This window comes from Dysidea avara, chromosome 3, assembly GCF_963678975.1.
Source record: "Dysidea avara chromosome 3, odDysAvar1.4, whole genome shotgun sequence".
In the NCBI taxonomy this organism is placed as follows: domain Eukaryota; kingdom Metazoa; phylum Porifera; class Demospongiae; order Dictyoceratida; family Dysideidae; genus Dysidea; species Dysidea avara.
The window spans coordinates 17,117,647-17,174,233 of NC_089274.1; the positions used below are offsets into that span (position 1 = coordinate 17,117,647).

General features: G+C 37.8%; 4 protein-coding genes and 1 long non-coding RNA gene across 5 annotated transcripts; 3 read left to right on the top strand and 2 right to left on the bottom strand.

The window, feature by feature from the left end:
- Positions 1-2,839: 2,839 nt before the first annotated feature.
- On the bottom strand, positions 2,840-12,895 carry LOC136249801 (ras-related protein Rab-32-like). Its single transcript, XM_066041928.1, has 6 exons — positions 12,510-12,895; positions 11,198-11,273; positions 11,094-11,131; positions 10,445-10,603; positions 10,264-10,392; positions 2,840-3,046 (listed from the first exon to the last, which is right to left on the bottom strand). Exons 1-6 carry the CDS (start codon positions 12,855-12,857, stop codon positions 2,978-2,980), a joined length of 819 nt encoding a protein of 272 aa, XP_065898000.1. The 5' UTR covers positions 12,858-12,895; the 3' UTR covers positions 2,840-2,977.
- A 5,035-nt stretch (positions 12,896-17,930) lies between these two features.
- On the bottom strand, positions 17,931-21,462 carry LOC136249799 (ras-related protein Rab-32-like). Its single transcript, XM_066041925.1, has 8 exons — positions 21,282-21,462; positions 20,856-21,232; positions 19,624-19,755; positions 19,471-19,546; positions 19,385-19,413; positions 19,169-19,324; positions 18,360-18,488; positions 17,931-18,305 (listed from the first exon to the last, which is right to left on the bottom strand). The coding sequence occupies exons 1-8, from the start codon at positions 21,295-21,297 to the stop codon at positions 18,240-18,242; spliced, it is 981 nt and encodes a 326-aa protein (XP_065897997.1). The 5' UTR covers positions 21,298-21,462; the 3' UTR covers positions 17,931-18,239.
- A 164-nt stretch (positions 21,463-21,626) lies between these two features.
- Positions 21,627-29,732, top strand: LOC136249798 (uncharacterized). The gene is made up of 8 exons (XM_066041924.1): positions 21,627-21,931; positions 21,987-22,127; positions 22,232-22,801; positions 22,847-22,928; positions 22,975-23,003; positions 24,149-24,301; positions 29,428-29,562; positions 29,613-29,732. The coding sequence occupies exons 1-8, from the start codon at positions 21,686-21,688 to the stop codon at positions 29,712-29,714; spliced, it is 1,458 nt and encodes a 485-aa protein (XP_065897996.1). The 5' UTR covers positions 21,627-21,685; the 3' UTR covers positions 29,715-29,732.
- On the top strand, positions 29,724-51,184 carry LOC136249797 (DNA polymerase zeta catalytic subunit-like). Its single transcript, XM_066041923.1, has 32 exons — positions 29,724-30,176; positions 30,232-30,306; positions 31,267-31,348; positions 31,411-31,631; positions 31,955-32,055; positions 33,320-33,421; positions 33,489-33,582; positions 33,963-34,159; positions 34,666-35,335; positions 37,254-37,360; positions 39,981-41,316; positions 41,375-41,414; positions 41,583-41,969; positions 42,030-42,143; positions 43,078-43,406; positions 43,454-43,569; positions 43,777-44,038; positions 44,230-44,371; positions 44,421-44,503; positions 44,722-44,883; positions 44,937-44,994; positions 46,608-46,757; positions 48,916-49,023; positions 49,068-49,177; positions 49,317-49,431; positions 49,488-49,625; positions 49,686-49,876; positions 50,117-50,224; positions 50,287-50,406; positions 50,455-50,512; positions 50,567-50,728; positions 50,789-51,184. Exons 1-32 carry the CDS (start codon positions 29,824-29,826, stop codon positions 50,945-50,947), a joined length of 6,450 nt encoding a protein of 2,149 aa, XP_065897995.1. The 5' UTR covers positions 29,724-29,823; the 3' UTR covers positions 50,948-51,184.
- Positions 51,185-52,089: 905 nt separating this feature from the next.
- Positions 52,090-54,536, top strand: LOC136249351 (uncharacterized). The gene is made up of 3 exons (XR_010698171.1): positions 52,090-52,161; positions 54,315-54,383; positions 54,430-54,536. It is a non-coding gene; the product is annotated as an uncharacterized lncRNA (long non-coding RNA).
- The last annotated feature ends 2,051 nt before the right edge of the window (positions 54,537-56,587 follow it).

Genomic DNA, 56,587 nt, shown 5'->3' on the forward strand with positions numbered 1-56,587 from the left:
GCGATATAGCTACAACAACAAAACAACAGAAGTACCAACAACAAAAAGCAAACAAGAAGTACAAGCAGGGCCGCCCACAGAAATTAAGGGGCCCAGGGCAAAGAGTTAAAGTGGGGGCCCTTGACCCAAGTTGTAAGGTGAAGACCAAAAAAAAAAAAGAAAAAAAGGTCACAACCTGCTGGCAATGACAATAACTACCCATCACCAACTATATCTCCTTATCTATAAGCTTGCTACACTGCTCCTCTGAAGAATACTGTGACTGCTCTATTAGAGTATTTAGATCTGACTGCTCTATTAGAGTATATCGATCTTTTAAACAGGTATTCGGGGGCCCTTCATGGGGCCTCCTGGGCCCCTTTCAGGCTGGGGCCCAGGGCAAAATGCCCCAGTTGCCCCCTCTGTGGGCGGCCCTGAGTACAAGGACAAAAAAAAATTAACAATACAACTGCTGAAAAGCAGATTTAAAAAGTGATAAAAGATCATGTTAAACATTTGAAGCCTATTACAGTAAGGTATTTTGCAGTACTAATGAGTAAAAACTTTTCATAGTATGCATTTAAGTGAATAGAGACTGAGTACAAACATATTGGAGAGAGAACACTTAGCTACATTTTTGATGACTGCGTTATTATATGCTGTAAGACCATAAATTTAGCAGATTATGATTATTTTGTGCATAATCATAGGCATAGCAACAGGGGGTGGGGGGAGGGGAGGGCTATGAGGTTCAGAAGGGGCTTGGTCCCTTCACTTTTAAAGACCAATATACTCTAATAGAGCAGTCAAATACTCAAATAGCATTAATAGAGCAGTCGTGTACTCAAAACAATCAGATGGTAAAGTTTAATCAAAATTTAATCTTAGAAGGCTGGTTTTTTGTGGAGAGACATGCCCCTTCCCTATAGAAAGTGCATGTCCCACATGCTTTATAAATTGTATCAACCATTCATCACCCTTCGTAGCCCCTCACTTTACTTTTAATTATGTTGCTATGATCTTGTGTGTGTTCAATGGTTTCACACACACCATGGCACTGTATGCAGTGTACTCAATGTGAGTAAGGCTTAAAGTATAAAGCAATGCATATAGAACTGTTTTAAAGGATGCAGTGTATGTTCTGTTAATAAAAATGGACAACCAAGTAACTGCAGAAGCATACTTGCTTTGTAAATTAAGTTGCTTTCAATATCACTGGTCCATCCTCTTGCCCCTGCTTGTATTTTTTAATCTGATAAGTGGGGACATTCTAATGTGAAGTTCAGGGGCACATTGGGGGAGGGGCTTCAGAACCTTTCATATAGTGTTGCTCATTGAACATATAGCTAACTAGCTGTCTCTAGCAAATTTGCCATGCACCCATATAGCTAGGCAAAGCATAAGGAGAACACAGGAAATTAGGTATAGGTTAGAGCCCTCTACATTTAGAGATTGAGATACTCTAATAGAACAGTCATATACTCTTAGACCTTATAATAATTCTGTTTTCTAGTTCAATATAGTATTTGAACTTACAATTACAATTGATTTTTAGCTTATAGACTTATACTATTTGTTTCAGCTCAGTAGCATACCATTGAATTTCATAAAACTTTTAGTCAAGTTCAATCTCAGAATGTTAAATTTTAGAAGAAAGCTCATGCTTTTGCATTTTGCAGAGTGTGCGAAGCACATGCACTGTGCAGTCACTTCTACCAGTGTGTCCCTCTTACTATAATCCTAGATCTTCCCCTGAAATTAGATACCATGAACTATAGCCATACTGCAGTATGTTATAGTATCTAATGATAAGTGACTATATCACCCTGGTGAATTCACTACATGTAATTGTGCATGTGCTTTTGGTGACTTACATTTCAATAACTTACAAGTTTGTCAAAATTATGTCACCATGCATTTCTTAATTGATATAGTCACTATGAAGTTAGTAGCTGTTTGCATGCTTTATTAAAAATTGACGCTTCAACTTTAATTGCCCCTATGTATTTATTTTTCATATAGCTGTATTCCTGACTGCTTTTATTATTTGAGTGGCTTAAAATTCTATTAGAATTGTTCACTCATGATGGGACCATGAAAAGATATAATTAACCTAGCTACTTGTAGCATGGAAGACCCTCCTTATAACTCCAGGAGGCCCCAAGCAAGCAAATATGGCAGTCAATGTCTATCTTTCTTTAATGATAAAAGAGAGCAAAATCACTACAACCACAACTGTGACATAACAGAGACTCAATCAAACATTAGAATACACAATTCTTATATTCTAGTTACAACATTGACCTAATTTCACATTGTGTAACGTTTATTGTTTGTCACATTAATCAAATCTCTTGTTACAAGCTACTGACATCATCACAGTAGAAGAAAACTGTTGCCAGTGGCATATAACTATGCCAATGTGGCAGCCAAGGCAGCTTCTCCGTAACTTGACATAATAAGAGGTTGTAGTGCAAATGATTGAGATACTCTAATAGAGAGCAGTCAGAGATTCCAAAGTCACACTACCCTTAAATCATAAAGCAGCAGGGGCTAAAAAAGGGGGCTAGTTGTATATGACTTTTGGCTAGTTGTAAAAGTCAGACTGCTAAATAGTAAGCTGCACCACAGAAAAGAATAAAGTCAAAAATTACATACATGTGCTGTGCATGTTTACAGGGATTTGACTGAAATTACCTCAAGATCCAGTCTTTAGATTGCCATTTTCGACCCCACTTGTGGTCCATTAAAATTGCAACTTATACAACTGTATGTGTTTATTTCATCCTGGCGGCATGCATGTTCCACCATTTTCACAAGGCATTGATGCAACCAATCTGCTTACTTCAACTGTTGGAGGTGTGATACCCAAAGTACACTGAAATGTTGTTCTTTAACACATAAATACATCAACGCACTAATACTGGTACAGCGACAACAATAACTACAATTGCAAAATGAATTAAAAGTGTTAGTATTTAGAATACTAAATTGAAAATCATGAATTGAAGATGTGGTCCTGGGGTGTTCTGCATACTTCGGGGAGTCTTGGATAGTCCTTTAACACCTATACAAGACATATACAAAATATAAACAAGGAGAAATTTTGATTTTCTACATTACTACATGCTATAAAGCCACCATTATTATATTGCTTGTTTCCCATCACCCAATGGAACAAAAACTGATGCAGGCGGGAGGTGATTATTAATTATACACTTGACTCTTGTTATTTCAGTTGCTGACTGCTCTATTAGAGTATCTTGATCTTGAAGGCTGTACACCTATCCACCCAAGATTGGAGGCACTTCCACCCTTCTGCTATGTTCTATGCACAGCTAATTCATTTACCTTAAAACTTGGTCACTCTGTGCCTCCTTCTATCATGAAATAGTGCATACATGTGGTCTATAATCAAATAATTAAAATTTGGTGCGGCTACCTAAAAATTGATGCGGGCGGTGACGGGAAACAAGGAATTTAATAATGATGGCCTAACTAATGCTGAGATGGTGTAGCTACAACTCAGATCAGTAAACAAATATAAGTGCAAAAACTAATGTTTGTTTGTATGAGTTGGAGCAAGAGTTCATAATAATATACTGAGGAGAGTATCCTACTCTCATATACCCCTGTAGAAGGGCATATCATGAAGTTCTGATGTAGATGTTGTGGTTTGTGACGTAGAAGCACCCATAAAAGTACAAGAATCTTTAATGCTATGTTACACTTGCAGTGCTCAGAAATGCTGTATTTGCGAATGGCCTGGCAAGAAATGTCTACACAGTTGTCTAAACCCATGAATACACGCTTGTAGTTCGGTGAGAAATGCTGAGAACTTGAGTTAGTCCGGTTGCTAGCAACATTGTTAGGCACGCATTCGATTGATATTATGTTCAATTAATGACATCATTAATCATACAAAGAGAAATGGGAGAACTTGGAAGCATCACGTCATAATTTCACGATACGCCCTTCTACAGTATATATATTATGAACTCTTGGTTGGAGATTATTGGAATATCAACAGGGGTTCCTTATTTTCACCATGCTGTCATTATAAATACAGCTAGACCAATCAAGGAGTGTGGTCATCATGTTTGAGTAAATAGATTGTTAAGAGGTGTGGTAATATGTATGTGCTTCAAAAAGCACCTGGTAAATCAGGCCCGTACCCAGGGCGGGTTTGGTTGAACCCCCTATTATAAGCTGGAAATTTTATTTTTACTGTAAAACGATCTTTTCAACTGTAATCTGTGTTCTAGCGTTCATTACATGCCTTCTACCAGCTGAACTGCATGTGGCTTCCAGGTATTAACCAGTGTATATCTGTGTATTTAAAATGAAACCACTTTAATGATGCATGAATACAGACAGTTGTTTCTCTCTTTTGTTAAGGCTTCTATTATGGTTATCATCCATGTTTAGACAATTTTGAAATGTAAGGTTTAGCTTATAGCTCAAATAGATGACCCTGAGCAGTCATAGAAATGATGGATACTATCTCTTCTGGTAAATGCTATCTGCAGTAAACAGCACACACAGTGGTCCCTACTATACAGTACTATCATACTGTATGATACAGTACTATGATAAGGTAGAAATTAAGTGAGGTGAACAACTGACAGCAGTGGCAGAGTGATAAAGGGCTTGGATATATAGGTGTGGAGGTCCCTAGTTCGAAACCTGGAGAAATTTCTCTAGCATTTTTTGTACACGTTTTTTACTTATCAGTGACTGTTCTATTAGAGTATCTTGATCACACTTTTTTCACATGTTTGATTTTGCTTTAGATCTCCTTAGCTAATACTCTTGGTACTCTCAAACCACAAAAAGTTTGCACTACAATAGTAACTTCATGTACAGACTGATTTTCAAGTTATTCCGTCAAGCAGATTACCCTGTAGGTGTGACAACAAATCTCTTTTGTAATTTTCAAAATTGCACATAATTCCATTGTTCTTGGTTCGATCTGTACGAAAATTAGGCTGTAGATGTGCTGCATTATGCTCTTACTGCCCTCCAATTTTGAAGTCAATCAACTAAAGCACACATGAGTTATTGCAATTTTTCTAAAGTGTGTGAAAAGAAAATTTATATAAGTAGATTAAGAAGAAAAACACAAAGAAAATAAGACGAATTTTGAAGGCGCATATCTCAGTGATGGCTGGGTGGATTCAGCTCAAATTTGGAATAGGAGGTGCCCCCCATGAGGGAGTTCCCGCAGCAAAACTAGTTAATTTTCATTCAGGCACTATTAAGATACGAATGCATGAAAACAGTGTTTTCTTGGTTCCTGTAAAATACACACTTGTCTGCAGTGCATCCGTACTAGCTGTACTTGGCCACACAACACACTATCAAGTGTCCTGATATCCTTTACTAGATAAGATTATTCAACATGAATTAAATTAACATTGCATAAAGCTAACTGCATATAGCTAACTAATATGAACTCTTGCTAATACACAATTATGCAAGCCTTTAGGTGATTGTTTTTGTAAAAAAGTGTGTGTCTGTGTGTGTGTGTGTATGTGTGTGTGTGTGTGCGTGTGTGTGTGTGTGTGTACCTATCTATCTACAGTGGTTCTAATAGACCTTGAGTGACAACAGAACAAGTAAAATCATGTGCACAAGATTTCAATCAATCAAATAAATTCATTTTTAAACTTTAAATTATAATTACCGCACGTCACATCTTGTTATGCAAGATCTAATGTATCTACCTTTGTCTGTACATACCCATGTGAGCAAATCCTTTTAGTGGTGAAAGAAATCAGCCTATGAGAACTAAACACTATTAATGAAGCGTGTATTAAACTACAGCATAGGAAAACTTTGCATAATATGGTTTTTTTTTTGCTGGTTTAAAATAAGGGTGTAATGACTCCCCAAACTTCATTAACTACCCTCCCATTGGGCTATTCAGGTATTTAACTACTGAAAAACACCATAGCAGGCCTCTTTGGCTACTAGGAAGATCTTATCTCTTCGACTTGAAAGAGCAATTAAGGACAGCCTTGAGAGAATTTGTGGAAAAAACACAATAGACAAACTATAAAACAGTTGAGGAGATACTTCTGTGCAAAATAATAATATTATGGCAGTTTATTAGAATCAGCACTTCCTTAGCTATGCATAGCAAAGTAATTAAATAATGACAAACCAATTACAAAATACGAAATAACAATAACTATTAATTTGACAATTCTGTAATTAATATTTTTTATTATTATTAATGCTTTACAGTGACCGGCACTGAAGGTCTGACAGCAACTTGTGCTATAGCCTTAATATTACCTAACCTAGTTACAAGGACTCAGACTTAAACAATGACTAATAGCAAATAAGGTGTAACAGAAAGGGGCCAAAGTAAGGAAAAATATTCCTCCAACCCCAGGATTCAAACTGTATGCATAATAGCATTATTACAAAACAGAAACTATTAGTTATTAATTCCAGCTATATAAAACTAGCTGCATGGCACCTGGTTTTTAGAAATAGCACATCAACTTGATTTAACCATTGTAAAGTCTGCCATGTTTTCTTATGAAAATTCTCTAGACAAAGCCTGAAGTACACATATAGCAGGGACACGTATAGCAGGACACACCCCTTTTAACTCAATGGGATTTGGTGAGATTTAAAAGTTAAAGCACTACTTTGATTTGAGGTTTGCTATGTAGTTCAGTTATCTAGCTCCTCTAGCTGGAGCCAATTGGGAAAGCCGTCATCAGTGTATTCAGAAACCATATTTTAAACTGGCATAAAGAATCACCTTACCATTGCAGACTGAGGCTGTGCAATGCAGGCTACTACACAGCTTTTAGTTCTCACAAACTGGCTTGCTATTTAGCACAAAATGTTTTGTTCACATTGGCAGAGAAAGATAGAAAGTTAGGAACACACACAAAAATAGTTTTGCAAACAATTTCCTGAAATTAGGCAGGCAGGTGAACTAAAATATGGTACTTAATCAATAGTAATATTAGTGCTCTTGTGAAGGTTATATGTATTAAAACTCCAGTGTTTGATATACTAAATGTGATCAGATCTGCGAGATCACTGCAAGAATCCCATGTTAGTGCAAGCCTAATTTTTACAGAAGAATGTATAAAGCACAATGTATGAAATAACATTAATTACAAAATCCTTTAAAATATTTGAGCACTTGTTTCAAAACAAAGGAAGGTGCTAATTGCATAAACTTTGGTAGCATCGGGTTCCCCAAGGTCCGAAAATTTTGTTTTGTCTCAGTGCTCCCAAGGAGATTGAAAATACATATGAGCATTAGTCTGCCTCATGCTGGACAATTGATTTACTCTTGTTTTTCTCTCTCAACTTTCTACCTTTTCCCAGGTCATAGGAAGGACCTGGAAGAAATAACCTGCCCAGCAATGGATTTACCTGTTCATAGAGAACGTGATGGTACATGTTGCATCTTTGTAAAGGACTGCATTTGTAAGTTATGATCATTTATTATGTGTCTGTAGTTTATTTTCTGTATTGTCGCTGAACACATTGATCTTTCTGTTGTTAGCACTGTAGCTTCAAAAGTCCTCAGCTTCTAGGGCTGAAACTTCAGTTAACCGCTATCTAGATGAAGAAAATGTAGTAAAATGGAATTTTAAAAATGTGGGATCTGGTTATTAAAACATGAAAATTCGCTACACTAAGATTAAATCACAATTTTACTGAAGTACCACATGCAGTGTCATAGCCATGCACGTACCACATAGCACATAATTTTTGTCTGATATTTTGAAGATATCCCTTCAATACCCTACGCCTGTTACTAGTGCATCTAATAACAACCCACCTGGGTATGATATCTGAACACATAAACACAAGTTAATGTTTAGCATTATATAAATTACGTGTTGTCTACTTGTCCGGTAGTGACTGCGTTCACCACGAAGCACAAGGCAAGTCACTCATGCCTGCATCACCATACAACTCACCTGGATATGAAACCTGTAACCAAGCCTAAAAGTTTCTTCAGTATGACCTGAAACACTTCCAATAGGTTGCTACAGTTTTAATTATTCACTACTGACTGACTCCATGACTGATGTCGTAATTACAACTAAGCCTACAATAGACTCGATTTTTTCACTGTTCGATGTTCTTTCAGCCCAACAGCATACCGCAGTACATACAATCAAGAGTCTATGATAAAGAAGAGTGTAAGTAGAAATTGTTCCATGTTTTAGCCATATTCATTTCAAAGAAGCCTTGTTATGAAGGGGTATCAAAGCGTTTAAAAGGGCTTCTGTCACAAAACTCACTTAAAATGAATATAACTAAAATGTGGTCACACACTCTCTTCTTTGTCCTATTTATCTTTACATAAGATGTCAATTTGTGGTAGCGCCACGTGATGGATCCTACATTTGTAACAGGAATTGTTTAAGGTTTTCGTTGTGACTGAATTGATGGCAGAGGTTCTTCCCGAAGTATTCTTTGCTTGAAACACTGTGAAACAGGCTACATGAACATATGAATAGCTGAAAACAAAGCTTCACTATTTCAGCAATTGATAGTTGGGTGCACATTCAGCCTGGCATCATTCTTTCTTCTAATGCAGTATGCGTGGGTTCACCAGTTATAATAATATACCAAAAAGTAAACAAACAAGTACAAGCAAATGTTTGATTAGGGACCAAAGAAATAAAAAGTTGTGGAAATAAATAAATAACAAAACCAGGGAGATTGCCTACACCTGAAGATATACTAGTGGCAGTATTGGTTAGGTACGTATAATCAAGCCCAAAAGTGCCTTTAGTGTGACATGAAATGCTTTATGAGATGCTAAGAAATTTTATTTTTCTATTTGCCAGAATTTTCTACTGACTGCCTAAGTACATAACTAATGCCTTCAGATGAGTGTGGCATATTAATGGCTAAGGCTAGATGCTTTTTTTTTTTTTTTACTGTCAGATGTTGCTTCAGCCTTGACTTCATGGTGCCTTCTGGTATACAGTAGAACCTGTTAATCAGGACACTTGAAAATGAGGACACCTACATAATACAGACATTTGGAAGTGGTACTAAAATAAACTGACCTGGAAAATCAGGACACCCTCGGTCAGTCCCAAGGTGTTCCTTAACACACAGGTTTCACTGTACCGCAGTATGTATAATGCGTGCATCATGAACTCTCCTTTGTAACACAGCAAGGTGTCAATTTGTAGTAGCATATAACCATGTTACCTATCACGTAAGAATAAAATAAAACTTGTCCATATACCACACCCCCAACAGCCTTAGTAAGCCAGATTAGATGTATTCTAGTTTCACATATTGCACTCTGTGTGCTGTGTGACAGGCAAAACATAGTCAAAATGCGAAACTGTTATATTGCTTATCAAGACTCACGGTAGTGAGTCGCGCGGCCAGTAAAGCAGAAACGCGCGCCGCAGACAATATTAGTAATTACAAGTGTTTGTTGCTTCATACATCTGGTACTTGGAAGCATTGTTACTAACAATGAATTATGGTACAAAACAAATGCTGTAAAGAACAATTCTAGTAGGAATCATCGCCTAAATTTAATTAAATTTGTACCTTAGGCCACATAAACTTAAAATTAAGGCTAGTTTCCATATAGCTATAAAACGTCTGCACATTGCCTGCAGTTATTGCCGGGGTCTTCATGGGGGGTACTTAAAACAATATAGAAACATATTTTGCCCATATCGCAACAACTGTGCTGCAGATACGTAAATCCAAATTTCCCGGCTTCTATGGCATCGCAGGCAGGATGATTTTTTAATGGAAACAAACACCACAGGCAAACGCTGGCGATGTTCAACACAAAAAAGCCAAGCATGATGCCTAGGAGTATACCACAGTTGTAGAAAACACCTGTAACGTACCATGACGTAACAAATTAAGGCATACCTTTGCTTCCAGGGTTGTTTCCAAGGTTCGCTGAGCTTATAAAATGTGGAAAATACAGATGTGTAGCGCACTGTTAATCCATCTCAGCTACGGTCGAGGGCCAACAGCAGCAAGTTGCAGGCTACTGTAGACACCCTGACTCAGGCAATAACACAGGCAGTTTGCAGCTATATAGAAAATTATTAGTTCCACTCCAAATAGCAATGCAGGAGGGTGGATTATTTTCACTGTTAACTGGATAGCTGAATTGGCTATCTAATAGTGATGATCCCCTTGTTTAACCACTTTCTATTGTATATGATCCCTACTAGCTTCTAATGTCTCCTTACACCTTACACTAGTAACATATTTACTAAACATGCATGTTATAAAGTTGCTTACTGCTCTAACTAGCTTTTCGATAGCCATGTCAATTCCCACTCTCATTCTAGCAGATGTTCTGAAGTGTCCACTAAATCTATTTATTTCAACAAAGGAGGAAGCATCATGATGACATCCAGGAAGACCACACTGTTATACAATAACATGTTTCATAGCCACACAACATGTACAGTAACTGAACCTTATTTCCCAATAGAAAAATGGGAATGGGATCACCAGACTTGCTACAGACAAAACTGTTGATCCTGTCTCTCCACTTTGTCACGCTGGGCAGGGTATCATTCAGTCTTGTTAAATCATATACTATGAATGCTGCCATAGCTCCATTATAGAACTCCTCCTAAAAATATTAGTGGTAGATTCCTTTCCAACTAATACCAAAATTATAGTATGTTCACGTTGAGCTGAATCCTCAAAAACATTTAATAACTCATGGATGCAATTATACAAGATCTTGAAATTTGGCTCTTTTGTAGTACTGCTTGTCCTGCTAAAATATTTCAAAATCTTTTTGTTCAAGTGTTTGACATAATATTTATGACCAATCAAAACTTTCACGATACATTTCCTATGGGGAAGCCATATAAGCACAGTGTTCATTACAGCCCTTTCCCAAACTTGTAATGGAGCCAAACCGTGTGCATCTGTTGTTGACAACTTTGCTGTTACCAATAATCATCTGGTTGGCTGAAATGTTAACTCTGTTGAGAAAAGGTCCACTTTTAATTTTTAGCTGTTTTTCAGGATTCAGCTCAACGTGAACATACTATAGCATGTAGTCATGGGTGGATGACTACTTTCAAATATATTTACACTGAATATGGACTTACATTGTCCTTGTTTTGGTCATCTAACAAAGCCATGTCAACTGCATGGAAAAAAAACAAACAAAAAAAAACAGCATTGCAATTTTTATTATGTAACTTGCACATACCAGCTCGGTCCCAAAAGTTCAGGGCATAGTAATTGCCTTTATATCTCACCACCTTGCTATTGAACACCAGAGCATGCTTCAGATCATTAAGAAAAGTCTACATAAATATGTCCAAGTCCAATAATTGGGGGCAATTAAGCCATTTAGCTTATCTAAACCCTTATCCAAACAACTGTAGTGTTCCACCATTAGTCACCTGATCAGTGTGTCAACAAGTACACATTCTATTACAGGAAATGTATACCATATGATATTACAAATGTTCAGAGGCAGTGGAGACACCTATATTTAAGGGGGGCTGGGGGTCTAGCTTGGTGGTGCCATGGCCTAGTTGTATGATGAAGACCCAAAAAAAGGTCATTACCTGCTGGCAATAGTTGCCCTCTACCAACTAGACTATATCTCCTTATTTTTAACTACATACGTAGCTTGCTACACTGGTCCTGTGACTGTTCTATTAGAGTACCTCGAATGATGCTACTAAGCTAGCTTCTCCATCACAACTATAGATAATTTTAGGGAGGCTAAGCCCCTACAATTTTTTTTCACAGGGACTGCAGTCCCCTTTGTCCCCCCCCCCCCTTCTCCATGACCCCTGCAAATGTTTGAGAAGCTGATATCACAATTGCTTAAACATCTACAAAATTTTCATCCTACGTATTTATTCTATGCTCTATAGCACACAACCTGTATACAAAATGATTTCTTTGGTATAATCATTAAGCAACTGAATTACACCTTGTTTCTGTACAGTTATGTCTAGAGCTACATGGCCATTAGCTCAGTTAGACCAGGAGCACATCAAGTCTGGACTTGATATTGATATGCTTCTGGTTAGATTGCCACAAAAGCAAAAAAACAAAAAACATCATATGATTGAGCACATAGACCACACCTCTAAACAATCTATTTACTTGATCACAATGACCACACCCCTTATTATTATTCTAGTTGTATTTATAATGCTAGCACAGTGAAAATATGAAATAGTGACCACATCACTGAGGCTGACTCAAGATACTCTAATACAGCAGTTACCCTAACAGAACAGTCACATGCGTATAGCTGTATGCTATAACAAAAAAGCTAAACAAACTAGTATATTAAGAGGACTCATGTAAGTAGTCTCCCTTCCATCCAGACAAAAAACAAAAAACAGTGGGCTTGGCAACATTATATAACCCATGTAGCATTACAGACCAGTGACAAAAAGGAAATGGTGAATACATAGCTCACACATTCCTATTGTTTTGTGGGCAATATCTGAGATTCATTATCCACCTCATGGTATTAAATGATATTCACAGGATACAGTGTGATTATACTGGCAAGAGTATTCGGAATTGATTATCTGTCGTATTAGTGATGTTCTTCCAGTGCATTGATCACCACAGAAAAGCACTTTGATCTCCTGGTTCTGTAAGGCATCATAGCTTGGCTGGGGAACAAGTTGATCATGCTGCACACTAGGATCAGTAAGTGCCAGTAACTCAGTCTTGTGTGATGCTCCACTACCACTAGCAAACACTGACTCAGAGGTGAGATCAGTCACCTGCACTGGACCAGTCAGGCCTAGGGGCGTCTCTTCATTTGGTACTTGGCTGGGAACTTCACTAGGAACAAAAAAATGACTCCGGCCAGCCACGTATATTGGCGCCATAGGTAATTGGCCTGTAACGAAAATTTTGGTCCGGGGCAAAAATCGGTCCGGCCGGACCATTTTCAGTCGACCAAATTTAGTCCGCCCGGACCATCTTTAGCATCCGAAATTGGTCCGACCTGACCAAAATTGGTCCGGTCCAAACCTAGTTGGCCACATGCACTCCTGACCACTCGGACCAATATTGGTCGACCAAAATGGGTCCGGGTGGACCACTAACGCATGCAGCCAATGATGCATGCATAGCTATAAGTTGTTTGTGACGGAACACTGTAGCCGACTTAGCTATAGCTATTCTCATTTATCAATCTCGAATAATGAGCATTGTAGGCATTATCACTGCATGGATTTGTGCTTAAAAGGTTATCCAACAAGGGCACGGATCATTGCATGCACGGGATCAGCTAGCCGCATTGGAGGTGCTTAAGATCGAGATACTCTAATAGAGCAGTCACCTATATACCCTTGTGAACATAATAAGGCCGGACAAAGTTGATTAATTGATTCGCATCCCCGCCCACATCCCTTTTTACCCCATGCACCGCCTCTTATTTCATTATTGCTGTTATCAATCACGTGTACACGCGTATTTTGATGTTAGGAAGGCTGGTTATCATTTTACAGCACGGCAAATGTCACTTGCACCTCAGAAACGGTGGTAGCTAATAAGTAAGTAATAGTTCTTAAAAGGTTTTATAGTTAACCTTTATAACAGACTTGCCTGATTTGGAGTATTTTCTTTACTAATGAACAATGAAAAATGACCTCCCGCCTGCATGGAAATCTGAATTTTTGTGGATGAGAAACTAGTAATCAAGTTTCCTGGCCTAATGTATTTTGTAATCTCAGTATACAGGCTGATCATGAGTTAACACCAGTGGTTAAAACAAATTGTAATACACCTGCTATGTAACACCTGTGCACATACTGCACATTCCTCTCTGTCATATGTGATATGTAGGAGATGATAGTTTAGGTTTACTCCATTGAATAACTAAATGTGAACTATCATCTCCTACTAATGACATGCCCCACAGGAAGAAACATCATGCACCTTATAAAGGTTATAGCTAAAATATTCTCAGTATGTTTTTTACTACTTAGCCAACTTAAAATTTTGAGGCATGCAGTCGCATTATTCCACAGCCTTAGGGTGAGTTGTTGCAGACATAAAAGTAAAATCGACTCAATCCTAAAGCAGACCCCATATCTTCCTTCAAGAAGTTCTCTGCCTGGTAATAGTTAATATACTGCCCATGATCATAGATAAATTCATGTATACTGCTACCATCTACTGTAAGGTTATAGCCAGCTAGCATTGGAATCTGATGCAATGTAGGGATTTAGTTCATATTGATATAACAAAAGAGTGTTCATGGTCAGTAATATTCATTATTAAATAATGCATGTCTGAGTGGCTGCAAGGCCATGCATGGTGGGTGGCTAGCCACCTCATCCACCCCTCTGGATCAGTCCCTGAAATAATATGTGTATCTGTTTATGACAATGCGTGCATGCATGGATATTCCCAGATTAATAAAAAACTGACCAAGGGTCAGAATTAACAAATTAAATTCTGAGCTATATAATTATGCAGAAGTTGAAGATAAGACATGTTTTAATGGTAGATTTTATATATTGTCTACCATCCTCAAGTATAAGTGATCAAGCATAGGCTGGTGATTTCCATCATGTTGCTATAGTTGTTTGTCATAATCAACACAAACAGGCTGGATGAAAGATTCAACCAAACACTGCAGAGCTGATGATGCTTGTGAAGTTTATTGAACGTTTTTAAAAAAAAAATTTAATTGGTAATTTATATCAATAATACAAGAAAAGGTTTTCACATTCAAACATGGTTGAACATATAAAAACGTACTTGGGGAGAATATTTTGTTACCTGTGTTTTTGTATGCAACATTGACCACCATGCATGAATCCAGCATTGACCATGCATTTGAGTTGATGTATGCCGGAAGAAAACCTCTACTTCCCAGCTAGCTATTGACATGGAGAAGAATACAGGACTTTTATCATACCACACTGCTTTAAATTAAAACAGCATTAATTTTGCGACTGTGTTCATCGCTGCATATATAGATCATGGAATTTAGTTTCTAGCTACTACATGCATTTTCCGTAAATCACAGAACTCGGGAAATTAAACTACGCTACTCATTTATATAGTTTCCAGGCTAAGTCGGCTGCAGTGATCCATCACAATATACTTAGCACGGACCGACCTGTCTACACAATGCCGGGTACACCCGCGGACCAACCAAAATTGGTCCAAGTGGTCAGGGGGTGCATGTGGCCAACAAAGTTTGGGCCGGACCAATTTTAGTCAGGCCGGACCAATTTTGGATGCCAAAAATGGTCCGGCCGGACTAAACTTGGTCAACCAAATTTGGTCCGGCCGGACCAGTTTTGGTATCCAAAATCGGTCCGGCCGGACCGATTTTACCCGGACCGATATTTCCGTGACAGGCCATGTACAAAATCATCTAAGTTGTTACCTGTTTAAAAAGTTGAGTTGGGGTCAGGGTGACAATAGTCAATACCACGGTGTCAATACTTACAACTCGCCGGCCAGTAGTTCGCCATTAACATATTTGGCGCTGGCCAGTGCGCAGATTACTCGTCACTTGGATGTCTTGTCTTTTAACTTTAAACACCTCTAATTCAGCCCTAGCGCTGCATCACTGTGTAGACGTAGACTCGAAAAGTAGCTGTTATACATTCCAAGCTACGTCAGCATTAATAAAATTATGATAGTGGCGTGCACGTGTTCTCTAGTCTCGTACCGAGGTTGAGTTTGTGGTCTCGGTTCAGTGATGAGGCGTTTAGTGAAAGTATCTTCCTGGCAAGGATAGCCTGACCAACTATGGTTCTACCATAGTTCTAATGACACAGTAGGCATATTATCTATACTCATAGAGTTTATCGGTGGTCTGGTGGTGTTCATCAACTAGTCTCGCGTAGCCAGACCCTTTTCTTTCTTTTGTGTAGGGGCGGGGAAAGAAAAGGGTCTAGTATAGCAATCCCGAGATTGTAGGGATTCTACTTCGCAGCTTCCGGATTGTTGATTGGCACCATAGCTACTACACCCCCTGTGTAGTATCTATGTTGGCACGAATGACGTGATTTGCTAATAATTTATTTGGATCATTTGCATCGTGTTACCATAGCTACTGCTGAAATGTCTATGGCAACAGGACGCAAATGCAGCAGATCACGTCATTTGAACAATCCGGAAGCTGCGCAGTAGGATCCTCACAATCTCGGGATAGCACAACAACGATGCTATACTATGTTCACCTGACCCTTTTCTTTCCCGCCCCCACACAAAAGAAAGAAAAAGGTCTTGCTACAAGAGACTATTAATCAACTGTGACTCTGTGTGTGTGAATTCTGTTGCCCAGCAAATTTTGAAAGACAGGCTGGGCTCATTGCCACACATCTGGCAATGTCATCCACAAAGGAAGAAAATGGCAAGGAAAATGGTTTGGTCCACTACTACCATGTGGGGCTTAACACATCATCGGCAGTGAATGGCCCTTAACAGTCCAGCAATCCTGTCTCCCAAGATCACCCCACACTACCTATGTGATGTGTACATATAGCATGCCAACACTACATATCAATGTAGCCTGTTTATTCTATTGTACTAACAGATGGTGGTAGCTCTATACCAAGTACTGTATTGTTCGAGGTATTGTTAACATAAATTGCATGATCACATGATACCCATACATGATTATAGTCTGACATGCAGAATTGCAATTTACCTCTAGATAAAATGTTTGTTTAGGTCAGAACTGCAAATGTTTCACTGATACCAAGAGCCCATAGGTGCCACTGTCAAGATGCAAATTCATTCCTTGCAGTATTTATGGGCTACTGGTGTGGTACCAACATTAAATTTGACTCAATAAACTAATTTCCAACGATTCACCAGCCCGCATCATCAGTACAGGGAAGTTTGCTAATGTAGATAATTTTTAAGGTGCAGAACAAATTAGATAAGCAATGATTGTGATAAAGATTCACAGTTTCCTACCAAATTCAATGTGTTTTGATAAGATTTATGCCTCAAATCACTATAGCAAATTTATGTACGGTTACGTAATCCATCATGTAAGACAATAAGAGAAATGTAAGCAAATATGGTTTTTGCAATCATAATTATGTTAATAGATTTAACCATGTGAAGGCTACATTGTATTTGCAAAAAAAATATGACAATGCAACAGTTTTATTCTATAGCTAAAAGCAATTTTTGTTTAGCTACTGATAGACTACTCTGTGAACAGCAAGACAATTGTAGAACATATACACCTTTCATCTCATAGCTTTTTAAAGGTCATTGTACATCCACACATACATATGAATCATCAGTAAATTCCTTAACAGTGAGCTTAATTTGAATAACTTGCTGCATACTGCAACACACAGAAATCCTTTAATTTAAATTTCACCACATGATTGCTTATCTAACTAACTACAGATGAAATCAGGGCCGCCCAGAGAAATTAAGGGGCCCAGGGCAAAGAGTTAAAGTGGGGCCCTTGACCCAAGTTGTAAGGTGAAGACCAAAAAAAAAAAAAAAAAAAAAAAAGGTCACAACCTGCTGGCAATGACAATAACTACCCATCACCAACCATATCTCCTTATCTATAAGTTTGCTACACTGCTCCTCTGAAGAATACTGTGACTGCTCTATTAGAGTATTTAGATCTGACTGCTCTATTAGAGTATATAGATCTTTTAAACAGGTATTCAGGGGGCCCTTCATGGGGCCTCCTGGGGCCCCTTTCAGGCTGGGGCCCGGGGCAAAATGCCCCAGTTGCCCCCCCCTGTGGGCGGCCCTGGATGAAATACAGAGCTTTTCCCAGCAAAACAAAGTAGACTGTCAATTTGCTACCAACATCAAAGTCAATTGGTTAATTATATACATTCTTTTTACCACATCAAAAGAAATTTGAGCAAAGTAGAAGCACTGCTCTTTAGAAATATCTTACTGTGTACTACATCATTGATGACTAGACCATTGTCCACTTGATAGCTATATAGCTTCAGAGGTACAGTGACAATCCATACTGACAATTTCACTACATTCATTGTTACGTATGCAACACAACCCAGCTATACAACACCACAACGACATGTAAGTTTTAAAAGTTCTATAGGTCTGTGTGTACTAACTTCCATGCATGGCAGTTACTATTGAAAATCTTCAGTACAGAACACCAGACTTTGAAAGCTGATCCAAACTGCATACGAGGTAAAAGAAATGCCACTGGCTACACTGTTGGACTAGGTGCAATCAGTGACTCAGATGCATACTATAGCTCCAGTGGGATGGTACTGTATACCTCATCAAGTCCTCAGATAAGAAGGTGTTTCACATACTTGTGGAATGTTGGGGTAGCTTCCCTTAAGCACCTAAACAACAGCATGTTCACATTTCAACATTTCAGAAAATTTCCCTATACTGACCACTTCAACTGCATTTGCCATAGCCTCCTCAATGCCTTCACCAGTCTTGGCAGATGTCATGAAGTAGCCACTAAACTTGTACTGTGTAGCAGTGGTGGCTCCGTCATGATGGGTCCCCTGCATATCACACTACAGAAAGGAACAAATGTAGATCAAGAATGTAGCCTAGACAAATATTCTTAACTGCAAGTGACAGTCCCCTACCACTAACAAATATGATGCTGCAAGGTAGACAGGAATGTCTATGAAGGGGTAATAACATACATTGAACAGTCATGCTATATGTTTTGTGAGGAAAATTAGATTTATACACTAAGGTGGCCGGGATGATCAGTTGTATAAGTGGCATACAGGTGATCTAGGCAAGCAGCAGCTTTGCTTATTTTATTTTAACTATTAATGTTCCCGATAACTTTTTAAAAAATGCATCCCCTATATATAGTAACCTATTAACCTTTAACTGTGTACACAAGGCAACAAAAATACATAGCTGTCACCAATGAAAACTAATAGTATATACATGAAGTGTGCCTCCCAAAATACACCAACATATAAGGACACAAATATTTTACAGCATACCAATGTGGAAATTTATTGATATATGCCTAAAAATTTGATACTCAATTAAATACACATTTGGATTAATGCATACATGTTTAGCATGCAATTACAGAGTGATTTTATATCTGGCAATTTTATAAACACTTGCCTAAATTCCTACAATGGGACCAAGCACTTAAACACATCAGCTAAGAATTTGATGTTAGCACCAGTATTGACACAGCTATAATTACTAGGCATAAATGTACCTTGTTGCCTATCAGGAAAACAGGGATAGGATCACCATTTATCATACACACAGAGTTGTTGATCCTCTTCTTCCACTCTACAGCAGCTAACAAGCTCGACTCATCCAACAAGTCATACACCACAAATGCAGCCATCACACCATTAACGAAGATCTTCTACAACACAAAAAACAAGTTGTGGAAAATATTTCTCTATGTCATACTACAAAAACTTACAGCATCAAGTTCTTTAGTCAGAGCATTCTCTAAAGGATATAATTGATCAATGAAATATTATTGATAAACCTACTCATTTTGCTAACCTGGAATATCTAACAAATTAACTGCATACATGTGTTGCCTGTACCTTGCAACCTTGCCATGTACTTTTACAACAGACTAAGATGCAAAGTTAAGGTTCTACAAGCCTATTGCCCTTTCCCCATATTTATAATACATAGTGCAATTAAGGATACATCAGCACTATACTGGCAACTAAAGTCCTTCCTTACTATTCGCAGGATTAGTTGTGTCTTCCCAGTGAACTTGTTGCCCACAACAGCAATTTTGAAGTCCTGGCTGTCAAAAGCCTGGTAGTTATTGTCAGTCTGCACAGATATAGATACATACAGTTATTACCTATAGTATGGCGTCAATGGCAGATCTAGGATGCCCCCCTCCCCCTGTGGAGGACTTTTGATTGAAATACTAAACTTTATGCTTATTTTGTTGCTTTGTTGATCACATGTGCGAGACACATGACCTCTACAACTAGTAACTAATCCTAGTGCCTCGTGTTCTACTAGTCTCTTGAATCCACTTAAACTGTATTTCTGTACAATCTCATACACAAAGCATACTTTGAGTAATAATATACATGCAACTGGTACTGGTTAGACCACCACTTATAAAACTACTGACTAAAAGTTGGCTCCAAATAAGTACACAAGCATTTTTATGTTCCATATAAGTGGGCTTTTTCTTTATTTGGAATCCCAATAAGTAAGCAAATATTTATCACATGATCAGAATAGTACACTGGAAGATACGACCATCTAAAAATGTTGTCAATAAGACAGCCACAAGTAAGGAGAATTTTAGCCACGAGGATATCCATTGATAGTAACGAATGATTACTAGAACAGTAACTTTTGTATTATTAGGAAGGCTTTTTGTCCAACTAGTTGTAGCCCTAGATCTCTTCAATATGAAAAAGATCTGATTTGCTAACTGACTACAATTTTCTAACATCAAAGTTAACAAGAATTTAATTATGCATGCTTTATGATGACAATAACAAAGAAAATGTAAATCCCCCTCTTTCCAGGGATTATACCTTATGTGTTATTTGATAGTGCAAGAGTTGTTTTACAAGTACATAGCATAAGGTATGAAACCAATGAATGAATTGATAAGTGTCTCTTGACAATCAGAGCAATTACACCCATCACCAGTTCTCTAATCTATTTTGGATATACACAAGTGTTTCCACTTTGACAAAGAGCTAAATTACCATATTATATCAAATTGCCAGCAATGAGCTTATACTACAAATGCTTTAAAAGGAAACATCCCAAATCTAATATACCTATATTTGTCACCTTAGCTCTAAAAAAGGTAAACAATCTCTACTCCAGCATTGCTAGCAAGGTCAGCAATACCAGACACGAGACATGGAGTACAAATTACCAGATTGCTTACCACTCACCATTCTTCTTAGCAAGCTGTTCACATCTTGGCTAGTGACTGAGGTATAGCTGACCGGCCTTGTACCATGAGCAACTCGTTGACTGTCCATAAAATCATCTACACTTGCACTGCTCCTCGCGCTTGTAACTTTTACTGCATCACGGTGACGAACAGTTTCACTAGTTTCTTTAAGAGATTCTTGCACTGAGTGCTGTGGTTCGCTGACTGCTTTCTCCGTTTCAGGATTTGGAACAAAAAAGGTACTTCTCCCGCTGATATACCAGTCATTAGTCCCTTGCGTAACTCCTGTCAAAGAAGCGCGCACATTAGAAGGTAGCACCATTCCAGTTACAAGCTCGTCCGGGTGATTTTCACTATCCATCTTGCAAATAAAACCTATATTATAAAAGTGAAGCTTTTTAAATGAACAGTCGCGCTAAACCACCTGTACGAGATGCCATTCCTTTGTATGGTTATAATATACATATACCCCTCCATAGTTTCCATACTCTTGCCATAAACGCTAACCAAGAAGGGTGTTTCCGGAGGAAACTGATCACACACTAGGATTCGAGGAAACATCAAATTTATGATGGCAGTTTTAAGAGACTAGGTTAAAACATTCTTTTTTTGTAATTAGGTTTATTGATTTTGTAATTATTAAGTAGTTCATGTTCCTTTTGTATTTGTTTGTGTGTAATTGTACATGTGAATGTATGTTCTGTGTTGGGGATCACCTTGTACAGGCAGTATTGCCTTTTGTGTTACCCATCTTTGGAAAAATTGATAATAATAATAATGATTGTGGGTTTGACTTTAGGTAGGATGATAACTGTGATGACCTCATAAATGGCGTTTGGTCGTTACAGAGGAACGAGCTCATTTGACAGCAGTCCAACAGATGCTGGTAGCACGATATTAAAGCTGACCAATAAGATACTCGCTGACCTGCAAGTGGACAACAGCAGTTCGCAGCAGGCAAAAGAGGCGAGAGTGGTCAGAAATGTCCGTAGTTACAGCGACCCATCCGGAGGAGTAGATGCAAGAGAATCTCTCCCAGCATACTACGACACTAGCACGATTCTCCAGCCCGCTGTAAGACTTAACTTAGATTAATTCTGAAGCCAACTATCTGCTTTTTCTTCCACAGAGAAACCCTAACATGCCTTACTTAGCACCAGTTAACACCTCAAACGAACTCGAAGATTTTGACCCGCTGATTTCACGCTCCCAGCCTGCAGTAGTAGCACCTGAAGATTCACATTTAAATTCACAGCTGGTTGAGTCAGAGGTAAAGTATGTGTTGCTAGAGGAATTTTTTGTTTGTTGTTATTGTTATGTTATTATCTACTTTACCAGTTAGGCACTGTTAACATACATTTTGTGTGCTTTTAGCCACCAGCAACACAAGTCACTTCAGAACTGAGCAAATACATTTGCAGTGAAACTAGTAAATCTGATAATGATGATGACTTTTGGGCATTCTTTGATGGTGAACGACATTCAGAAGTCACTTCAACTGACATTGGCACTACTGACAAACAGGAGTCTCTGCCCAATGATGCTGTAACCTCACCAAATGACTCTGAAAGCTCATTAACACAATCAAATGATACAAAAGATGTCAGTACACAATCAAATGATACAAAAGATGACAGTACTCAGGTTAAATGTGTAGAAAGTAGTGAAGACACAAGTTTAAAACTCACCCTGTCCACAAACACTGAAGACTTTAGTGATGATGACGATGATGAACAAATAGTAAATACAGGTTCTCGTCTGATGGCAACACAGCCAAAGTCAAAACCGTTTGTAGCAAGATTTATTAAACTGTCACCATTTGGATCAATCAATCCCGAACTACCCAAAGTCAAGATAATTATTGTTGGGGATGCCAATACAGGCAAGAGTTGTTTTCTTCACAAATACATCCATGGCTGTTTTGATTACCAGTCACAACCAACAGTTAGTTATTATGTGGTGGTGATGTGTGGTAGAGACTTGTCATAGGTGGGGGTGGACATTTGTAGTCTTCCACTGGAGGATAAGAAGACAGGTAAACAATTTGTTGCTCAACTATGGGATACTCAAGGTAGGTAACATGGTTGAGTAGATAATATTGTTGATGTTCTGTGTAGGTCAGGAGCGATTCAACTCACTTACTACAGTAAGTATGTGCACGCGCGTGTGTGTGTGCATGGCTGCATGTATATGTTTGTTTGTAATGTGTGTGCACGTCTGTCTGTAATCTGTGTGCATGTACATGTGTATGCATATGCACACGTGTGTTGTGTAGGTGTGCGTGCGTACGTACGTACGTGCACACGTGTGTGTGTGTGTGTGTGTGTGTGTGTGTGTGTGTGTGTGAGAGAGAGAGAGGCAGCATATAGCCAAGTGGCTAGAGCATTGGTCTGGTAATTGAAAGGTTTCCGGTTCAATGCTCGGATACATCAAATTGATGTTGTTGTTTCCTTGAGCAAGAAACTTTACTCACATTGTTCCAGTCTGTTTAATGGGGACCTGGTGGCCTGGTGTCAAGTGGGGAAGCAGCCCACTTAGCTGTAACATCAATGGGTACCTGGTATTAACTGGGGAAGCAAATGCCAACTGTCCATGTCTCACACAGCAGGTGAAGGTCCAGATGGGACTTTGGGTGCCCACACCTTTACCTGTGATGCTGGTTCACTGGATAGGCGTGACCGTGTTAGCACCCAGTTGAAGGCTTTGTGCTTTGCTTCATGTGTGTGTGTGTGTGTGTTGTGTAGTGTAGTGTGTGTATAGTATGTGTGGATTTGCGGCCTACCAATTCATCTATTGCTGGTCACATCATTCCATTGGTAATATGAGACCACAAAGACTTATTGTCTACATCGCTACATTGCTACATTGTCTGTGTTTGAATGTCCATTATTTCAATAATGAATATGATGCTAAATATGGCACAGCTATTCATACATATGGTATGAAATAGTTTCCCCAAAATAGTACCCTGGTGGGTGTTGTGTGTGTTGTAGTCTATAACTAAGAGTTGTGCCATGGCTGCGTATGTATGCTACTTTATATAGTACATTTATGTAATAAAGAGACCTACTGTACACGGCTAGTTTCACTGGTGTTGTATTAGGTATTTGTTTGAAACCTTTTCAGGCATGGGTCTGTTGTTTCATATGACTCTGGTAATCTAAACTACAATTTACTGAATAGGACTGTCATGTGGCTAGACAGAACACAGTAGGTGTTACCATAATTAGCTATTTGATAGTTGGCTTTATCAATTTGTCTGAAGATAAATTTAATCACATATTTTTACAGACCTACTTTAGAGGGTCCCATGGAGCCATCATTGTGTATGACATTACCAACTACAAGTCACTTAATAATGTCTATAACTGGAAGAGTGAAGTAGAGAAGGCAACATCCATCAACCCCTTCACTCATATCCCAACCGTTCTGGTGGGAAATAAGGTACCTCAATATGTGATTGTTGGTATTGATATGGATTAATGTAGTTCAAAAGTATGTTCCCTCAGGAAGAATCAGTAAATATAGACTGTATTCCAAATGACGTCACGAAATAAAATGGCTGCAGCTATTTAATTGGGGTATTCTAACATTTTCGAGTGAGAGTTCCAATGGGGCTTAATAAGATATTCAATTCTGGAAGAAGATATTGACCTAAAACAAACAGGTACAGTTATAAGGGTATAAAATCTATTCTTTAATGCCGGGTTAGAAATTTTCAGCTGGTTTTACAAAGTTTAGAAGAAAAAGTATTGTTTCTTTGCTGTAATAACCAAACCTGGTAATTTCACCTCAATGTCTAGTTTGTTAGCCTCTATATCAATCTTTGAAATCTAGACCGCCATTGGTGATAATACTCGAAAATATAAGAATCCCCCCAAGTAGAAAATTCATGTGACGTCATTTGAAATATGGTCTATTGCCCAAAATTGGTAGCATGCTGGATATCCTAGGTGTTGTCAGTTATTTCCAATTGATTGTCAACTTAGGCAGTATATTATAGAGTAATGTGCTTTGCATTTCCCTTTGCTTTCTATTTCCTTTACACACCCTAAAAGCACAGATTATTTTGCTATCTTGCAGTTCTGGGGTAAGCTGATTGATGTAGTGGTATTGATTACAGCATGACTTTGTGTTTCCTTTTTTGGTGAAATACTGAGCAACAATTTTTAACTATTGGTAGGCCTAGTTTTGTCAACAATTGTGGAACAAATATTGACAAAATGTGTTTATTGCCAAGAATGGTAAATCTTTACCCAAGAGGCTCATCATGACAATGACCAAATATATAATAGTGGAGTTTACTTGCATCACTAACTTTCCGCTCCAACATTGAACGCCATTTCCTTTATTGGTAAATATGTAATCAACTATAGTCTTTTTCATAATCACCTGAGCAGCAGGCCACCAGTTGTTTATCAGTTTGACAGAGATAGTGACAGTCATTTCTTTGATGCTCATACATGTACATGGTAGGCTTTTATTCTTGGCTGAAATTCCAGGCACAAATCCTTTATGGTGCTTATATGGACTCCTAGAAACACATAATGATTTTTCACATACCATGGTACTACATATAAATAAATATCAGTGCACCATTTTGGTGACAATTGTAAGATGCTGGTAAGAAATATTTGGTATTTACAGTGTTGGGAGTAATGCGTTACATAAGTAACGCGTTACGTACTAATATTACTTTTGCGGTAACGAAGTAATATAACAAAATATGCTGTCAAAAACAGGTAATATAACTCAAGTTATGTACTTGCAAATGTAACATGTTACCTAAGTAATGAAGTTACTGTAACGAACCTAATATTACATAATATTATTACTTTAAGTAACGAAGTTACTAATCTCGTTAGTGATCCACTGAGTAATTCCTAGCCATTACAATAGAAGTAATGAAGCCTACTGAATGAAGCTTATTCACCAGCTTCTTGCTTATAACCAAGATTTGCACATTGTCCAACGACGCAATCATGTCACGTGATAAAGTGGTAGTTTCACACGTGACAGCTTAAGGCTGTGGACACAAAGTAATATAATATATCTACTTTATTATATGGGTAATATGTAACTGTAACTAAATAGTTCAGTTGTAAATAATATGTAACGAGTTTAAAAAGTAACTGTCCCAACACTGGGTATTTATTTGTAGCTCACTGAAACTGTTCCATATCATTTGCTGAGTAAGTGTAAGAGGAGAAGGTAGAATTAACAGAACGGAACCGGAATGAAACCAATTAGGATGCGCGCCAACTTTAAAGTTGCTTTTCAACAACTTGTACAAGATTATCAGCCAATGTACAATAGCTATTCTAATGATAATCTCCTACAGGAAAGTTGTCTACATGTAGTTTCTATTTAACACCCACTGCATGAATACTTATTACGAATCTATGCCTCAGCTTATGCTGCAAAATACTACCTTCAAGTCTCCTAATGTACAATTCTGCACAATAAACATAGCACTCTGTGCACAAACTACAGCCATTAAGCTAAAATAATGGCAAGTTCAGAAAACTGGCCTGATGCACATGCACCATACAACACAAAAATATTACAGTATTTTACCTGCTAGTACAACTGGCTAAGAAATAATTCTACCCCGTCATTGGCCTTCAACGGAAGGATTCACCATTCGGCATAAAGAGTTTCAAATGTGGCTGCAATCAAGTCCAGGGTAAGTTTTGCCTAATTTCAATGATTGGGGAAAGTGTAGAAACTTATCAAAATTGATTTTAAAGTTGGCACGCGTTCTAATTGGTTCTGTTCCAGTTCTGTTCCATTCTGGCTTTTATGACTTCCCACGTAAGAGTGGTTTATGATGCTATACACTAAAATGTGTGATATTTTTACAGGGTACAATATGTATTTCATTGCTATGGAAACATGGATGACCAATTGCATAATTATATTAGTAGAGTAGGAAGGATAATATCATAGCTGGTTTGTCAGTGTATTCGTTCTCTTTCCATATATTTTCACAGGTATATAAACAGATGGGCTAGCTGTTCTATTGTATCCGATTCGCCATATATGTGACCAGATTTTACAAAACCAATCCAAATTGCTCATCTGGCAAAATCATAGCTATACTGTTGTACTACTAGTTTTGACCCTCAGTACTATACTTAAGCTACTCGAAGCTGGTTTTGACAGATGTCTTTTCTGGATGGTGTGGAGAGCTCGAATGGTGGTTTCTGGCCTAATGTAGGGCCTCAGCTGGCTTGGCAATAATCAGTGGTTTACTGGTGGATGTCCTGACAATGTTGATCAGACGTTTTTTTTTCTGTTGATTTTGCTACTAATCAGCCACTAAGAAGCCAGCACAACCCTGTAATCTCATGTCTGGACTCCAATTGTGGTCTGCCTCTATTTTGAAGTCTCTCTCTTGCCCATCCCACCACCACCCCCCCACCCCTTTCATGATACTACTTCGCTCATCCAACTGCCAGTGTTGGGGCAATTGCTTGTTAAAAGTAACTTGTTACATATTACATATTTGCAACTAAACTATTCAGTTACAGTTACATATTACCCATAAAATAAATTAACTTTAATATTATATTACTTTGTGTCCACAATCTTAAGCTGTCACGTGTGAAACTACCACCTTTTTATGTGACATGATTGTACTGCTGTACAATGTGCAAATCTTGGTTATTAGTAAGAAGCTGGTGATAAGTCTTCATTCAGTAGGCTTCATTACTTCATTGTGGCTAGTCAGTGGATAACTAATAAGATTTATTAGTAACTTTGTTACTTAGGTTACATGCGTTACATTTGTAAGTAAAGTAACTTGAGTTATGTTACCACTTTTTATAGCATATTTCGTTATATTAGTTTGTTACCACGAAATTAATAATTATTACACAATACGTTACATAAGTAATGCGTTACCCCCAACACTGCCAACTGCTCAGATTTTCTATCTTATTCCATCTTATTTGGCGGGAACTCTACAAGTGCTGGAAGTGGTCTGATGCATCTTTTGTGTAAATTTCGTATGCGTATTTGCTATTCTTGGCAAGTTATGCTGACTTGAATTCTTTAAAATCGTTTATCTCAAAGCTTCTAATGTGCTATTTGGAATGTTTTTCCAAAATCCTGTCACATAATTATATGCTGTTGTATTTTAGTGCCTGCAACTATTGCTGTCTGCGATTCTGTTGTGGTCAAAGAACAACATTTTAGTGGTAGTGAAGCATGTAGAATTAGTCTAGGACTTCTCTCTCTTTCTGTAATCCTATAGCAAAGTATAATTAAAATTTTTGTAGTTCTGCAAATATTTCATAGCAATACTATATGGGTTATAGGGGTTTCAGCACTTTTAGCAATTCATACGAAATGTGTAGTGACGCATGCGTGTGATTTATCTGGTACAACAATGGCGGTGGATACCTACATTGTGTCTCAGGCTGCTGTACATGTTGGCAAATCTCTATAATATACTTTAAAAGGTATGGTAGGATAGGTTATTTCACTTTGAAAACAGCCAAACAAATCAAACATGCATGCACAACCACACTACGCATGTCACACGAATTTGCAAGAAGTGCTGAAACCCCTGTAGTTATTTGGGAAAATGTAAATTGCCATAAATGGCTAATATACGTCTGAAGTACTTGGAGTACGTATTAGTGCTGAGCAGTTTTGATATTTCATAGACCGTACGGCCAGTGTTGGGCAAGTTACTTTGTAAATGTAACTAGTTACATATTACATATTACTTGCAACTGAACTATTTAGTTACAGTTACATATTACCCATAAAGTAAAGTAACTGTAATAATATTATATATTATATTACTTTGTGTCCACAGCCTTAAGCTGTCACGTGTGAAACTACCACCTTATCACGTGACATGATTGCGCTGTTGGACAATATGCAAATTTTGGTTATAAGTAAGATGCTGGTGAATAAGCTTCATTCAGTAGGCCTTCGTTACTTCGCTGTGGCTAGGCATTACTCAGAGGATAACTAACGAGATTAGTAACTTCGTTACTTGTAGTAATAATATTACGTAATATTAGACTCGTTACAGTAACTATATTACTTAGGTAACGCGTTACATTTGTAAGTAAAGTAGCTTGCGTTATATTACCTGTTTTTATAGCGTATTTCGTTATATTACTTTGTTACCACAAAAGTAATAATATTACGTAACGCGTTACATAAGTAGCGCGTTACTCCCAACACTGCGTACGGCACTGTGAACTTGATATTGCGGTATGACTAAATTATTGGCATACCTTAGTTTTAGACCTGCAGTACTAGATTTAGACACAGTAAAAAATTCAGAATTGTGTCGAAAGCCAATTGTATATTTACTGCAATACATATCCCTGTAAGTAGACTTATTCACTTTAGGTACTTTACACACAAGGTATGTTATTTTAGCTACTAAAATACTTGTGTTTTTTAGAATTCACAGTATTTGCAGTAGTTAAAAACTGGACGGTATCAAAAACAGATACCGCGGTTTGACTAAAATATTGTCATATTGCTCAGCACTAGTACATATCAGTCACTTCTACATGTTTTCTTCATTTGTTTACATGCAGTTAGATTTAGCAAAAGACAGAGATACAAGCGGAGCCAAAGACGTTGCTGATAAGTTAGATATTGATCAATGTTTTGAAGCGTCCAGCAAAGATGGCAGAGGTATTGACGAAGTAGTGGACTTCTTGCTTGAACAAGTGAGCTGTTTGTAGCTAGTGTGTTTACATTATTATTGTTTTCTCATTAGATTTTAAAGAAGAATCTCTTGTCAGAACTTAAAAGTGAACAAGAAACAATATCATTAGACAAAATGTTAGACAAGAAAAAATGTTGTTTGAAGTCATCATAATTCATACCCACAATCGAATGTTAATTGTATCGCTGCTTGGTGTTGTGGTAGTGTTGAAGAATGTCTGGCTCTGTACCATGTTACTAGCGAACATAATGGACAAGGCGAAATGACGAGTCAGAGTGAATCACTTTTCAGTTGCAGGATTGTGGCGTCTGATTATTATTTAAGACCTCCGGTGAATGATTTGGACGCTTGCTTTTCAGACCTCACTTCCAGTGCTGTGGAACGCGTCCCTGTTATACGGATATTTGGTGCCACCCCAGCTGGACAGAAATGTTGTCTCCATATACACGGAGTGTTCCCGTATATCCATGTTCCCTGTCGTACGAAGAGCAGTCCTGTAGACGAGGTGTATTTGCAGCAACTAGCTCGCAGTATCGATTCAGCACTCCAGCTATCATCAGGAACCACGCGGAGAACTCTGAACTATGTCTACAAGATAATTGTAGTGAAGGGAATGTGAGTTGAGCTACAATTCCTTGAAATGTGTGATCTTTGGTACATGTACATGCAGCCCATTCTATGGCTACCACAAAAACCCTGAGTTGTTTCTCAGAATCTATCTCTATAATCCAGCCATAATACCAAGGTTAGTTGTATTACTACTTGTGTATTTCACGTAATGTTGTGCGTGCATCCCTAATAGAACAGTCACCAAACTTGGTGCTCACTTAAGTCACTTGACACACTTTTAAAAATGCAGTCCTGTTGTTTGTGTGATTTACGATAGGTCAAATTGCGCACCTATAGGCTGAGGTTTGTCACAGATCATAATGTCAATAGTGTCAAGGGAGCCTAATAGAAAAAAAAGACAAATGCCTAGAAAGGTAGGAAAAGCCAACCCCATGATCTGCAGGCCAAACCCCGTGGTCCCACCTAAGAAGGGAATATGCATAGCATTACTATGCTATTTCAATTTATTCACAACTGCAAAAATTCGATTGAACTCAACATCATGTGCATACTAGGTACTGACCCTCCACCCCACCCTACTACACAGCTGCTGGGGTCTATTAATATTCTTGCATTTTCCTGAAAGTCTATGTATTCTGTAAATTATCAGAAGCCTCAGTGGTCAGATTGATACCAAGTGTGTACAAAATTCATCTAGGAGTACTTAAAAACCTTTGTCTGCCAACCACATACGATAAGAAACAGGACTCAACAACTAAGCACCATGTTCAGTTTGCAGTGGTAGGTGAGAACTCCCTGTAGAAAAGATGGATTGAAAATACTGTAAAGCATTAATACAATACAATATTGTAATAGAAACATGGTTTAACTTTTTTTTGATGTTCTAATGACAATCATTAAAAGTTACTGGTTAGTCCTTAATGAATGCGTGAACATATCCAACATATTATGCAAAGATAGTTACATTGTATACTTCAAACAATTTGCTTATTCCAAGTATTCAACCTCTAATCTTTTAGTACTGCCTATTTGTTTGGAGTGTTGCACTATACTACGCACGCGTGCACCACATACATACATATCCACACACATTTCTATAATGGTATTAAAATAAATAGTCACTATGTTATTGCAGGTTGGCAGACCTACTGGCAGCAGGGGCAGTGATGCAGCAGCCATTCCAGCCACATGATGCTCATATACCATTCATCTTGCAGGCAAGACAATACTTAATTTTTTGTCCTGTCAAATTTATGTGGATTTAAACTTTGCCATACAGTTCTTTATTGATTTCCACTTATATGGAATGAACTTTGTTCACTTGTCAACAGTAAAGTTTAGGATTGGTAGTAACCTACCAACTGCACCCAACAAGCCCTCCACTTCTATGGCAACAGAAGCATCATGTGAACCTGATGCACATTTGATGTCATCACATGACTCATGTGATCTGTCAACCACACCCAGCCAGAAGTTATGGTCAATGGAGGATTTGGACTGGTTAGTACATTGTGTATAGTAGTATCATTGTGTTCCTCTCTATGTGTCTCAGTTGTGTAAGGGACGTAGACTGCCTGCATTGTGTTGCACCATTTTCAATTTGCTTCTTTTTTTTTTTGCACTGAAGATGTTGTACAAAGGATTCATGACATAAAGAATCAAGCCTGCTGTTATTTTGTAGGATAGAAATTTGTTGGTTCACAATAGGGTCACTTACAAATATCATGAATTTATGATTCATTATGGGGATCAGTTATGAGTGGGTCACTATATTCAGTGGTTTTTGATAGTGTATACTGACATGAGTTTTATCCACTTCATAGGAATATGATCAGTAACTTGTCGAAGGTGAGCACTTGTGAGCTGGAGTGTGATGGACTAGCTGTAAATATCACTAACAAGACAGCTACTTCACTAACATCAGGTAATTGTCTTAGTGTACAATGGACTTCTGGACACCTTTGGACCATTCCTTATTAGTGATTTAATATATTATTGTATCATACAGTACATTAGTACTGTATAGTAGGGACAATGTAATTTCCTGCAAAAAAAAAAACCTCCACAAAAAACCATCCTTACGAACTAAACAATTCACTAAAAGCAGTCTATATATGCATACACATGTACATGCTTGAAACAGCCCAAAACAATCCCAGCAAGTTGCTACACAGAGTTTTAAAAAGTCTGCAAAATTATGTTATTTTTCTTCTACTGACTCAGTCACTCGCTGCATTCAGACAGCACTACAGGATAAACATGCCCAATCCTTTCATATAGAATCATCTCTTGCATTTGAGAAGTGCATTCCGTGTCTATTATGGTGGCTTTGGAAGTATTGATTTGTGGTGCTTTATTTGTGGTCTGATTCATCTATAGCTTTGCCCTGGGCTTTACCAACAAATGTTCATGTAAACCTGTAATTTAAGGACACACCCTCTTTCACGATTAGCTTGAACGAGCATCACGCACCTGTGTCACGGACTATTTCATAAAGAATAGACTATATCAAGTCATACATTGAATCATGCATGCTTTATTAATATAACTTGTACTTACAAATAAAACCGAAGTTCCATTTTTGAAGTTTTATATACACTCTTGCAATGAAAGTAGACAAACAAGTGGAAGTAGGAATTTTACAACCTATTACAATAAAAAGTAAAGAAACTAAGGAGATCATCACCTGATGTGCAAATTTAATCCTTACTGTATCTATTTCTTCCACTTGTGTATTACAATAAAATTGCCGAGATGTCAGGGGTTTAGATGTGTGTACAGTAATACTAATGGACAAGTGTCCTGATTATTATCCACATTTCAGAATTTCCTTTTGAAGAAATAGATTATCATGCAACACGTATATATGTATTGAGTGATAGTATACAAAGAATTTAGTTGTACTTGCAGTTGACATCGTGTACCAGGCTACCAGCTGTACATGTAGTTTTCTGATGTTTTTCTTTTGTCGTAACTGTCCATTAAGTCTCCATATCATTGTCCTTTGTAGTAAGCACATCGTACAGGTACAGTTCCAATCACCATACTTACAGTGTTCATTCAAGAGTGACTGTCCACTGCTACTAAGCTTTTGTTCACATTTGTAACTTAAAACAATAGATTTCCAATTAGAAAGTATTGTAAGCCTACATACAGTTAGTGTGCTATAGTCACTTCTCATTTTCCAGAGTTCAGTGACAACCCTGGCATTGCTGCTCTGTGGCAAGACGAGAAGGTTCGTCGAGAATGGAAAGATCTTACTGATGACCTCATAGCTCCACCTTCACCAGGTATGACATATTATGGTATATGACATAATTATTGTGGTGTAATGATAATATTTTTGTGTCTAATTAGAGAGGATTTGTCCTGAGCAGTGTTTTGATGCTGAAAGACAACACAAGCAAACTCTTCATCAAATTATAAAACAGAGCTTTCCTGATACTAACAGGTTTGTTTGGTGTTTGTTATTTGTTAATTTGAACGTTTGTTGAAAGTGTTTTTTTCTCTCTCTGTAAGTAATTGTTATCCAACTGGGGACCTGTGATCTCATCATTGCTGGTAACTCCAGTGATGGAGATCATTATGATTATTATTAACACATTTGTGCTGCATAAACTAGTTACTATTGTTAGTGAAATTTATTGATATTGTAATCAATAGTGTAATAGTAATATTGATATGCACGCAGTATCATGCAACCCTAATTCTGAATGTTAATGGCTAATAGAATGGTCACAACATGATAAAGCAAGGTTTTGATGTCTCCTGTTAATTTATTTGTGTATTTAAAAGCACTTACTGAGCTATGTATTTGTAATTGGTTCACAGCAGTGAGGAGGATTCTGACCCATCCTTGGACAGCATGATGATGTCACAGTCATGTGATCTAATGACACACCTCCAAGTTGGTAGTGCCTCTCAAGAACAGCAGTCGGTAGCCATGGCAACTGTGGAGCCAGTAGTTGACATAGCAGCAGTGGAGTACACTACACAACTGAGTCAACGACTATCACAAGCCACCATGAGTGAGTGGTACTCACTATTGTGTTTGTGGTAATAGAGAATACCATATACGTACAAATTTTTGGGGAACGTAATTTTTGCAGATTGACAAATTTCAGGATTTTCGTGGTTTTACTTTTGAAGGATAACTTGTTTTTCACTGAGGGTACCTACTAGAAACATAGAGCTAACCCTAATAATCATTAATTTTTGAGGATTAAAATTTCATGGACAGCCAAGCAACTGTGAAATCTGTGAAAATTGCATCTCTCAAAAATTTGTTTCTATAGAACATTTGTTATACCACTTCTGGCCAGATAGGTACATAGTATATACATAGACTGTGTTTTCTGTCTCCTTATAGTAAGTAGCCTCTAGCTTATTTTACAAAGTGGAGAAAGCTTCATTTGTGGTTGTCAGCATCCAAAATAATGCTCTATCTGAGCAGTTTTTCTATTCTAGGCAAGGGTCCGTGGTGTACTCTCGACATTTTCTTTCCCTCATCTGTAGTACATTTCACACACTATAGCTCAGTGTTCTGATCAAGAATTACTGGACTTGTTGAGACAACTAGGACAAGATAATGATGGCTGCACACAACAGAACAATGTCGCTAGTCAGGTGATCTCCAGTAGCCAATTGTTGAGCATTTCCCCATCAGTGATGTCGAACTCCATGTCTCCTCACAATGATGACACAGCTACTCCACCCTGGGGTGTTGACGAGACACTGACCCCTAACAAAGGGGCTGGCAATGACATACTCAAGGGGGCTAATGACACACTAACTCCATCTAAAAGGGCTGATGATGACATAGTCTCTCCACCTAGGGTGGGTGGTGATGACATGACCTCCCCACATAGGGAGGGTAATAATGACATATCTATTAAATGTAGTCCTCAGGATGAATTAGCTAGTTCGTTTTCACTCCAGAGTGACTCTATATTATTTCAAGACTCACAACACAGTGGAAGCAAGGAAATGGGTAGGGCTTCTGATGGTGTGCAGCTCACTACGGACCAACGAGTTCATGTGATCAGTCTGTGTAGCCATGGAGATGACGAAGACCTACAGCTGGACAACACATACCACACCTCATTTGATGATAATGACATCATTGATGACATCATAGAGCATGAGGATACTGTAATGTCTCAACCATGGAATAGTGGGGATCATCTGGAACACCAACCACAACAGTAAGTGTATACTATACTGCTGATAACTATATTGTAGTCACATAACTACACTAAAGTGCTTACTGCTAGATTTGCCATGAATAGTATATGCTATTTAGAATAAAATCTTGTGTTTATTTATGGGGCCGGAGCAACCAGTCCGGCATTTGCCAGACCACTTTTCTGGGTCCAGTCATGGATTTTGTCTCCTATCTGCAACTTTTCAAACACACTTAATATAACACCTTTAAACAGACTGTAGGACCAAGTGTCCTACACACCTTCAGTACTTGTGCTGTAAAACCTTAATAAATAAAAGCAACTAAATAAAAAGCTACTTGAATTTTGTAAAAAAATCACCCCCAGATACTCTAATGGAGCGGTCTGTAGAATTATAGCTGCTGTTCTAATTACACTAAGCCATATTGATGTTAACAAAAATGATAAGGAGACTTTGTATGTAATCCAGATGCCACTTCAGTACATCTATTTTCCTGGAGAGCATACCGCCCAGACCTTCCTAGCTTGCATGTGATTTGCACATGTAGATGTGTATCAAATAAAAATCTGATTTAAATATCACATTAGATGAGTGTGGATGACTATGATCTCCACTGCAGTGCACAAATGGCCTGACCACTCAAAATTTCTGGCTCTGTTTATTTAAGCAATAATTTAATGGACTCTATTAACACAATTTTTCAATAGTTACAGTGAGTCTCCTGTTTATAGTCTCCAGTAGATGGATGGTTTATAATATAGAGCTGAGCGATAGTACAATATCACTATTCACACTTGATAGTAACTTTTTATATCATGATAGCGATAGTATCATGATAGTACTACTAGTTATCAAAAACACTCAACTTCACCATGAATAATCCAATCACACACCATGTATCTGGTTTTCTAACACTCCATTGGTAAAATTGTTATGTATTACAGTTGTAATCTTGTTATGCATGCTCAACTGGACTTTCATGGTTACCTTAACTTTAACAATATCATCTTTTACTTTTTAAACCAGGCGCACGCCCACAGCCGGCTGTGGGCATGCGCCTGGTTTACTGAAATTGTTTTCGTAAAAACGTGTGTGTGTATGTACCTACCTATGTTTGTTTGTCCATACGTACCCATGTGAACAAAAATGTTAAAAAATGATAAAAAGCAGCCAGCATGTAAGAATTGAAAGCTAAATTAAGTCTGTATTAAACTTCCACATACATAAACTTTGTTCTGAGGTGGTTTCTTCTCAGCGGTCTGAAATACGGGTATGGCGACTCCTCATATACTTCTTGAGAGGTCTTCCCTTTCAGTTTTATAGACTTTTAACAACTTTAAAACGACACTGAAGTCCTCTTAGGCTACCAGAGGTAGTGTTATCCTTCAGGTTGAAAGGGGGGCGTTGCCATACTTACGTGAACAAAAATGAAGGAAAGCCTTGAGGCTTTCTCTATACAATTTGCACAAGAAAATATGATAGACACACTATAAAACAGTTGAGAAGATACTTCTGTGTGTAATTTGTGGTTTAAAGTGGTTTGTTATAGTTACGCTTCCATAGCAGTGCATAACAACGTAATTAGCAAATTGCAAAATAGTTCATGAATTACGAAGTATGCTGAATTACAGAATTTACAAATTCTAATTATCTAGCTGAGTTAATAATACGTATAACATGAATATAAACTAAATTATATACATGGCTGATTAATTTAGTTAGAATGGAATTGCATGGGTGCCTGGTTTTTAGAAGTAGCACAACATCAACTTGTTTTTTGACTAAGCACAGATATGCATAATTTATCACGATAGCATGATAGCATACTATTATAATCATGATTGTTACTATCATGATAATCGATAGATCACAACTATCATTCAGCTCTATTATAATAGAGAATTATTGTACCACCATATAGTTGTGTTTCCCTTCTAGGACAGACAGGTTTGTCGGTGATGAAATGGCAGACATTGAAGACTTATGGTCGTCATCATTCATCAACCATATCCCACAACTGGATGGGACCAACGATGAAGACCCCAGTAAGATGTAATTTAGAACATAGTAACCATAGTAACCTTAACGTTCAGATAAACAAAAGTTTCTAGGTAATTTATGATAGTTAAACAGAGCCATGTTGAATATACTCTAATTGAACACTCACTTTTAGTGATGGTATCAATGACTAGTGCTACAAGGAAAATTAGAAATTTCAAGTTCCGTTAGGGATCATAGAAATAAAAAAGTAGTGAAACAAGGGAGGTTGCCTACACCTGCAGATACTAGTGGATCTAGGGATGCCACGATATCATGACATATGACGTATCGTGACATAAAATCCCATGATATAGTATGTCGTGGCCCATTTATGTCATGGCCCATTTATGTCATGACAGAGAAATAGCACACAAATTTGGCTACAGATTTGAACAAGAACTATGTGTATTATACTCTTGATGAAAATATAAAAGTTTTGTGGTAATTCACCAAAGGGAAACATGTTTTGCTAGATTTTTCTAGAACAAGTTACGTCGTGACATATGATATATTGTGACATAAATGCCTGTGACATATGACATAAACATTTCTATGTCGTGGCATCTCTAAATTAATCCCTACTTTAGTCTATACCCATGACTAAATTAGGGATTAATATCTACTAGTAGATCTTCAGGTGTAGGTGACCTCCCTTGTTTCCCTATTTTTAAATTTTTTTTCATTTCTATGATCCCTAATGGAACTTAAAATTCCCTTGTACTTGTTTGTTTACATTACTTGTAACATAATTACCATGCAAAAGCAGCCAAGGCTGTATAAAAGGGCGTGGCCTTCAAAAGCCTGGGTGAAAAAAGTTGTGAAATCAAAGGTGGCGGCACCCTCACATTATTAAATTGTATTAACATCAGTGTAGCCATTTCTTGGCCCATCACCTTTGATTCCACAACTTTTTTCACCCAGGCTTTTAAGGCCACACCCTTTTTATACAGCTTAGCTGGGTTTTTGTTTTTGTTTTTTTCTTTTTGTGTTAAATACAGTCATAAACTGGTTTTGGGGTTCCATTTCTCTTATCTACATATACATTTATTTGACTATTTGTTAAATACTCTAAAAGAGTGCACATTACCACATGGAATGATTGAGTTAATGAGGTTTACACTTGTCTGAAGGCATCAGGCAGGCAGACAGTTAGTCAGTCAGTCAGTCAATCAGAAAAAATTCCACTTAAATATTCTAAAAATAAATTCGTAGCAATCTATTGGAAGTGTTTCAGGTCATACTAAAGGCACTTTTGGTCTTGATTACACATACTGCCAAGGCACCATGAAAGTATTGTGAGGCTGGTTTCTGGTCAATATTTTTTTGTGAGAATTTGCAAGCCTCCGTGAACCCGTACTTTGGTACTCACTTCCAACAAAATAGCAGCATTTGATGGATGGCCTGTGGCCAGCATTCAAAAATGCAAGACTTTTGGTGGTATCAGATGACTTTCCAGGTGCCACATAGCCTGTCACTCTAACCTTTTTTATCCACATTCTGAAATTTTAGCCCATAAACGCTGCCGTACAATTAGCTGTAGCTATGACTACGCATACACTGTAGTAGGCTTTTCTCGCAAGCACTTTTGTGTGCAAAAGAGCAACACCTTAATCTCACAAAATTCACAACAATTAAACACATGAAATTATTATTTGTTTTAATAATAAGTGCCCATCTGCAAGATGCAAAGCTTGAAACCAAACAACAATCAAATAAGTGTAACTCAAGTGTCTGAAGTTTGTAGAACAGGGCAGCTGTTGTCTATTGTCAAACAGTATCCGAAAACACCTTGAAAAGTGTGGTGTGTTGGTGGTGTAGGTGAAAAAGTGACTGACTAAGTATTGAACAAGTTGTTGTGTACTTGATCAAGTATTTAATGAATAGTGACTATTCATTACTCTAATAGAACATACAGCAGCTGATGAAACACTCTAATAATAGAACAGTCACCTTTATCAATCTCCAGATTATTTTGTATCATTTTAAAATGCTTACAGTTGAACCTCTCTAATCCGACACCTGCGTAATCCAGAATCCTCTCTAATCTGACCAAAATGTCATTCACCAACACTTTTGTATAGAAAACCTCTGTAATCTGACACCTCTGTACTCTGTAATCCAACACAAAATGTAATCCAACACAAAATTCGATTCCCTAGACTTGGAAATACATTGTTTTCGACCTTTGTACTCCAACAGAGAATAATAGCAGCATTAAAAACATTCACAGAACATAATTTTTATGCAACCAAAGCATTTAACTGGTTAACAATAGTAGAAAAAAGCTGTAATACTTGTAAATTCTAAAATCAGTTCATGTTTAAACCTTGTGTGATCCATTTTACCTGTAATTTACTGCGTAATCTGATGATATTGTACAATGTCAGATTACAAAGGTGACTTGATAATCCAACAACCTCCTTAATCCAGCAAAATTTATGGCTCCCATTGAGGGTCGGATTGACTGTACTGCTATTTGTGAAGTGATCTAATGCTTTGCAAAGTAAGCCGTTTGTTCACCAGGCTATATTGAACACTTACTGGGCATATGCTCCAGGTGAATTAGTTAATATATTGGTTCTATAGAGAGATGGCTGGTTTTACTGCATTTTATTGTTCTTGTAGGAGAAAAATATTCTCTTAGGAAGAAACTGAGAAGATCATATCTGGATATGATCAAATATAAGAGCCACACCTCCTCTGATGTTCGGAAACCATTCAAACCTCCTCGTGTTGTTAGCCCCACCCATGTGACTGCTCACCAGACGTCACATAATCCACAGACCAGATTATGTGATGATAAAGTAGACAGTATAAAGTTTAAGGCACTGAAAAGGTCACTGTTCCCTCGTGTGAAAAGGTTGACGACAATTGAAATAGCCAGCATAAAAGACAGCATAAAACAGCAACAACAACAACTGCAAATGGAAGTGAAAGCATGCACTACTTCTGATCATTCTTCTAGCACTACAGTTTACCCTACAGTAGATAAACAATTACAGGAGGGCAAGAGGAGACCATCTCTGTCTCTGAAACGGAAACAAAAAGAAGATAGGAAAAGAAAACAGAGAAGCCCTATGAAGATGCGTAGCCGTCTTAAGAAGATAAGCTTGTCAGAAGAGCACCAACAGTCGGTGACAATATCACCTTACCAGTTTGACTGTACTAAGGAGAAGGTATCTACTGAATCGACACTAATGACTGATGAAGTGCTTACCTCACGATATCATGAGTTGCAATTTGCAACAGAAGGGGCATCACAGCAACAGCAGCAGCACACAGAACCTCAAGATAATCATCATTGTTATAATGACAGTTCTGATGCACTTGTTAACATGGGGTATTTGTCTCCCTCAGTCTCTACTCATGTTGACTCCACAGAAATTTCCATACTTCAATCCCCATTCAAATCTTCATCCCCTGTTCCACTATCACCTGTTCCGATTTGCCGATCACCTCATTTGGACACAAGTTTTTCCTTAGAACTGCGTAGTAGTAGTAGTAGCAGTAGCCCTCCACGGTCCTCCTCGCCTTGTTCTGCACGGAACCACTCCCCTTCACCAAGCCCCACCTCACATGGGGATGCACTGCAAGAGAATCTACAAATTTGTCATCAGCCACGATTGCATGTAGAATCTGCTGCTTCTTCAACTACTGTTGGATCATGTGAGCTAATTTTAGCCTCATCTAGTGGTGGATCATGTGATCAAGAGGCAGCCACACCCACAGATAATGATGCAATCAGTTGCATCTCGGAATCACCAAAATCAAAACTCCCACGTGCTGACCTTGATGCCATCATTCCCATGGATACCAGTGATCATGATGCATGCATCATAGCTCCAGCAGTAGCCCCACCCACCTCTGCTGAGCTACTGGATAGCCTGCAGCAGTATGGTCAACCAGACATTGTCTATCAGCAGCCATTTTGTAGTGTACCCACCGAGGTGCCTCCTGTGAAGTGAGTAAAGTGTTTATGCTGTGGTGTGCACTGTGATTGATGATTTGTACTTGTGTAGGCATGTGGGGTCTGTGACTGTCAGAATACCATCAAAAATGGTGTGTGTGTGCATGTGTGTGTGTGTGTGTGTGTGTGTGTGTGTGTGTGTGTGTGTGTGTGTGTGTGTGTGTGTGTGTGTGTGTGTGTGTGTGTGTGTGTGTGTGTGTGTGTGTGTGTGTTGTAGTATGAGTCTGCAGTATCCCACCATCTCTGTATATACATGGCAGGTATATGAGTTACCAGAGTTTCAGCCAACCTACACTATTGGTCATAGCTCATTTGCCTCTACTGGCATCGCTCATTGGAGGACTGTTCTGAGCATGCTCAGTGGCTCTGGAGAAGGACCCTTCATCCCCTCACCCCCCTCCCGTCTTAGTGCCAATTACAGTATAGAGCAATATCAACTTGAAGGGAAGCAGAGATCAACATTTTATTCTAACAAACACTGTGTTATTACTCCTGCTAAACTGCCACCTGATCCAAAATTACTAAATAAAATCGAGGATAGTCATCACCATTGTAGCACAAGTACACCAATGGTAAACAAGGCAGTAAGTAAGAAACAACCTGTCAGTTTGACTCCAATTAAAACACAAACCAAAACCGAAGAAAAGGTAGACAGACTTTTGCATGTAACTACCCCCTCAATGGCCCCCTTGTCTCTTCTTGTCTAGGGTAGCCAGTCACTGGACCATTCAGAATTATCTGGTCCAACTCTAGGGAACACTTATGGTTTCAAGATCAGTCCCGCCATGGGAGAGTGTACCAGTGGTAGTGACCACCATAAGGTGTGTAATGTACTAATGGTGGTATATTATGTGTGTGTGGTGTGTGTTTACAGTGAAGCTACATCAGCAAGGATACCAGAAACCTTGATAATTAAGGCCACCTCTTTTAGAACAATTTAGGACAGTTTCAAAGTGTCCAGATTTTTCACTGTAGTTTGTCACTTTGTATAGGAAGTTACTACGGGGCAACTCATCACTCAGGAGTTGAGTAGTCAGGGTTATGTGGGAAACTCAATATGAACCATGTAAACATGGTTGGCTACAGTAGGAATTAAATTACGTGTCATAATCTAGCTCTCTTGTTTCGGCATAATGATCCCTACTAGCCTGTAAATTTCCTAATTTTTCTAGTTTAGCATAAGCATCATAACATGTCCAACTGAATGCAGATCACAAATATTAGATACTCAGTACTAACAAGCAGAGGCCATTTTGCTTCATTTTGAGCTATGAGCTGGCTGTTACATGATATAGAACAGAACTGCAAGAAACATTTAGTTATTTGACTTCAATGGGGGAGGCATGTTATGAAAGTAACAGATAATTTCCTTTTACGATAACATGATAGCCAACACACAAAGTTATTGACTCATGCTACCTGCTGATGGACATCTTTGCATTAGAAGCAAAGAGGGACACAAAACACAAATGTACAGTCGCTACATTGTATCTCCTGTGGATACACCAAAAACCACATGTCAGAATCTCATAATACTGAAACAGTAGTCATTACTGAGTTATGTTCTGAAGGCATCTGTTAGTCAGTATAAAATTCCATTATAAAAACTGCAAAACTTTGTGTGTTGGGTTGCTGTGAAGACATCCTTGGGACTTGACTGTTCCTAACCAATACTGTTAAGGCATACAAACTTGTGTGATCCCTACAATTTGGTACTACCAATGACAGTGGAGTTTGCTGTTCATATATTTACAGGTACAGTATTTGACAGTGTTAAGTGTTGAGCTGCATGTAACTACAAGGGGTGGCTTAAAACCAGATCCACAGTTTGATGCAGTCATGGCAGTCTGTTACCACATTAGGAATGACTGGCCCACCAATGATCCTGTAACCATGGAGATCACACATGAGTACACAGGAGTGATTGTTGTAACCATGATAACCGCTGACGAGTCTTGTAGTGAGCCAACCAAGAGACTCAATGATAAATTTTTGTTATTTTCTGGTCTTCCAACTGAAATTGACATTTTGTATGCTGAGTCTGAGAGAGATCTATTCCACAAGTTGGTAGAGCTAGTCAGAAAGTGAGTGCATGATGTCCACATGTTTATGGTCACGATGATGCTGCTAGACATGATGTGGACATTCTGATTGGATATGAGGTTCAAATGTCATCATGGGGATACTTGGTTGAGAGAGCAGCTGCCCTTGATATCAACCTCACGGCTCAGCTCAGTAGAGTCCCAAGTAAGTGACGTACAGTGGAACCTGTGTAATGTGGACACCTTATAGAGCCAACTATAAATATCCTTCTGTCTTAATTTTCTCTGTGTATGAGGGATAGACTCTAACTGTCTGAATTATGCAGGTGTCCTAAAGTGTATAGCTATGAGAAATTATTTGCTTTTTGTAGAGGTGTTGTATTACCAGTATGTAATCTCTTATCTGTACTAGGCACTAATGATCACAAGACTTCTAAGCCGCCAGCAAGTGATGTTGAGCAGTCACCAGCTGTGGAGTTTGCTAAGAGACATACTTCAGAGTTGAGCGTGGTTGGTCGAGTTGTGCTCAATATTTGGAGGATTGTCCAACAAGAAGTTGCTCTGACTTCGTACACATTTGAGAATGTGTTCTACCACGTGCTACACCAGAGGACACCTCAGTACTCACACCGAACCCTCTCCAAGTGGTACACTAAGGGTGGACCTTTGTACTGGTGAGAATTAATAAATTAATGCAATCATGGATCATTCATATTAGAACTGTTACCTGATCTTTATAATAGAATATTTAACTTTGGTTGCTCAATTTTCTTAGCATTTATCAGTTGTTAATTGTGTGCTTGTGGTATCCAAACTATAATTGCCAATCATTGTAATGGTTACATATCAAGTGTTGTTGTAATAGTGGGCGAGTGCTGCAGTACTACCTCCTGCGGAGTGTTGCTAACTACAAAATTCTTGATAAGTTCAATCTGATTGGCCGAACTAGTGAATTTGCTCGCCTTTATGGTATATTGTTCTACTCTGTGTTGTCCAGAGGCTCTCAGGTATGACATCTTTATCTCTAGTTAGTATAGCTGTGATTGTGGCATGTAGTTTCGTGTGGAGTCTATGTTACTGAGACTGGCAAAGCCGAGAAACTACATTGCAGTGTCACCAACTGTACAGCAAAGAGCAAGGTATACAGAGTATTTTTTTCTTGTAATAATTCAATGTATAGTATTTGTTCTACTGAAACAGAAAACATTGTAGCTAGCTATGTGCTAGAATCTTCCTATGTGTTCAATAAACAACTGCCTGGGATAATATTTGGGGACGTCATGTGTACCATTCGATGCATTCTCATATGCAGTGTACTGTATGTTATGTACATATTATGTGATTGTTGCACATACAGGATGGCTGCACCAGAGAGTTTGCCACTCATCTTAGAGCCAGAGTCACGCTTCTATGCTGATCCAGTTGTAGTCTTGGACTTCCAGTCGCTCTATCCCTCCATTGTGATAGCTTATAACTACTGCTTCTCTACTTGTCTGGGGAGGGTGCACCATTTGGAACAGTAAATACATTGATGACTTTGTATATCACTGTTTAGAGTATTGTTGTGTTTAGATATGGGTATTTCCCTTTTGGAGCTGCCAACTTGTGTGTTCCTAAGAAGACACTTAAGGTATGCATCTTGCAGATTATTTACAGAAACATTGTGTGTGGTTTAGATCTTAAATGCATAATATAGTCATTGTTAGTCTGTTGAATGTTTATCGTACCGTACAGTGGTACTGTATATTAGGGATCATGGAAGTTAGCACATTCTCACAAAAATATTGAGTCTCACAATACCTTCCCACTACCTTGGCAGTGTTAGTTACAATTCCAAAAGTGCTTTCAGTCTTTCCAATGAGTTACTGCTTGTTAGGAATTTTCCTACTGCCTGACTGACTAACTAACTTACCCAATGTCTTCAGACAAGTGTGACTCGAGAATAGGTAAGTCTATGAGCTTGATTTTTTCACTACTATACATTGCTTTAACCCAACAGGTGCTTTTTGGCATTCTGCAGTACAGAGACAAATTATAACGTTTTGGTCATAATGTCCTGTCATGTGCAGGCTTGATCGGTTGTGGTAGGACAGAGTGAGACATTTCAACTAAGAGTTAGATTGTACACGGTTATTAATTCTGGTATCTACTGTCCACATCATTCATTGCTCTTGTTGTGAGCTACTGTAACATTGCTAATTGAATGGGAATAGGCCTAGTGCATTCATGTCTATACCCCTTGATTTGTAAGAATCTAGCAACCAGGTGGTAGTTATGATTAGCAGCTAGTACAAGCCATAAACCAAACAGATAAACTGTATTCCTTAGGCTCCATCCCTTTCTTTCTTTTGATGCAGTATGTGCGAGTTCCCCAGTCATAATTATGTTAGGAATTTTACGTTTGAATGTACAAATAAAAAAAGTAGTGAAGCAAGGGAGGTTGCCAAGGGAGGTTGCCTACACCTGCAGACATACTAGTGAACATATTTATGTAATGTCCACTAATATATCTAGAGTTGCACCGATAATCGGTTGAATTATCGGTAACAACCGATATTAGCTAATTTTACAAGTATCGGTATCGGCTACGAAGCGGAAATAACTTGCCGGTTAACCGAAACCCACAATCAATCGTTAAGTTGACGACAATGAACAGGTGAAAGTAAAGAAGGTGGTGAATGTAGCAGTAAGTGGTTTGTTGTAACTGTTTTGTAACTATTTGAGTTTGTTTGTTTGCACAAATGTGGTTGCAAGGCTATAGTAGGCTGTGTATATTTATCGGCCGCCCACGCAATTAGTTGATCACTCTTCACAAAGGGTCTGTAGTCCCACTAAAACACTGTTTGATTAGCTGTTTTATAACTACTTGGCTTCCTTTTCCATGAAAGGAGATACTAGCAAAACTGTGTAAAACATTGTAAAAGTCGGCCGCCCACGTAATTAATTACATTGATTACATTATCATTACAAATGCAGTTTATACGCATAAACTTTAGGTGATTTTCTGCTCCTCCTCCTCTGTTCTGAAGAAATGAAGAATATCGGTAAATATCGGCATATCGGTTACAGGAATAGGCAAATAATCGGTATCGGCAAATATGAAAAAATGCATATCGGTGCAACTCTAAATATATCTACAGGTGTAGATGACCTCCCTACACTTTATGATACGTAAAATTCCTAGTACTTGTTATATACGGTGGACCAGTGGTGTCTTTGGTTTACTTACAAACATTTCCTTAGGAACTTGAGGATCAAGTTACAATATCCCCAAATGGAGTTGTGTTTGTCAGGCGTAACATCAGACGAGGGATAATGCCCTGTATGTTGGAGGAGATATTGAACACTAGAGTGATGGTGAAGCAGAGTATGAAGCTGCATAAAGATGACAAGGTGTTGCCACTTGTCTGTAATAAGTGACTTATAAAATTGGCAATAACTAAAAAGTGGTACTAGTATTTTTTTTTTTAAATGAAGAAGGGATCTATGCAATAAAAAGTAGTGAAACAAGATATGAATGATGGTATTACAGCATAGCTGGGAAGTCCCTACTTTGGGGCATTGAACAAAATAGTTGTTATAGCTATGTGCCAATGTATGGAGTTTTCCACTGAGTTATGCTGTAATACCATCATTTTATCTTGTTTCACTACTTTTTATTGCATAGATCTCTACTTCATTTTTAAATTAACAATTTTTAAAATACTAGTTTTATTTTTGTTGTAGCACAGCTAGTTACACAGTGTAACTTGTGACTGTTCTATTAGAATATCATATATGCATGACTGTTGTATTAGAGTGACTGTTGTATTAGAGTGACTGTTGTATTAGAGTATTTTGAGTCAGACAAGCTAGCTAGACCAATAAGGGGTTAAGTCATCTTGTTTACTGTTAAGTGAATAGCTAGATTGTTAAGAGGTGTGTTATAAAAGTATCCTTCGAAGCTTTGTAATGCACTCATAGTCTACAAAAGAATTACAAATAAACGTCGTTACTTTATTGTAGCTGCTTATTCCTCTTGCGTGATCAATGTTTGTCTCTTCGCGATCGATCTTCGTATGCCACGCCCACTTTTAAACCATCGCAGTTCAGCTTGCTACCATAGTTGCAGCCTTAAAACATCTTATAAAGTGATAGATAATGCATGGAAAGCGTTTAACTGTGCATGATTGCAGTGTAGCAGACATTCCCTTTTGCAATCAATCGATTGCGTCATTCAGTACTGCTGCTATGCACATTCCAAATGCTTACAAACTTATTAAATAGGTTTAGAAAGGTAAAACCTAAGAAGGATGTGCATAAATACAAGAAAATCTGTAACTTGAAAGCTAACACCGAAGCTTCGAATGTTCAAACATTTTATTAGCATATATTTGAAGGTAAATTTCAGTATTCGTCCCAGCCCTAATGAAGAAGACAAGCTGCCTGATTGAAGATAAAAGAAAAGACAAGGCGCAGAGGGCCTACGCTCATCAGAACCCCAAAAGGCATATCCCACTAGTGAGTTTGTTGTTACGGTTTAAAATGGTGGCCATGCGCTGCTTTGTTTAGCCTCTAACCTTGCGACTGGTCAGTGAGGCAGTGAGACTAAACTTCAAGTTTTGGCAATTTTTAAAAATTCTATATATGGCCATTATAAGTGTTTTGTTATATATTATATATTTATATGGACTAGTACTATTCCATAAAGGTGATTTTCATCGCATAATATGTCTCTAGGATAATTTTCAAAGGCAGAACTTTGGGCAGCACACAAAATTTTTGGGGCAATCCCTACTCTACACCATTTGATAGTATGTAGTATGGACACCTTGGCAGCAATGTTTGTTAGGTAGTAAGAAACTAACTGTCTGGAATATGCAGTCGTTTTCATATTTGGATGTCCGTATGTGTCAGGTTTCAATGTAGATTTTAGATCGATATGAAATTTGAAAGTGCAAAGGAAGTAAATGACATTACCATATACATGGAACATTTAATGGTGACTTTAATGCGATTTGGTGCATACTGTTAAATTAATAAAATAAAATAAGTCAACGTATGTGCATACATATTGAACAGCGTCCTGAAAGAGGAAAGTAGACCACGGCTTCAAATAATTAATAGAACTATTGTTATTGCAGCAAAGCACTCTGTAGCATGGGATGTTAAACTTTTTTTGTACCAAATTTTTGACTCTGCTCTACTATCAGGGGCGTACGGAGGGGGGTTTCCTGGGGTTTCAGGAAACCCCTTTGGATTTTACACACTACTTGAAACATTAAGAAATTGAAACTTCAAGTTTCCAGAATCCGGAATCTGTCATGTAACAGGACACATTATAAACTTTTATCTTAGTTTCTCACATGATAGCAACACTTATAGCATTGTTCTGAATTATGATTTTGGTGAAAAGATCGAGATACTCTAATAGAGCAGTCGGGTAATATAAACTACTCTAATATAACAGTCACTTAGCTATAGTGGAAACCCCTTTTCAAAATTCCTGTGTACGCCCCTGGACTATAGTTCCTCTGTTAGTGTCTTGTGATTTCTGGTGATTCTATACTAGGCACTAGGATACATATTGGATGCCAGACAGTTGGGATTGAAATTGATCGCTAATGTGACATTTGGTTACACTGCAGCTAGCTACTCAGGAAGAATGCCTTGTGTGGAGGTGAGACTATACTTGTACCTTCATCTTATTCATTTGTTATATAGATCAGTGATAGTATCATCAGTAAAGCAAGAGAGACTCTCAACAGAGCAATACAACTTGTCAACAGTACCCCACGTTGGGGTGGTAGAGTTGTATATGGAGACACTGACAGGTGGGTACTAGCCTGTTTGGAGACTTACAGTCCCATTTTCTCAAGGAGAACTGTTTGGGACATATTCCTAACAAAGGGCTTATACAACACACATGTGCTTGCTAAACTGTTTGTATTGCCATCTGTGTTTTCTTTTTAGTCTCTTTGTCATGTTGAAAGGAGCTAGCAAAGAGGATGCTTTCCGTATTGGAAAAGAAATAGTTGAAGCGGTCACAGCTGACAACCCTAAACCAGTTAAACTGAAATTTGAAAAGGTCATTATTCCCTACTAAACTATCTCCGTAACACTGATATCATCCTTGTCATACAGGTCTATCTGCCATGCGTCCTGCAGACAAAGAAGCGATATGTTGGGTATGCCTATGAGACAATAGATCAGAAAGAACCAATATTTGATGCTAAAGGAATAGAAACTGTTCGTCGTGATGGCTGTCCTGCTGTTGTCAAGGTTAACTTACAATGCTACTATTGTGGCATTGATATGTAATGCTTTCATTGAATTCTCTAGGTACTAGAACGATCTATCAAGCTACTGTTTGACACAAAGGACATTTCCAGTGTGAAGAGTTACGTAACAAGACAATGTGGACGAGTGCTCAATGGCCGGGCTTCAATTGGGGAGTACACATTTGCTAGAGAATATCGTGGCAGGTCAAGTTACCGACCTGGAGCATGTGTGCCTGCTCTAGAGCTAACCAGGTACAGTAAAGCTTCATTAATATATACAGGTCCAGAGAATTGGCCTCATAATGAATTAATGAGGTCATAGAAGTGCCCACTATAATGGTGGTCTGTCCATTGTATGATGTAAGGTATAAATCTTTTGAGGTCTGTTACAATGACAAGCGCACTTTATATGAATGACCCTTGGGTATTGCTGTAGTCTGGTGCATAGAGTATCACTCTGCTATCACATGGAAATAACTTACCTTCTGTTAGGGAAGCTCTAGCTGTTGATCCTCGTTCTGAACCACGAGTGGGTGAGAGGGTACCTTATGTCATCATCCATGGACCACCAGGATTACCCCTCATCAGACTAGTGAAGAGGTGCTACATGTTCTGCTTATTGCTGTAGCAGTGGATTATACTACTGTTGTATTATCATATAGACCAATGGACGTACTACACAATCCTACTTTACGGCTTAATGGAGAATACTATGTCACTAAACAAATACTACCTCCACTAGATCGTGTGTTTTCTCTTGTGGGTATGGATGTCACCAAATGGTAAACAAAGCAGCTCAACCCACTCAAAATGATACTGCATCTGTGTAGGTATTATGAGTTACCTCGTGTGTTCCGTGTTATCCAAGCTCCATCCACTATTAGCAAGGTCAGTGAAGAATTGATTGATATGAGTTGTAATGTAACTAAATCTATTCCATAGGGAACCATTGGCCAGTATTTTGCTACAATTCACTGTTGTGTGTGTGGTAGATTATCAGTAGACAAGTTGTGTACATCATGTACTGGTAACCCTCAAAAAGTTGCTGTTGTTTTAAACAGCCAAATTTTATCATCAGAAAAATCTTACCAAGAGCTATCAATGGTTAGTAGTATAGTGTCTAAGGGACAGATACTGAGTTATATGTACCCATTATCCATACAGTTGTGTTCTCATTGTGTGGGCAGTAGAGATGAACATCATATTACAAGTTGTACTTCTATTGAGTGTCCAGTGTTGTCAAGGAGACTACATGCTCACTCTAAACTACTAACTTTACCAGAAACAAGAACTCTACTGGATAATTATGTGACAAGACAATGAAACTACTTGCAAATTAAATATCGCAATGCCAAATTTATGGATTATAATACTGCAGTGTCTATAACTGCATGCATATATGAATGCTATATCAACATTGTTTCATTGTTGTCAACTAAATTACTTTATTTGTGTGCTTAAAATAAAGAGTTTAGTTGTTAAAGTGACCTTATAAAGCAACAAACACAAATCAGAATACATAGTGAAAGTACAACACAAATAAGGTAATGTATACAAAAATAATACTTTTATAATATAGTCAATTACAAGCTGCTTTTAATTTATTCACTAACTGGTCGTAAATTCCATTGTCTGTAAGTCTCTCACTGTTTGGAGTCTCCATATTTTTATCAGCTGATGTAACAAAATACAAGAACACTTGCTGTTTGTGTTTGGCCATTGCAAACTGTATAAAGTAGTTGTGTCATGATCAGGTTGTGTAGTACCAATTTTTCAGATGCTGAAGACACGAGCTCTCAATATGGACACCCTGAGATGGACACCTCTGTCACTGCAGAACAATCCAATGTATTGTGCTGTAGTGCTTTGGAACCTGTCCATGAAAAGTTCCCTTATTGGTGAGGTATCCTAATTTCATGGGTCTAAATGGACAGGTGTATACTAACACAAATCAGATCATTGTTTCAAGTGTCCCTTGTGTTGATGGGCTTCCAGACTACTTTACATACATAAGGTTTCAGGGTTATGAAGACCCTTTATTATGATCTTAATGTGTCTGTAGTTCTATGTCTCATGTGCAAGGTTTTTTAATGTTCCAGCAAAAAAGGTTCTATTGTAAAGTGAATTACAGTGGTGAGACAAATACTTTTGATATGCACTTATTTTGTAGCCTCACCATTGAACATGGTGCATGGGATTACAAGCTACGTAGTAGGAATCATTGCTATGAAAGCGCTCGAGCTCAACAAGGGGATCATCACCTAAACTGCAAATTTAGTATCTACCTTAGTCATGCTAGTTTATTTGTTGTTATATACCATACTGAATTGTACTGTACTGTATACCTACAACTATAATTATACCATACTGTATGTACCATATTGTTTGGTCCCAAAAAAGACTTTAAAATAATATTGTTAACTTGCCAGTTGCTTCCCAAATGTTGATACATAAAGACTGCAGATGTAAGATGAGAAACCGTCTGGTGGAGTGATGATGCATGTGATACAACTGATGTGTGTACATATGCTTTTTATGTGAGTATTAATAGACTCTTATTTTTGTACCCATGCATGCACACTCTTATACTAGGCCATCTTATTTAATTAGTCCTGTCTTTTATACCAATTCCTAGGGTTATGTAGAATGTGATTATGGCATTTGGTTAGGGTTCAAAATAGGATATATGTTGTGGATACAGTAATGAAAGATTGTTTACCATTATAAGAAAGAGAGCGTGATGTAGAGCAATTGCTTCATCCCTGGCCAGCTAACTTGAACCTCCATGCATCATTACTGTAACATGAGTTTTACATGAATGTGAAGTGTATGTATCATGGAGCATGGATGTTACAGTGAGGGGGACATGCATGTACCATGGATACAGGGACCAAATTCCATTGGCATGCTGCGTGTAGAATTCCACAATGAAAACCAACAATTGCATCGTTGTTAGAACTGTGAGAAATAGTTATGCAACTCCTGTTTGTATGACAGTTCTACATACTGTGATAGTCAGTAATACTGTACATAGCAGCCAGGGTGCATGGTAAGCATTAGATATAGCAGTAATCATAGTGTTAACAAACACCATGCACGTTACGTGCATGCCAGCATTTAGTTTCAGTACATTTTATGACATATTTATAAAGTGTTAACACAAATATGCACATTAGTCTCATGTATGCAACATGTAGGGAAAGTGTCCAAAATCCATGCATCTTACATGAAACATGCATGTATATTAACACTGATAGCACGCATGTTTCTAGTACACACCATGTAGCTAGCTGCTTTTCTTACACTCCATTGTTGTTGTAATCTTTGTTGTGCATGTTCTACTGGACTTTCACAGTTTCCTCAACTTCTACACTATCAGTGTTTGCCATGTTTTTGACTAACTACAGATATACATAATTTATCATGACAGTATGATTGCATGCTATCATTGTCATCATAATGTTACTTACTATCATGATATATTAAGCAGAACTATCACTCAGCTCACCACAGCTGGCTATGTTACTGACATCAAATTGTCTGAATATTCATGTGAATTGGTGGGTGTGGGGGTGTGTACTTATGTATGTTTACCTGTCTGCAGTCAGTTGAGCAAATTGTATTATGCTAATGCATATCTAAGACACGATTGCTGTATTGAGTGTGTGTTAACTCAGCACAAGCTTATGGCTTTTTCTTACTGATAAGTGCACTAAACAAGAGTTGTGAAACCTTTACAAAAAGGTTTACCAATTGTTTGTAATGTAGATGTCTTGTAGGCTAACAGGAGTGGCATATTCAGTTAAATTTAAATCAGCGTATCCCATTCATAATATATGTGCAAAAATGGAGAGTGGCCTCAAGGCTTACCCTTAGATTTGAGAAGATATGTATTTCTGGTATTTGTGTTGAAGTGCTTTTGTGCAATTATGCAACCAATAAGTATTGATTTGTGAATTACAAAATATTGAGATTCTTTATTGCTAAACAAAATCGTAAAAATTTATTTGCCAAATTTTTATTGATGGTTGAAGCAAGGTATAATAGTATTTACTGGGCTTCTAGTTTTTAGAAGTAGCAAAGTATAACTCAGTTGTTTTGCTCCTAGGAATGGATCTGCATGGGCACTCCAAGTGCATGTGCATATAGAAACAGTGTTTTGATACAATATGCAGACATATATTATATTATGCATACTCTCAGTCTACATCTGTATGCATGTACGTAACTATGATTGTATGTATAGGTGTATGTATCATATATAAACTGGGTTTTTATTTCTTTAAAAACATTTTTGACCTGGTCTGTAACAAAATAGGGCCTTTATTTGAGACCGAGAGTTTATTTTGGTTAGGTGTGTTTGTATTTGTGTGTATGTGTGTGTGTGGATACATGTAAGTATGTTTCAGAGACAGCATATGTAGCCAGCTAAGTATAAACCTAACCAATTTGCATTGTTCTTGAACTTCATTTTATGACTTCTTTAAATTTGGTGTCTAGTGGGAAATTCAATGGGCGGTGAAAGTCTCAGCCTTGTCTAGTGAGTATACTTTTGAAGTTATAGTGAGCTGACTGGACTGTGTTTCAATTCACATAATTACTGTAGGCTCTTTGCTTTGCTCTATATGTATTGAGGAGTGTTTAGTCCATCAGTTTGTTTATGTACTGTTTTTTTGTTTTTAATTGCCAGACATTTTACACAGATCCATGTCATGTTCCTAAGCATTCTACCAAGGGTAGTATGCTTCTGCACAGTTTGGTATGCTGCTACACACAATGTATTCATGTGTTACTTCTTTACACAGAAGAGGATGGTTCATGTTAACTTCTACACAAAGAATAGTGATCCCACAAGGACATTTATAGAAATATTTACATGTATACTGTACATGCATTAATTTTTATGACATTTCATGATGCATATATTTTTTTATTGAGTTTTTCAAAGTGCACAGTAATATATAATGTATGTAGTATGTAGTTGTACTTTAAGCCACTCGATGCCCATAATCTCATGGGTCACATATGCGCATCTCAACAATAACAACTTGTGGAAATTGTTAATGCCCATTTTTAAGGGGTACATGTTTAATTTCACCGAATCTGTAACAAGGTGATTATGGTGCATCGCTACTTTTTTACAATAGCATTAGCTTACAGAATTCAATGAGCATGTAGCTAATATAGGACTCCTAGCTATTATTATTGCTGATTCATTTACATTTTATTTTGCTATATCGAGATAATCTGTTCTTAACAGAACACATTATTATTATACTGTAAAAAATAAGTGGTGAGATCCATGGTAATAAGATAGTGATCGCCACTGGATTTCTTAGTGATAGTAAGCAGTGACAATCACTATCTTGTCACAGATATCACCACTTATTATACAGCTTCTAATGTTGAAGCTTCTGGAATGGGCTTGAAGTTGTGTATATAGTTTACATCTTAGTCTGGTATGAAGTTAATAATGTGGTTATGTGCGGAAGGTCTATGTTTACAGGTCTGGTCAAAAGTTCAATTCATAACTGATTTTGTCTAATAAAACATACATGCACAAAGCTATTACATTCAATTTGTTCCCAAAGTACATTATGTCCATCATTATGACTTTATTATTCTATATCTGTGATTCTGTGGGGTCTAAATGCCATGTGAAAAATGAAAATGTACAATAACATAATTATTATAGAGACCTCTCACTTCTAGAACAACAAAAACAGTACATGTGGCCATGAGTACATTAATTTGCTGCGTAACTACTTTCAAACTTTTGTGAGCCATAACTTTTCATGTCATTACAGCCACCTAAGTTATGTATTATATATTAATTATCCCTACAATAAGTAGCTAGCAGTACATGTATGCTTTATTAGATAATATTGCATTATGTGATGGCTCCATAAAGTTTTTCCGGTTGCCTGCCACTTCTTAATTGGTGGACCTCTCTCGCTGCTGCCACACTCAGGCCTGTTACTTGTAAATAGTATAATGAATTTGTATCCTTTTAACCCAAAATAATCATGCTATTAAATTTTGTGTGTGTGAGTGACAATGTCTGTCTTTCGTGGTTGTGTTTTGTATTGTGTTTATTGGTGTGCTATGGTAGGGAAGAACAGCAATTACGTATTACTGTATGCATGAGAAAAAATCATTCAATCTCTTTAGATATTCTTCCACACACAAACTAAGCTTATAATTATTGCTCAAGCATTGATTATAATTACAAACTACCCTCTACACAGTACTGGTATTTGTTTGAAAACTAGTCATGATCAGTTATGAACTAGATGTAGAAAATTAATAGGTACATAGAAATTTCACAATAATACGGTATACAAGGACATGAACAGAAAGCCTCTATGCTAATTTGGTCAGATATATCCTCAGTCATATACATACTAGCTACTAACTGTACTAAGCAACTGTTCAAAACAAGCAGTATTACTATTCAGAGTGCTATATTGTTAACAAAATACAAGAACACTTGTTGTTTGTGTTTGGCCATTGCAAACTGTATAAAGTAGTTGTGTCATGATCAGGTTGTGTAGTGCATAATCTCATGGGTCAAATGAATATGGACATGGATATGCCATTTCAAAATAACCCCCACACATACTACATACATGCGTAACGACATTAGTATCATGCACTTAAAAAAACTCAATAAAATACATACATCGTGATGTCATAAAATTTATGTACAGTATACATGTAAAGGATTCTATAATAATGTCCTTGCAGTTATTCTTTGTAGCAGTTACTACATGAACCATCCTCTTCTGTGTAGAGAAATACATTGTATGTAGCAGCATACTAAACTTTGCAGAAGTGTACCTTGATCCTAGCTACCAGAGCCAGGAGGCGATTGTCAGAATCCTTAGTAACACAACATGGGTCTGTATAAAAACGAAAAAGGCATGTGATTTTTTATGAAACATTTTGTCACCGCAATCATAA

Coding starts and splice junctions, on each gene's coding strand:
- LOC136249801 (XM_066041928.1), bottom strand. CDS start 12,857: ATGGCGCCAATATACGTGGCTGGCCGGAGTCATTTTTTTGTTCCTAGT. Junction 11,132..11,197: donor GAACTTTTGGGACCGAGCTG/GTATGTGCAAGT, acceptor TTTTCCATGCAG/TTGACATGGCTTTGTTAGAT. Junction 3,047..10,263: donor TCGAAAAGCTAGTTAGAGCA/GTAAGCAACTTT, acceptor TGTCTTGTATAG/GTGTTAAAGGACTATCCAAG.
- LOC136249798 (XM_066041924.1), top strand. CDS start 21,686: ATGGCGTTTGGTCGTTACAGAGGAACGAGCTCATTTGACAGCAGTCCA. Junction 22,802..22,846: donor ATTACCAGTCACAACCAACA/GTTAGTTATTAT, acceptor GACTTGTCATAG/GTGGGGGTGGACATTTGTAG. Junction 29,563..29,612: donor TGGACTTCTTGCTTGAACAA/GTGAGCTGTTTG, acceptor TTTTCTCATTAG/ATTTTAAAGAAGAATCTCTT.
- LOC136249799 (XM_066041925.1), bottom strand. Junction 19,414..19,470: donor TAATTTGTTAGATATTCCAG/GTTAGCAAAATG, acceptor TATATCCTTTAG/AGAATGCTCTGACTAAAGAA. Junction 18,306..18,359: donor TGGCAAATGCAGTTGAAGTG/GTCAGTATAGGG, acceptor GCTGTTGTTTAG/GTGCTTAAGGGAAGCTACCC.
- LOC136249797 (XM_066041923.1), top strand. CDS start 29,824: ATGACGAGTCAGAGTGAATCACTTTTCAGTTGCAGGATTGTGGCGTCT. Junction 30,307..31,266: donor AATCCAGCCATAATACCAAG/GTTAGTTGTATT, acceptor ATGTTATTGCAG/GTTGGCAGACCTACTGGCAG. Junction 43,570..43,776: donor TCAGCTCAGTAGAGTCCCAA/GTAAGTGACGTA, acceptor TATCTGTACTAG/GCACTAATGATCACAAGACT.